General features: G+C 40.2%; 1 protein-coding gene across 2 annotated transcripts; it reads left to right on the top strand.

The window, feature by feature from the left end:
* The first annotated feature begins 5,399 nt into the window (after positions 1–5,399).
* Positions 5,400–53,068, top strand: NSRP1 (nuclear speckle splicing regulatory protein 1). Of its 2 annotated transcripts, XM_055131397.1 has the most exons (7): positions 5,400–5,461; positions 6,690–6,783; positions 41,965–42,021; positions 45,306–45,434; positions 49,883–50,090; positions 50,410–50,518; positions 51,097–53,068. In XM_055131397.1, exons 1-7 carry the CDS (start codon positions 5,442–5,444, stop codon positions 52,145–52,147), a joined length of 1,668 nt encoding a protein of 555 aa, XP_054987372.1. In that variant the 5' UTR covers positions 5,400–5,441; the 3' UTR covers positions 52,148–53,068. The 2 variants fall into 2 exon arrangements, with proteins under 2 accessions (XP_054987372.1, XP_054987373.1); XM_055131398.1 differs by lacking the exon at positions 6,690–6,783 and having other exon boundaries at positions 5,419–5,461.
* The last annotated feature ends 7,880 nt before the right edge of the window (positions 53,069–60,948 follow it).

The following is a 60,948-nucleotide window of genomic DNA, read 5'->3' as shown; positions in this document are numbered from 1 at the left end:
TGTATGTGTCTGTGGTGTACACCAGGCAGTGCTTGGAGGTCATGCCATGCGGGGATTGAACCTGGGGCTCCCATAAGCAAAGTATGTGCTCCAGTCCTTTGAGCCATTTCCAAGGCCCCCCTAACTTGTAGTTTTGACATGTGCCTGCAGATTTCTTTATTTCACTCTTCTTTTCCTTCCTTTTTTTTTTGGTGAACTAAGGAAGTTTTTACTGAAGTTTATTTAGAGAGGTGAGAGGAGAGAAATGAAGAAGCACATGTTCAAAAGAGAACACAGGCTTTTCCAGAGTGAAAATAAGCAAATAAACATAGACAGGCAAGTGAGATGTGTGTTCAAGGGAGAACACAGGCTTGAAAGCAAGATGTGCCTCCATATTTCTAACAAACAAGCCATGATAACTTTGTTTTTCTGACTTAGTTAATATCAATTAACCTCCCAGCGTGCAATATAAAGATTTAGCTCCCACCTTGGCATGTAGATCCTCAGCACACATACTTTCCATCCCTCTACTCTTTCCTTTATAATAATGTGATCGAGGTAAGAACAGCTTGATGTTCAATGTTAGCATTATCATTATTAAGTATTTGGCATTAAGCCATTTAGAAAAGTACAATTGTTTTCTTTCCCTGAACATCTTTTTTTCTCTTTCCCTGGATTAAGCATCAAAAGAAAACTTTAGTGTTTAATATTATCACATAAAGTAGATTTCAGAGCAAAGAATATTACCATGATAAAAGGTCATTTCAAAATGAAAAAGGGGTCAATTAATTAAGATATCACAAGCTTTAAACATACAGCTAATAACATTTTCAAATCTGTGTATCAAAAACTGAGAAAAAAAGGCAAGTCCATAGGATAGAAGTAGAATAGGTTTCTAAGAATTGATTGGTTTGGGAGAGAAAGGAGTGATTAATAGATATACAGTTTCTTTTTTGGATAATGTTGTGTCGATGGTAGCTCAGCTCTGAATACAATAAAAAATTGAATTGTACACTTTAAGAGGATGAATGAATTCTATCTTAACAGATGTTTCCAAAAATAATTATAATACGTAAAAATTCAGATCTACACAAGATCTGTAGAGACCAGAAATAGTAAATATGTGGGTAAATAATAATTTATTTTAAAATATTTTGAAAGAATTGCTTAAAGCAAAAATAACTTTATTATTTTTTTAAGTGGGAAGTCCTTCTCAAGCAATACTTAGAGGCTGAGGGCCACCCTTGTCATACCTGGCTGACTGGTCCTAGGGGTCTCCCGGACTGGAATCTACGTGTAGATGATATCTGAAGCATCTCACACAATCAAGGAATGTGCTATAGTGCTTATACTCTTTCTTCAACCCATACTGTGTTTTAAAAAAAATTGTTGTGAGGCCCGAGAGATATTCTAGGGGTTAAGGCCCTTGCTTTACATACAGCTGACCCTGGTTCAATCCCCTGTACCTCACATGACTCTCAAATTCTGCTAAGAGTGATCTCTGAGCACAGAACCAGGAGTCATCCCTGAGCATTGAAGCCCCAAATTTAAATTATTCAAAAGTAACAACACTTTGATTCATTATAAATAAAATTTTAAGGGGCCAGAGTAATACTACAGTAGGTTGGGGGTGCTTGCCTTGCAAGCAATCAACCCAGGTTCAATCACTGGCACCCATATTATTTCCAAGCCCTACCAGAAGTGATTCCTGAGCACAGAGCCAGGAGTAAGTCCTGAGCACTGCCAGATGTGCCCCAAAAACAAAACAAAAAATTGAAAAATTATTGTGGTCCCCACACTAGGGGGCCATCAGAGCCCCAACCTGTGAATGGGGTGGCAGGACCTGGGTAACTCATGCTGGGTATCATTAGCAACGGCTTACACTGGAAAGGCACATGCTCTACCATTTGAACCCTATCCCCCTCCTTTCATGGGCTTTGAGCAGAGAACATGTGTGACAACAATAGCATAAATTCTAAGAGAGGAAAAACAGAAATGTACTTCTGGCACTTTCTTGTTGTTATGGTGACCAATGATTGCATACTTTCAGTTGCATTGCTGCTAAGGCTTGCACCCTATAGTTGTGGTATACGCACTCTTGGATATCACAAATGGCAGTCCACCAAAACAGAACTCTTGCACACTTTCTCTCTATGATTAGACTCCCTTCCTTGGCCTTGCAGGTAGGCATTCATTTTTCCTACAGTGCTACTTTCCCCGCCCACCCCAGCAAGGTTTTTACACAGTATATAATGTGAGAACAGATAACGATAAGCTAAAAATGGATATTAGAAATCCGAATGCGGGGCTGGAGTGATAGCACAGCGGGTAGGGCGTTTGCCTTGTACGCGGCTGACCCGGGTTCAAATCCCAGCATCCCATATGGTCCCCTGAGCACCGCCAGGAGTAATTCCTGAGTGCAGAGCCAGCAGTAACCCCTGTGCATCGCCAGGTGTGACCCAAAAACAAAAACAAAAACAAAATCCGAATGCAACATCTTAAAAAAAAATGCCACAACCTCAAAAGCTCACGATGGCTGAAAACCAGCCATGGCTTTTGCCATAGCCCTCTGGCTATAGCTGAGGCTGTGGGTGAGATTCTGCTCCTAGATGCCTAGATCTACCAGAGCTTCCAGCCCATCATGCTCTCTTTGCTGTGGGGAGAAGAAATCATAGAGACACACTAAATCTCTGGCCCAGAGTCCTGAGACCATGCTAGGGAGCAGGGGTGGTAGAAAGGGGCTCAGCTAACCGCCTGGCAATAAAGTTAAATCAAAAACAAAACAGGGGCTGGGAGATAGTACAGTGGTTAAGGCACAGGGCTGGCATGTTCCCCAAGCATTCCTGGCACCACATGGCCCTCTAACATCATAAGGTGCCCTGATGACCCCCAGAACTAAAGAATCACTGGTGAGACTCCTGGCCTCATTGAACACCACTTGGGATCTCCCCCCAACCCCTGCCAAAAAAAAAAAAACAAAACCAAAACCCACTCCCAAACATCCAATAATATAATTGATAAACTAATGAACAAATCAAGTTTTAAAATTCCATAATGTAGGGGCTGGAGCAATATCACAGCGGGTAGGACGTTTGCCTTGCATGCGACTGACCCGGGTTCGATTCCCAGCATCCCATATGGTCCCCTGAGCACCGCCAGGAGTAATTCCTGAGTGTAGAACCAGGAGTAACCCCTGTGCATTGCTGGGTGTGACCCCCCCAAAAAAGAAAAAAGAGTTAGAATTTCATAATGTAGGGTTTGAGAGAAATATTTCAAAGAACAGGAGCAGGTGATTTGTATGCAGGAGGTTGGGGTTCTGGTGCCCAACTTCCTGTCACTGCTGGGAACTACCTGGAGCACTAAGCCAGGAGAAGGTCCTGAGCACTTCTGTGGCCCTGAAAGAAAAATTATGCATTCATAAATTAAATAATTAAATAATATCATTTAATCTAAGAGAACAAAAAGGGAAAAGGAAAGAGATATATACAAACGGGTAAAATAGAAAACAAATTGCAAACATACTAATAATTAGTCTAAATATTGAAATTAAGCAAAAGAGATTGCCATAGTGGATTAAAACAAATAACTAAGACTCAAATATTTACTCAATAAGAGATTCACTTTGCGGGCCAGAGATGACTGAGCGAGTAGGACTCCTGCCTTGCACACAGCTGACCTGGGTTCCGTACCCCGCACCACATGTACCCTGACCTCCACTAGGATTGATTCCCTGAGCACAGAGCCAGGAGTAAGCTCTGAATATGGCCATTTGTGCCCCTGAAAAACTAAGGAAAATATTAAAATAAAAAGAGAGAATCACTTTGACATAAAGACAGATTCATAGGGGCTGGAGCAATAGCACAGCAGGTAGGGCATTTGCCTTGCACGATGCCAACCCGAGTTTGATTCCCAGCATCCCATTTGGTCCCCGGAGCACCGCAAGGAGTAATTCCTGAGTGCATGAGCCAGGAGTAACCCCTGTGCATTGCTGGGTGTGCCCCAAAAAGCAAAAAGAAAAAGAAAAAATTCATAAATGGTAAGAATAAAATGATGGAAAAAGATAAGCTATCAACACTGGCTATAATAACATCAGATGCAGTATGCAGTAGACAAAGAAAATCAATAGAGGGTCACATCTTAACAGTATACAGGTCACTGAAAGAAAACATAACAAAGTTGGGTTTGTTATGCAATAATAATTTCAATAGGTGACAAGTGAAAACTGTGAAATTGGAAGGAGCAAGCTGGCGAGATAGCTCAAAGGGCTGAGCATTCAATCCCAGCACCACATGGTTCCCTGAACACTGCAGAGAGCATTAAAGAAATAGTCTTCCCAGGCAGGTGTGACCCACCTCACACCCCACAAAGTGAAATGAATAGACAAATCCACAAACGTGGTCAGATGTTTTAACTTCTTCTGTCAGTAGATTAAGAGGTCTAGCTGGCTGCTTATAAGATCAGTTTGAAATTGGTCAAGAGTGAAGTGTGTGGATAAATGGACCGTGAGTAGAATTCAAAATGAAGTATCGCCTGAGTTTGCTTCCAAACGACCATATTGCTTCTATTAATCATTTAGGGATCAGAGTGACGGTACAGGGAGTAGAGCGTTTGCCTGGCATGAGGCTGAGCCGGGATTGATCCCCGGCTCTCCATATGGACCCCTGAGCCCGCCAGGAGTGATCCCTGAACACAGAGCCAGGAGTAAGCCCTAAGCACTACTGGGTATGGTCCAAAAACAAAAGCAAAGAAACAAACAAACAAAAAACAAATTATCATATTTTCATTGTTGCCAAATTACCGAGATGGGTTTACTCATCAAACACCTCAGAGAGGACAAAAGTTTGATAGCTCAGTCTTGTGGTGCATATTATTTATTTATTTGCTTTTTGTGACACCCCCCCCAAAAAAAACAGCCAGGGATGCACAGGGGTCACTCCTGGCTTTGCACTCAGGAATTAACTCCTCTCGGTGCTCAGAGAGCATATGGGATGCTGGGAATCGAACCCAGGTGGCCCGCATGCAAGGTAAATACCCTAGCCGCTGTGCTATTGCTGCAGCCCCTGTTGCGGTGTTTAAACCTGACTGGGTACCAAAATTCCGCACAGAGCTCGTTAAAGTTCAGATTGCTGGGCCCCCTGTAGAGTTCATCTGAGCAGCTCTGAATTAGGACCTGATGATTTGCATTTCATTTATTTATTTGTTTTAGGTTTCGGGGCCACACACAGTGATGCTCAGAGATCGCTCCCAGTGGGTCGGGGGGACAACAGACGGGATGCCGGGGATCGGACCCGGGTCCGCTGTGTGCATGGCCGACGTCCCAGTGGGTGAAAGCCAAAGGAAAAAAAGGCAACACTGGCCGCAGGGCGGGCTCGCACCGCCCAAAGTCGCGCGAGAACTTACGTGATTTCGCCTGCGTCAGCGTCACGCCAGCGTCGGCCACGTTCAGCGGAGACGGGAGCAAGATGGCGATTCCGGGCAGGCAGTGAGTGATCTGGGAGTTAGGGTCAGGCTGGGGAAAGGAAAACCACGGCGACTGTGTCTTGGGCCAACGAGTAAACATGCGCTGGAAGTGACGGGGCTGTGGTGTCGTCAGGGATAAGGACGGGGGAGAACGAGGAATCCTGAGCAACATATTTCCCTTCCCCCCACCCCCCATTTTCCAGGATGGAAGCCCGAAGTTTGAGGGAGAAACTTGTGAGGAAATAAAGGAAGTTAGGCTGAGGGGCAGAGAGCGAGACTTTTCTATTTTCCAAAAGCTCGGTCTGAGGCCCCTCAGTCTTGCTGCCTACCCCGCGCTTGAGTTTCTCCCCGGTTGGATGCTCTCGGGGCAGTGAGAAGAGAGAGAGACCACCCCCGGCCTCCTTGGAGGGCCTTGTTCTCCTGGGCGGCTCCAGCCCCGGCTCCCGCCCTCGCTCCTCGGGCTAGGAGTGTTGTGCTGAGGAGCCTCAGGAAAGGGCAGGCGTGTAGGCAGCGGGCCGGGGGGGGGGTGGGATCCGTGTTCGCAGGAGAGAGACGTGGTCCCTTGCGGGGTCTGCCTCTGCCGTCCGGCCCCGGGGATGCGGGGATGCGGCTTTCCGTTATCTCTGCATCTTAAGCGATGGAAATGGGAGCCGCGAAACGCGGTGGGGTCTGATGGGATGGTTCTCTCAGAGGCTCCGAGACAAAGCACTGAGCTTAAATCGAGTGGAATGGGGTTTTGCCCCGTGGCCACTTCTGATTTCTCGGTTAATGGTATCTTTAAAAAAGTTTTTTGTGCGTGACATTATTCTGTAACTTGTTTAAACTGTGTAAGTACCCAGTGTATGGGGGGAGGGGAGGGGACGCGGAGGGGGTGGGTCTAGCCGTTTTCCTGACTTCTGTTAGACCACAAAGAGAATTGGATGCGTTTTTTTTTTTGTATTTAGTGGGCTTGAAGTGAATTTTCTAACCCGGTTTGTTTATTTGTTTAAACAACTAAAACATTTCCGAACTCTTCAGTGACTTGACTCCCTTGGTTAAAAAAAAAAATGTTTTGAAGTTTGCCCATGTTCATAAGTAATCACTTACGGTAACTAGAATTTTGAGCTAATTTTTTAAAAAAATCAGAAATAGTGTTATGTGTGTATAGATTAATTGACATGTTTTGACCTGGCATCTTCATCTGGAAGAGGCAGTGGGTGTATTATTTTTAACATATAATGGTGTAATTTCTATTTCAAAAACAAATGCAGGTATGGGCTTATTTTGCCAAAGAAAGCACAGCAGTTACATCCTGTTTTGCAAAAGCCATCAGTGTTTGGGGATGATTCTGATGATGATAATGAGGTAAGGGAACCCGTTTTCCTAATGCATTGTTTGGAGTTAGAATTGTTTTTAAAAGTCGAATTTTAATTGATTAAGTTATAAGTATAGTGTTTCAGGTATAACTACAAAATTATCAAAAATAGTGATGTTAAAAGCACCAGTTTTATTTTTCTGGGATTAATGGATAATCTACATCCTCCCCCCAAAAAAATTATGTACTTAATTACTGTTAAGTAGTTACGCAAAGTCTGATGTAAAAAATTGTTAGAATCCTTGTAAATGCAGTGATGAAATGTCACTGATTACTTAGAAATTTTTAACTATGCAAAGTAGTTTGTATGAGGACTATTTTGGTTATTGTCTACAAAATGTAATTGTTCTGTTATAATTTTGGTAGTGCATAAGCCTACCATTAATAGGACTATAGTAGTAGCATCTAATATGACTGCTTCAGCAGCTAAAAGTGTTCTTTGAAACTCAGTTTATAGCAGAAACAATTCCAAATGTGTTATGACCTAAATTTCAGTTGCTTTCTCTATTTCTAAAAGGCCTTTGGATCAGTTAATCTGACACTTTCTATGCTCTGCCAGAAAAATTGCTTTTCTTTCTATTTTACCTAATTATATAATAACAAGGTAGGTAGTGGAACATTTGATACTTCTTGCTTCTTTCCTTCTATTGAGGAACTTGACTTCAGCTGCTTCACACTGTAAAATAATTTGGTTTTAGGGGCCGAAGAGATAGTACAGTAGGTAAGGCCTTGCATGAGCCCAACCCCATTCCATCCCTGGCATCCCATATGGTCCCCCATCCCCGCCCCCTCCAAGCGCTGCCAGGGGTAATTCCTGAGTGCAAAGCCAGGAGTACCCCCTGAGAAATGCTAGGTGTGACCCAAAAACTTTTTAAAAATTTTAAAATTTGGGGCTGGAGCAATAGCACAGCAGGTAGAGCGTTTGCCTTGCACGCGACTGACCCAGGTTCGATTCCCAGCATCCCATATGGTCCCCTGAGCACCGCCAGGAGTAACTCCTGAGTGCAAAGCCAGGAGGTAACCCCTATACATTGCCGGGTGTGACCCAAAAAGAAAAAAAAATTTTTTTTTTTTTTTAAATTTATCACAGAGCGATAGCACAGCAGGTAGGGCATTTGCCTTGCACTCGGCCGACCCAGGTTGGATTCCTCTGTCCCTCTCGGAGAGCCTGGCAAGTTACCCAGAGTATCCCGCCCGCACGGCAGAGCCTGGCAAGCTACTCGTGGCCTATTTGATAGCAAAAAACAGTAACAAGTTTCACAATGGTGACGTTACTGGTGCCCGCTCAAGCAAATCGATGAGCAATGGGATGACAGTGACAGTGAATTTTCATATAATACATTTAGCAGATTTTAAGTGTACAGTTGATCACCGTTGATAACTGCATATGTTCTGGTAAATGTAGAAAATTTCCTTCACCCCTGAAAAATTCTTTCAGACCCTTATATAGTCAGTCTATGTCCCCACATTCTACCCCATAACACACACAGTCTCGTGATGGGGCTGTTTGAGCTACACAGAGTTGTGTTAGGGCTCTGTTCCTGGCTCTGCTCAGGAATGAGCTCTCAGAGCTAGGATACCATACGTGTAGTTGGGGGGTGGAAGTGGGGAGTGGAACCAAAGTTGATTGGAAGCAAACCACAGGTACCTGAAGCCGACTGCACTATCGCTCCAGCCTCTCTTATTGTGATTTTTGTTTGTATTTTCCAGAATCAATGAAGTGATGTATTTATCATATTATTTACCTATTTTTCACATGGTCTTATTTGTTATAAATTGTAAGATTCTGTTATATGTTTAGATATACATTCCTTATTAAACATAATTTCTGAGTACTTTCTCATATATGCTTTATTTTTACTTTTTTTTTTTCCTTTTTGGGTCACACCTGGCGATGCACAGGGGTTACTCCTGGCTCTGCACTAAGGAATTACTCCTGGCGGTGCTCAGGGGACCATTTGGGATGCTGGGAATCGAACCCGTGTTGGCCGCTTGCAAGGCAAACACCCTACCCGCTGTGCTATTGCTCCAGCCCCATTTACTTTCTTGATAATGTCCTTTGAGGCACAGAAGTTCGACCTTGAGAAAACTAACTTCTTAATTTTCCTTTGGTTAGTACTTTGGTGTATCATAACCTAAGAAACTATTCCCCTATTCACTGTCCTGAAGATCTGTACCTCTGATTTCTTCATGTAGTTTTTTTGTTTTGTTTTGTTTTGTTTTGTTTTTTGCTTTTTGGGTCACACCCAGCGATGCACAGGGGTTACTCCTGGTTCTACACTCAGGAATTACTCCTGATGGTGCTCAGGGGACCATATGGGATGCTGGGATTCGAACCTGGGTCAGCCGAGTGCGAGGCAAACGCCCTACCCGCTGTACTATCGCTCCAGCCCCTCTTCATGTAGTTTTACGTCTTAAATGTAGGTTATCCATTCTGAATTAATTTTTATATATTGCGAGTGGTCTAACTTCATTGAGGATATTTAGTTTTCTCTAAACCATTTTTTGAAAACTATTCCCCACTAAATTGACAGCATCTTTGTGGTTTGTTTTAATATGTATATAACTTTTTACTTACTGTGGACAGATCAGAAAAATAGGACATGCTTCTGTAGTTTCAACTTGGAATGTCATGTAATGCAACATCCAGTTTGAGATGGTTGACCTTATACAAGTGATTTAGAAAGTTCTTTTTTTTCTTTAATACTGGGGATTAAGCCCAGGGTCTTACACATTTCAAAATTTGTTTGGCTGGAAAAAAAGCCTAGCCAAAAGTTTATTCATGTTACTGCTATTCCTTTTCCACTGTGAATGGCAGCTGTGGTATCCAGTGAAGCTTCTTTGAGTAAAGATAGGCCTGGACCATTTTGTTTTTTCTCCCCCCTCTATATTTCTTATCTTTTTATTTATAGGAACTTTAATTTGGATAATGGCATACATATATGATAGGAGATTTTTTGTTGGGGGTCCTCAGCAGTACTCAGGAGGGCCAGGGATCACTGTAAGTGATAGTGTGGCAACTGAGTCGGATCATTCATGGGAAGGCCTGGAGTACTGATGAGGTGCTGCTTGGGCCTGGTGGTGCTAAGGGCCACCAGGGCTATGATCAACAAGGGTTTAGTGAGCTTGGGAGGTTGCTTAGGAAAAGGGTTTTTGGTGCTGAAAATAGAACTCAGGACTTTGCACATATAAGGCTTACACCCCTAGCCCCTGAGGTATTTTCCTTGTCGAAGTGATGGAAGATTTGAGAAAATAAAAAGAGCATGGTAAAGCAACCCTGAGATTAAAAATAGGCAAATAGTGGTAAATGGGGGAATACAGCTTAGAGTTAGGTAGTTGAGACCAGGAGTTAATGATTTTTTTTTTCTTTCAAAAAAGCTGAAGTCACTGGGGAAATTCTGTGTTAGATTAGACTTAAAGGTATCTCTCTTCTGCCTTCCAGTATATCATTTTTATCTTTCACTGGTAGAATTCTGCCATAAGTCGACAAACAAGGGAGCTATAACTCCCTTCATAGTTCTAGCATAATTGAAAAAAAAGACAGTTTTTAGGATAATTCAAACAGGTTTGATTATGAAAACTTTATTTCAAAATTAAAGATTTAAAATAAGATAATGACTTTTGAAAAATATAGAGAAAGAAACTGTGTTTTTCTTCATTTGGAGGACATTTGATTTACTTTCTGGAAAGAAGCAACAACTATGAAACAAAGCCACCTTTACTTCCAGCAGTCCAGCAGAGGGGGCCCTAGTAAATGAATTCCATCTTAATAGGTACTTGTTTCCAGTTAGTTTAAAATGGGAAAGTAGTAGTGCAGCACATTTTATGATTATTTAAATAGTTCCTCTTTTTCATAATGATTAAAACAATGGGCTGGGAAGGTAGCTAGTATATTGCAAAAATGCACTATACTTGGCATTCTGAGGCCTTATTTCAGTCTTAGCACTCCATGCTCCCATTCCCCTATTCTAGCCAGGAACAACTGCTGAGCATTACAGAATGTGGCCCAGAAGCCAAAATAAAAAAAATAAAAAAAATTAAACTGCTAATTCTGACATAGCCTTTTTTTTTTTTCCTTTGACCTGGACATGTGTTTGTTTTGTGTGTTTTTTTTTTTTTACATTTTTTTACAAGCTGTGACCCAGTGTGTGAAGTATAGTCACTTTTGTAGACATGTTACAAATCTCTTTTTTCTTCAACACCGTAACTACCTCATCTTATGTGTCCAAGTTAGAATCACTTTTTAGAACTTAGTGCAAAAGCTAATTCCTTTCACTGGAAATAATGTCTTCCCGAAGCACTTGTTTTTGTTTTGTTTTGTGTTTGTTTTGGGGCCACACCCTGGCTTTGCATTCAGGAATCAGTCCTGGCATTGAACCCAGGTTGACCACATGCAAAGCAAGTGCCTTACTCTTCTTTTTCGTGGAGGGGAGGGAGGGGCTTTTGGGCCACACCAAGCAATGCTCAGGAGTTACTTCTGGCTCCGCACTCAGGAATTACTTCTGGCGGTGCTCCAAGGACCATATGGGATGCCAGGAATCAAACCCAGGTTGTCCACATGCAAGGCAAACGCCCTACCTGCTGTGCTATTGCTCCAACCCCCAAGTGCCTTACTCTTGATATTCTCTGTCCACCTTCTAGAAGACTTTCTTAAAGCACTGTAGGATAACATGGGGTTTGTCCTTTTAGCCTTGCCGCAGGGAACTTAGTTTACCTTAGAGCAATGGCCTTTCTGTATGGACACAAGAAAATAATATTATGCTTTTGTAACTTGGGACTTAATTGGCTTCGAATATTATTCATTCCCAGGCATCTTCTTTCTCCACTTAAGCCTCAGTTGCCCTCAGTTCCTAGCACCCCAAAGCAGGGTCCCGACGAGGGACAGGACGGATCCAGGGCAAGTGGTGAGTTACATGCTACCCTGGCATCGAGATGGACCTGGCCAAAGTGCCTAATTCTTAACTATAAGTTAAGAGCTTGATCATAGACAATGCTGTCATGATCCAAGAGACTAGGACCCTGCTGGGGTTAGGAAGATTAACCTGGCCTGAGGACTGTATAGTGAGATGTCCTCAGGAAGAACCAAACTTTATATCTCTTACTATGCCCATATAGAATGACATTGCTAGAAATATTAGAAGTAGATTTATTGTAACTATTTAAGCAGATTACTAGCTCACACCCTGACACACCCTTGTTTGGAATCACACCCTTGAGAGGATCTCCTTAGATGAGATTTCCTTAGATGAGATTTTGTTAATCTCCTCAAGAAATGGTCTTGCCCTTCTTTGTTGATTTGTTGATGTTAAACCCACCTTTGTGCTACTGCCCTATGTAATTTGCTATATAAACTAAGACTGGGGCATAGAGAGAGACAGAAGAAGAAGACAGGAGAGATAAAAGAAGATCCAGAGAGGTCCCCAGACTCAGAAGAAGCAGAGAGAGAGAACGAAATAAACTGATCGAGCAACCAGTTTGGCCTTCTTCCTTCCGCCGCCTGCCCTTGACCTGACAGCACACACAGTGGTTCCGGAGCACCAAACTCGGGCGGTGAGACAGAGCCGCCCGGAGAGCCCGAGAGGGGACGCCCCCCTCGGCGAGCTTTAGTTTTCTACAGCTGGCGTTCTGGGTGGGCTTAAAGCTGCAGTGTTCCCATAAAGTCAAACGTATCAGGGCAGGAAATATCCAAAGCTGTGCTTCCTGCCTTCACTGGCTGTAGTGAGTCTACTGATTGAAGTTCTGAAACTCCACATTAGGGAGAGGGGCTGCAACTGGGAACATCCCTTGATTTTTCGGGCCCTGGGGCTGGTCTCCTTGCAGGTTTCCCGTAGAGCATACAGCCAGGAGTAACCCCTGTACACAGTCAGGTGTCACTCAAAAGTAAAAGACCTATAACAACAAAAAAAACTCCATGGGGTCTTTTTTAAAAGACTATTAAGTTACTCTATACTGAAAATAAACTTCATGTGATAGGCACAATGTAAGTGTGAGGGATTGGAGAGATGAGTCAGTGAACTAGAGTACATGTTTTGCATTCAGAACTCCTTGATTCTTGACATTGCATAGTCCTGCAAGCTCTGGGCCAGGAGTCACCCCTGAACACCACTGGGTGGACCTGAAGCCTCCTTATAAATGAATGTATGTATTAGAATTGTTTAAAAATACAAGCAGGGGGCTGGGGCAATAGCACAGCGGGTAGGGTGTTTGCCTTGCACCCGGCCGACCCGGGTTCGAATCCCAGCATCCCATATGGTCCCCTGAGCACCGCCAGGGGTAATTCCTGAGTGCAAAGCCAGGAGTAACCCCTGTGCATCGCCAGGTGTGACCCAAAAAAAGCAAAAAAAAAAAAAAAAAATACAAGCAGAATACAAAGTATAGTCTATCAACGATTGTAAAAACCATATGTAAAGGTAAAGATAATAGATAAAACTATTTTGAGGTGGAACTATAAGATTTTTCACAGATGGATTTTATTTTTACAGTTTTGAACAATATAAAGACATAAATTCTTTAAAAGCAACCACAATGCTCTAAATTTACTGGAATACATGATATTTTTCTATTCCTTTCACTTCTTTCACTGTTTTCTCCACTTTAATCTGTTAAAAACATTTTTCTGAGTGTTGAAAGTAGGTAAAGGGATATATCTGGTAACGTTTCATTATCTGTATTGCAAACCATAAGGCCCAACAGAAGAGTTGGGGGGGAGGGGGGAAGTGAGGAGAGAGGAGAAAGAGAATGAGAGAAGAATAATGCCGGCATAGAGTTGGGTGGGAAGGAAACAGGGAACTCTGGTGAATGGAAATGTACACTAGTGAAGGAACAAGTGTTGGAATACTATATGACTGAAACCCAATCATGAAAAACTTTGCAACTGTTTATATCACTGTGATTCAACTAAAAAAATAAATAAAAAACCAAAGCATTTTCTTGAAAAAGTAATTTCCAAAGGTCAGTTTTTTCTAATAAATAACTAATGCTGTTTTAGCTGGAAGCCTGTTTGGCCTACTAACTGTAAGAAAAAGTTAAAATTTTAATCAATCAATATTAGAGGATATCTGAATCAATAAAATATGCTTTTCACCAATTATAATTGTACAATTTTCTACTTCTCTGCAAATAGTCTGGTATAGTTCAGATAAAACAACAGTTTCTTTTTTGTGCCATAACTGGCTATGCTCAGGGCTTACTTCTAGCTCTGCACTCAGAGATCACTGGTGCTGCTCAGGGAGTGATGCCAGGGTTGATCATGTGCAAGGCAAGGGCCTTAACCTCTGTTTTACCTCTCTGGCCCTGAAAATTACAGTTTTGTGGAAATGACAGGAAATTTAGATTATTTTAAAAGTCTAGTCATTAGCCAGTAGGAAGTAAAATCACAATATTGATATTTCTCAGTCACAGTATTGGCAGTGAAGTATTTAAAGTAAATGCAGCTTTTGTGCTTAAAATTTATGCCTTTGCCTTTTTTCTATGAGAAAAGTAAGTGAAAATGCAAAAGAAAAGGTTAGTGAGAAATAGCAAGAAAGTTCTGGGTATGTTTGTATTTTTCTTTTTTTGATCTTTCATTAGGAGAAGAAATTTATAGAAGTAACTGAGACTGACTGTTCAGATTATGAAGATGAGGTGATTGGAATTTTTTTTCTAGGAAGTTAATGGTTTTAATCACAAGCCTTCTTGGATAAGTAAGATTATCCAAGATACACAATAAGTAAGATTTTTTGTGTGTGTGTTTTTAAATTAGTGTTTTGTTTTATTTTGCTTTGTTTTTTTTTTTTTTTTCTTTTTGGGTCACACTCAGCGATGCTCAGGGGTTACTCCTGGCTCTGCACTCAGGAATTAATCCTGGCAGTGTAAATTAGTGTTTTTGGCAAACTTTACTTAGCTTGCACATGGGCAAATAATTACTATGGTGGTTTTGTGGTCTATGTATCTAGTGCAAGGGATTGTGCATTTAGTGTGTACAGGCCAAGTGCTTTAAACCTATACTTGGTCTACAGCTCCTCGTGCAAATTATTTTTTAAAGATTTCTTTTTCAGTCCGAAATAAAATGGACAAGTAATAACGATATTTTTATACTTGAGGATATTTTAAAAAATGTTTTCTCTTTAGCTGTGAGTTCAGTCCCCCACTGCCAAAGAATAAAAATCTGTTAGTAGTCTCTACTTGGTGAGATTCTGTTTTTCATCACTGTCACTGTCATCCCGTTGCTCAAGTGGGCACCAGTAACGTCTCCATTGTGAGACTTGTTACTGTTTTTGGCATATCGAATACTCCACAGGTAGCTTGCCAGGCTCTGCCATGGGGCGAGATACTCTCGGTAACTTGCCGGGCTCTCCGAGAGGGGCGGAGGAATCAAACCCAGGTCAGCCTGCATGTGAGGCAAATGCCCTACCCGCTGTGCTATTGCTCCAGCCCCTCTTTTCATACTGTTTTCTGTATGTTCTTTGAACACGTTTGTTCTATATATAAGCCATACTTTCTCTTTCCTGTACGTGTTTTGTAATTTATGGTTAAAAACTGAAACATTTAATATGAAGTGGCAACTGAAGAGCCTTCCCTCTTCTAGGGTTTATTATTGTTTTTGTTGTTGTTTGGGGGGGGGTTGTTTTTTATTGATTCTTGAATTCTTAAAGTTTATCTGTTATGTGTGCCCCATTGGGTTGGTTAACTTAATAGCTAAAGATTTTACAGATTTTCTTAAACACCCAGCTGATTCTCTAGTCTGCAAGGGACTCTGCATTATTTAGTATACCTTCAGTATCAAACCAGGAATTTTTCAACCTTGACTGGTCCTTGCATCCAGAGGCTCAAAATCATTCAGTTAGAACTTAGGACTTTTTCAGATCTTTTTTGGTCACACATAGGATCTTTATAACTCAGGAATGGGTTGGCTTTTCCAGAATCCCCAATTGTCAGTCCTGTTCTTTAGGTTTTCTTCTTAATAAATTTTGTAGTTAGCCTATTGTCTCCAGCTACTAAAACTTTCGTCCACTTGACTCGACTCAAGCAGCCGTGATGTTCAAGAGTTGTCTTTAGTGGTTTTGATTGGTTCCCCAAAGGAAAAGAGTCTAATCAAATAAAGAATGTCATGTGAGAGGTACTTAGTAGGAACATTGGATTGGTCTAATAACAATGAGGTTTTGGGAGTGGGGTTAGGGAGCTCGAAGTTCCATTTTGCCCTTCCCTGTGGCTGCCAAACTGCTAGTTTCTACCATGATTGTGGGCTGCTTTTAGACTACGGAGACTTGAGAGGGTATGATGGAAATAGGTCAAGTTAAAATACCACAGAGCTCTTGCTGAGATTTAACTGTTATTAAATAAAAGCCCCAAGATTATTATAAATATTTGGTTAATATCAAAAATTCTACAAAAGGTGATTCTGACTTTTTTTTCCTTTTTTGGCAACAAAAAAGTGTTTCTATCTTTTTGAAGAGAATTTTCATAGCTTCACACTTAGAATTTCCAAAATTTCCAATGACTTCCCAGGCTGTCTTTTTTTTTTTTTTTTTTTTAATGTAGGCTTCTTAAGAAGAGGTTGATAAAATCTCAGGGATGAACTAGACTGCCAAAATGAAGACTGAAAAATGTAGGAATACTGCTATTTATTCCCAGACTGTCTTTTAAGATTCTCCAGTACAATTTTTTTTTTCTATTTGGGTCACACCCGGGCGATGCACAGGGGTTACTCCTGGCTTTGCACTCAGGAATCACTCCTGGCGGTGCTCAAGGGACTATATGGGATGCTGGGAATCGAACCCAGGTCGGTTACGTGCAAGGCAAACTCCCTACCCACTGCACGATAGTTCCAGCCCTCTCTAGTACAATTATTTTTGACACATCAGACTAAGTTAGCTTACTGGCTTTAAAATTTCTGCTTACTTCCAGTTGCTCTGTGGATAAAGACAGTCAACGTTGTCTTGATTTTTTTCTTTTAGCCTCTTTTTTTTTTATTTTTTAATTTTTTTTTTTTTAATTTTTTATTGAGTCACCATGTGGAAAGTTACAAAGTTTTCAGGTTTAAATCTCAGTTATACAATGCTCGAATACCCATCCCTTCACCAGTGCTCATATTCCACCACCAAGAATCCCAGTATAGCTCTACCCTGCCCCCCCACGCCCCTAGCCCCCCCGCCCTTAGCACCCCCCGCCTGTGTAACTAATAAATTTCACTTTACTTTCACTTTAATTGCATACAGTATTTCAACAAAACTCACTATTATTGTTTGGAGAGTCTCTCCCCTAAAGTCAGACCTGCTGAAAAGGAAGCATTAGATAATTTGTTTTCCATTGCTGAGGATGAAGAGGCATGAGGTCGAGTGACCACACTTAGCGGCCTCTCAGTTTTGGGTTTCTGTAATTTAGTATTTTTTTTTACTAGAGTATCCTCATAAACTACAAAATTATTTTTGTGAATTTTGTTGAATTTATAGAGTAATTTAGAAATAATGTTCTTATTTTTTAATTTAATGAATCACCATGAGATATAGTTACAGACTTAAAAATTTTCATGATTATGTTTCAGTCAAACAATGTTCAAATACCCATCCCTCCACCAGTGCCCATTCTCCATCATCAATGTTCCCAGTGTCCTTCCTGCCACCCCCACCTCTTCCCTTCCCCTGCCTCTATGGCACATTCCCTCTTTCTCCTTTTGGGTGTTACGGTTTGCAGCATAGGCACTAAGCAGCCATCATGTTTGGTCCTTAGCCTACTTTCAGCATGTATCTACCATTCTGAGTGATCCCTCCAACCATCATTTGCTTAGTGGTCTCTTCTCCATCCCACCTGCCTTTTCCCCAGCACATGAGATCGGCTTTCACACCATGGGGCCGCCCTCCTGGCCCTTATCTCTACTATCTTTCAGTGTTTTCTCCTATTATGTTACTTTATATTCCACAAATGGGTGCAGTCATTCTATATCTGTCCCGCTCTTTCTGACTCATTTCACTTAGCATGATACTCTCCATGTTGATCCACTTATATGCAAATTTCATGGTTTCATCTTTTCTAACAGCTGCATAGTATTCCATTATGTAGATATACCAAAGTTTCTTTACTCAGTCATCTGTTCTCAGGCACTCAGGTTTTTCCCAGAATAATCAATGTTTTTATTTTTCGGTCTTTTACTTTATACATGACACGTATAATTTTTTATATATATCACTGTCACTGTCATCACTGTCTTCCTGTTGCTCATCGATTTGCTTGAGCAGGCACTAGTAACATCTCCATTGTGAGACTTGTTACTATTTTTGGCATATTGAATACTCCATGGGTAGCTTGCCAGGCTCTCTGAGAGGGATGGAGGAATCAAACTTGGGTTGTCCCATGTGCAAGGCAAATGCCCTACCCGCTGTGCTATCGCTCCAACCCCAAAAATCTCTCCAGTTCCTGCAAAAAAGTTTTTAAGCTAGATTTTACAGATATATAAATTTTAAATTTAAAAAATTTGGGGGCAGGGGAGATGGAGCACACTTGTTTGTGCTCAGGGCTTACTGTTGGCTCTGCTTTCAGGGATAACTCCTTTCAGGGACTCAGGGACCATTTGGGATGCTAGGAAATGAATCTTGCTTGGCTGTGTGCAAGGCAGGCTCCCTAGTCACTATACTATCTTTATCCCCTCCTTTAATGTTTCTTGCAAATGGGTTTCAAGGCTATGAACTGCCTAACCTGTTGCCTGTCCATGAAGCTTTGTATCATTCCTGTATGATAAATCTGATTGATAATATAGGTGAATCGAATACTTTCGGTGGTTATTTTCATTTCATTGAATTTTGTGTTTTGGTGGACTTTTTCCGCCCTTTCCTCCCCCAAATTATATCTTGCCTTTCTCTTCTGGTCTCTAGTATTCCATTTGATAGGTATGCTATGATTTGGGGGTGGGGTGGTGGTGCTACAGGTTTGAGCCACACAGGCTGTGCTCAGAGCTTACTTCTGACTACCCTCGGAGAGCCATACTTGCAAACCAGATGCAGTGCTGCGGATGAAATTCAGATCGGCTACATGCAAGGCAAGAACCTTATTCCTATACTCTTTCCAGCTTCCCTGTTATGATTTTCATAGGAGGTATTTAAGTTTTTTCTTTGATTTTGCTGCTTTCACATTCTGTTTGTCTTAGGCTTTTGTCATGATTACAGTGTGTCTTGGAGATTTTCTATTCAGGGTCTATTTTTGCTAGGAACTGTTGGACCTCTGGATTTGGGTGTCCATCCTCTTCTACTTTGGGAAATTCAGATCTATTATTTCTTTGACTAGTTTTCTTGATCTGATTGGTTTTTTGTTTCTCAGGGACTCTGATGATTTTCTCTTGAACTCATCCATAGTTCTTCGGAGTGCTGTTCATTTCTTTTCAAACTTTTTCCATCTTTTGTTATTTTCTAGAGATCTCATTTTGAAGCTCACTGATTTTTTTCTTCAGCTGCTGTTACTCTGTTGCTGAGGCCTTCTGTTGAGTTTTTTTAAATCTCAGCTACCATACTCTTCAGTTCTGCCATTTTCTAAAATAGTTTTCTCATTTCCACACTCAAACGCCCTAATGCTTTACTGACTGCCTGTTTCTTTGATCTCTGATCTCATTAAACATCTTCAACATGGTGTTTATATAGGCATTATTCTGATTGATTACAGAGCTGGTTGATTACCAGCAGAGCCATCTGTATTGTTCATTCATTAAGCTTGGTGGGCTTCCATGGGATTTCTTCATTGTGTCTGCTGTGCTTCTGAGAGTGAATCTTTGTAATTCACTTTGTAATTCTCTCTCAGTGAAAGGAGATATAAGTGTGTGCACTATGATGAATGAAGAGTAGAATATGGCTTCAGGGTACATGCTTTAATGAGTGTTGTTTTGAGTGTAAGGTGTGGATGTGGTCCTGTGAAATGCATGAGTACACAGAAAGGTCTGGGTTGGGATGTGAGCCTACAGATATGGCAGAGGATGGGTGTGAAGACTGCTCCATGGAACCCAACTGAAGGGAATCCACTTTCATTACCATGGGGTATTGGCCTGTAGATATCCTCACCTGGGAAATGAATGTGCCAACATAAGGTCTGTGGGTGGATGATAGAGGTCTCTGCATGTTTATTTTAAAGATGACAAAGAAACAATATAGCAGGGTAGAAAATGAGAGAGGCAGGTATTTAGGGAAGTTACTTAATCTTTTTCTTTGCTTTAACTGTGATTATATTAAAAACTGTCAGTATTTCCGTTGTCTTTTCTGTGTTCTCAGAATTTTTTATTAACTCATGGTGTTTTAGTCTTTATATGTTTTCTTAGCTCTAACATCTTGTTTGTAATCCCTTTTTATTCTATGTTTATTAACTCATTTAGTTTATGATCTTATTTTGAAGGAATCTGATGGGACAGTGAAGGAGATAGTTGATGACTTAAAGGAGAAATGGTAAGGTTTATGGAATTTCCCCTTTCCTTAGGAGAGAAATGATTTGTGCTTGTTTAAGGAAAAGGAGGAAGTTTGACAAAAAAAGAAGCTGAGAAAATAAAGATGGTAGTAAGTAAATTGACACATCACACACAGAATACTTAGACAGTATGGCTGGATTGTGGGCCCAGAAGGTCTGCCTGGCTTCAACTTCCTGCTTATAAACATTACAATGTACTCCTGAGAGACAGTTTGTTTATAATGGATTTTATAAATTTTCAGAGGGTTGGTTTTAGAAGCAATAGTAAAAATAGTTGAAGGACTGATAGATCAAATAGGACTTCAAAGAATTGGGCTGGATAGATGTTACAGGAGGTAGTAAGGTCTTGCATGTGGCTCTACAAGCTGTAAATCTAGTTAAATCCCAGGCACCCTGTATGGGCCCATGAGCACTACCAGGTACGGCTCAAAAAAACAAAAGAGTCTTTTCCAATTGTGTGAGCCTAGGGTCCAAGTTCTTTGCACACATAAACACAAAATAGGTTTTGCAATATCTCATTACTTTTTTTTTTTTTTTTTTTTTTGGTTTGGGGCCTACACCCAGTTGTGCTCAGGGCTTATTCACTCGATGCCCTGCTCTCAGGGATCACTCCTGGCAGTGCTTGGGAGCCATATGGGGTGTTGGGGTGCTGTGTTCAAGACAGGTGCTCTACCAGCTGTACTATCTCTAGTCCCTATTACTTTGAGATGGTTTCATCAGGGTGGGGGGGGCACACCTGGTTTGCTCAGAGTATACTCCTGGCTCTGTATTCAGAAATCACTTCTGCCAGTACCCTCAATCGTGTACAGTGCTGGGGATTGAACCTGTGTTGGCCTTGGGCAAGGCAAGCACCTTACCCCCTGTACCCTCTCTGACCAACAGGTTGCATGTTTTATTTAAAAGTACTTTTTCTTTTGATGGGGCTTCCCCATCAGTGTCTAGGGGCCCAGAAACAATACTTGCCCAGAATGCATACCTGTTTAGGTTCTCTGACTAATGACGTAGTCTATCTCTTACCTGGTGGTGCTATAGGCCACCAGAGCCAGAGCAGGTGGTTATTATGGGGTGGGTTGGGTGGAATAAGGCAGTGGGCAGAGCTAGGAATCAAGCTTGGGTCTCTTAATATGCAAGGCTGCCTCTTTGAGTTGTCTGTCCCCTTGCTCCCATATTTAAATGTAATTTTAGGGACTTGGGAAATAGTGCAAAGGACTGGGTGTGTGCTTGAAGCCATGAATAATTGATAGTTCAGTCACCAATATTGACTGACCCCTGAAACACAGATGGGGAGTGCTGGTGACCCCAACCCTGTCAGGAGTGGCCTCCCCAACTCCCTAATCCACTTAGCACTATTTGGAGGCCCAGGAAACAAAAATAATTTTAGTAGTTTTAAAAATAAATAAAAGACGTTATATTTGGCAGGATAAAATGTATGATGAAATTGGAGTAGTGGTACAGAGAGTTTGCCTTGCAAGCAGCTGACATACGTTCTATTCTCTGCATCTCTTACTGTTCCCCAGCACCACCAGTAGTGATCCCTGAGTGCAGAACCAGAAGTAACCCTTGAGCACTGCTGGTTGTGGCCCAAAATAAAAAAAAAAAAAAAAAAAGAATTCAGGTCAGCAACATCAGCATCCCTTTTTTTAATTCAGTCACTGATTCTGTACTCTGTGTCTTACTATAAACATTTATTCATGTAGCTTTAATGTTGATCATGATGATTTACAGAGTATTTCAGCTTACTATTTTCTAATATAGATATGTATTTATACATTTTAAAAGATGTATTTTATTTTATGTAAGTTACCTTTCCTTCATTCTTTACAGCTCTAAGGATGTCTATATGTGTTTTCAAAACAACTAGAAAGAAATATATATTTTTTTAATTGTTCATAGAAAGTTTTGTTATTTGTGCATTTCATTTCCATATAGATAAGGAGTATGAACACATCTATAAAAGAGGGGTATCGTATATGATGGGATTTAAAAGTGCTCTTCTGACTGGAGCTACAGTATAGCAGCTAGGATGCTTATCTTGCATGTGGCCAACCTGGGTTCTATTCCTGGAACCCCAGATGGTCCCCTGAGCACCACCAGGAGTGCAGAGTCAGGAATAAGCTCTCTGCACAGCTGGATGTGCCCCCTTCCCCCAAAAAAAGTGCTATTCTGTGTCTTCCTGTGTCTCCTCTGCTGATAAAAAAAAAAAAAATTAATATTAAATTCCTATAAATAAGCGGGGATTTTTTGTTTGTTTTTTGTTTGTTTTGGCGTGGAGTGGTTTGGGTGACATCATGTGATACTCAGGGATTACTACTGACTTTGTCCTTAGAAGTCGCTCTAGTAGTGCTCTGGAGACCATATGCAGTGCTTGGGATTGAAGAGGGGGGCATCAGACTGGGGTCAGCTATATGCAAGGCAAGTACCTTAACCCCTATACCATCTCTTTTAGGTTGGTCAAATAGGTTGATCTTTTTCTCCTGATTATTATTCTCTGTCATGGTTTTATTCTCCAGTCCAATTCTGATGCCCTTTTATTCTAAGTATCTTTATAATCTGTTGTATATAGTAAGACAGAGTTAGAAAAACTATTACTTGCTCTGTATTAGTCACTGTAAGCTTTTATATGAATTATTTCATGCAGATTAACATTTTTTGTCAAATCTACAATACTTTGATGTTGATGTTTCCTTAATGTTACCAGAAAGTGTCACATAAAATCTTCATGCAGTCACAGTATGCCTGGGTAACAGAAGTTTGGGGGCCACACCTGAAATTGCTCGAGGGCTCCTGCCAATTCGGTGCTAAGGGGTTTACTTCTACGTGTGCCAGACTGCAGTGCTGGGCATAGAACTCATAGATCTCACACATAAAACAGGTACTCTAGTCCTTTGAGACATACTCAGTCCCTATATATTTTGAAGCTATTTTGTTAGTTACATGAACATGAATACTGTAACACAATAATGCATAGTATTTCCTGTTACTGTGTATCTCTAAGTCACACAGTGGTTACTGGTGCCCATTTCAGCAAATCCATGAGCAAGGGATAACAGTGACAGTGACAGTATATCTCTAAAAGATACATAATATCTTCTTTCTGTTGACTTTAGTATTATGTCTCCTTCTAGCTATTCATGCGTTGTCTCATTATCTCTATTTTTAACTTCCTGAACCTATTTTTCTCTTTCATGGATATAATATCTTTTGTGGGTATTTTGTTTTTTGGGCAAGGCCTGGTTTCCAGGGCTTTCTCCTGGCTCTGCTCAGGGATCACTCCTGGCAGGGCTGTGGGATTATATGGAGTGCCGAGGATCAAACCTAGGTAGGCCATGTGCACAACAAGCACCCTACCCACCATACTATCTCTCTGGCCTCTGGATATATTTTATGTATTTATTATGGTGGGGGGAGGGGAAAGAAGAGGGAGCATTGGGTTACAACCTGCATGCCCAGGGAACCTGTCTAGTACCTGGGATTTACTGGGCAAGCAACTGAACCCCTGTTCTATCTCTCTGGTACTGGATTAAGTTTTGGTTGTAGTTTTGCTGGTTGTCCTGTTTTTAGTACCCTTAATTTTTGTTTATATTTTGACCGCGCCCAACTGTGTTCCAGGCACAGGGTACCATATGGGATATTGGCAGTCGAACCAGACTGGGTCAGCCATGTATAAAGCAAGTGCCCTTCCCTTAAATTTTCAGCATAATAATTGAAGTTATTTTGATAACATCTAGAATATCCAGATACATAGCTCATTATTTTAATTTTTTGCTACTTTCTCTTTTCTCTGAGATTGAGATATATACATACTTATTTATCCCCGCGCCCTACCCCTGTTCATGGTGTTACACATACACTTGGATGTGGTAGACTTTGAGGATTGCTTTAGTTGTGGAACTTACACACTTGCTTGCCTGAGATCATACTCTTAAAGTTATATTCTTGCACATTCTGGCTGTGATGATTGTATGTATATGTGTGTGTGTGTTGGGGGAGGAGGGGCAGGGTTTGTTACATTTTAGTCAGGGTTTAGTTGTGTTATTCATCTGGTTGCAGTGAACTGGAGATAACTCTTGCACAATCTGGTGCTTTAGATAGCAGATCTGCTGGGACCTCCGGGATACATATAGATAATACCAGCTATTGAATTTGAATTGCCTCACACTTGGATTACAAGTGCTTTTTGCTTCAGAGCCATCTCCCAGGTTCTCTGGTCAAAGCTTAATGTTGGTTGCTTCTGAGAATTCATTTGCAAGTTTTTTTTTTTAAATTCAAGTGATGCTTATTTGAATTTGTTGATGAGGTTTGTGTTTTGCTAATTTTACTTCCCAATCGGGCTGGAGCAATAGCACAGCGGGGTAGGGTGTTTGCCTTGCACGCGGCCAACCCGGGTTCGATTCCCAGCATCCCATATGATCCCCTGAGCAGCGCCAGGGGTAATTCCTGAGTGCAGAGCCAGGAGTAACCCTTGTGCATTGCCGGGTGTGACCTAAAAACAAAACAACAACAAAAAAAATTTACTTCCCAGATTTCTTTGTCTTAATCTGTTGGTCACTGTCACTGTCACTGTCATCCCGTTGCTCATCGATTTGTTCGAGCAGGCACCAATAACGTCTCTCATTGTGAGACTTATTGTTACTGGTTTTGGCATATTGAATACGCCATGGTAGTCTAGATAATTATGGATTTTCTTTTTCCTCCTTTTAGTCAAAGGGTTTGGAATAAGGGAAGTCTGTATTAATATGCCAGTTAAACCTGAAGTTTTGCATTACTCTCCTAGTTTTTTAAAATTGGGTTCCACAGTGGGACACGCGGGTGATCTCGGGACGGGGGTGATACCAGGGCACTGTCTACCGAGATGCGACCCGAGTGGTTGCACATATGTGCGGCCACTCTGCTGCTGATTGACCACGATCCAGAGGCCAGCTAGACTACTTTGGGTACCAGCAGCTGCTTGCAGAAATATCTCTAGACTGTGAACTAAGCCATAGCTCCATGCTGCCCAGGAAGGGAAATGATGCAATTTCTTTTTTTTTTTTTTTTTTTGCTTTTTGGGTCACACCTGGCGATGCACAGGGGTTACTCCTGGCTCTGCACTCAGGAATTACCCCTGGCCGTGATCAGGGGACCATATGGGATGCTGGGATTTGAACCCGGGTCGGCCGCGTGCAAGGCAAACGCCCTACCCACTGTGCTATCTCTCCAGCCCCATGATGCAATTTCTAACATAAATCTCCCTGGACTTAATTACTAAAATACTAAAATACAGAAATCCCAAACTGCAATAGCGGCCACGTGACTTCATATGTCTTCATTCTCAGCAATGGAAAACTAACTATCAAATGCTTCCTTTTCAGCAGGACTCTTTTTTGGGGGGAAACTCCAACAACAATAGTGAGTTTTGTGTTGAAATATGGAATGTAATCAAGGTAAAGAGAAAGTGAATTGAAATTTATCAGCTATGCAGGCGGGGGTGGGGGGTGGGAGGTATACTGGGGTTTTTGGTGGTGGAATATGTGCACTGGTGAAGGGACGGTGTTCGAGTATTGTGTAACTGAGATATAAGCCTGAAAGCTTTGTAACTTTCCACATGGTGATTCAATAAAATAAATTTTTTAAAAATAATAAAAATAAATAAAATTGAGTTCCATGTTTAATCTCCTAGTCTCAATTCCGTGGGTTTGATTCCAGTAATGCTCAGGGTTTATCACTGGTTCTGTGCTAAGGGATCACTCCTGGCAGGCTTGGGACCTTAAGGCATGACAGGGAATAAATCTTGGTCAGCTGTATGCAAAACAAATGCCTATCTACTATACTATCTCTCCAGCCCCTCAGTTCTAATTTTTTGAAGTATTTTAATACCTGATAAAGTTCATTTTAGGAATTAAAGACAGTATGTTTTAATTACCAGTGCAAAGTATGGCACATAGAAGTGCAATAAATGGTAGCTATATTGCTATAATAAAACAATAAAAATAAGATTTCATGTTTCCATTAACTTAATCAGCAGTAATATTATTCATCTGGGTTTCTTAGGCTGTCTCCAACTCACTTTGTATTTGGCAGTGATAATTGGTAGCCTGGCTTTGGGGGAAACCTTTAAGTAGTCTTTTTGTTATGTTTTGGACCATATCTGCAGTGGTTAGGGCTTACGTTTGGCTCTGTGCTCAGTGTTCACTTTGGGGACCAGAAGTAGTTCTAGAAATTGAACCAGTGTTGACTACATGCAAGACAAGCGTCTTAACCTGCACTGTCTCTCGGGTTTGTCTTTTGATAGTCTTGATATCCTATTTGCATTATAGCTAAGAATGATTTCATTAGGAAAATTCCATAAATAAGGTAGTCACCTGTAGTTATGTTTTTATTATTTCTCTTTGTATGTAATATCTCTTTGTATCAATTTTACTCCTTTTTTAACTGACAATTTCTAATTAGTAAAAGCTTTACTTCAAAATTTGCTATTTAATAACAAAATTAGCTTTGTTTTCAGAACCATGAGTATTTTTCTTATGTACCTTTAGACTTGATGCTGTATATTTGAGTTTTACTATAAAAATACTTTTTTAACAAGTTTTTTTTTTATTTTTCACATTGTGTTTCAGTATATAAAATGAGTCAAAAAAGCAATAATCCTCCAGCCATTCTTGAATTTATCAAAAGCTGAAAATAAAGTAGATCAGATCACTTTCTGAAACAAAATTACTTATTGGTTTAGTAATAATTTGAAGTTACTTTAAAGATAAGCAGCAGCATTGGGGAGGAGATTCATTTCCTGCTTTTGGACTTTATCTGCTAGAACTACATCTTCAATGTCAAGAGATTGTGTGTTTATAACTGAACTCTAATAAAATATACTGGGGATCCTGCACACCTGACTTGATACTGTGATTATATATTAGGTGCCAAACTGTTGTTTGTCCTTTTGGGGAGAAAAAAAAATTACCAAGTGTGTTTCATTAAAACTTGACCTTTGTGGGGAGGATTATAAGTACTTTGATTATAATTGTATTAGCTGTTACTAACGTGGTTAATGACCATGTACTTTTGTACTATAACTTTTTTTTTCTAAGTGGAATAAAATATTTAATTGGTGAATTAAGCAGTACTTGGAAAAGGTATCACTGATATTTTCACTAAAGTTTATTAAATACTAGTTTTCAACTTGTTTGTAGGGAGGCCTTGCCCCGGCAGTCTTCAATACTTTCTCTGCTCAGAGATCACTCCTAGCAGAGATTGGGGGGCCATATTATATTGGTCAGGGATTGAACCTGGTTGATTGCATGGAAATCTGGAAATCAATCTACCTATCTGCTCTCCAGCCATTTTTCCATTAGTTTTTTTTTTTTTTTGCTTTTTGGGTCACACCCGGCGATGCACAGGGGTGTCTCCTGGTTCTACACTCAGGAATTACTCCAGGCGGTGCTCAGGGGACCATATGGGATGCTGGGATTCGAACCCGGGCCGGCCGCGTGCAAGGCAAACGCCCTACCCGCTGTGCTATCGCTCCAGCCCCATTTCCATCAGTTTTTTGACGGATGCCACTTAGAATATTGAGAACTGTATTCTGTTTTTCACTTTTGTATCTTATTTCAGTGTAGATGATCTGAAATTATCTTCCTTTTTATAACTTTTATACTTCTACTCTTTGTCTTTTCATTACAAGGAAATTATCACACAAAATATTTGAGAACTGCATATTTTGTGACTTTTTCCTCTTCTGCATTTATATACTTGTGATTTTTATGTACATGTCTGTCTGATTGTGACATCTCTTTGAAAGAATGGCTACACTTAAACAGTTAGACTTTTTACTTATTTACTAAAAACTAAATTTGCTGTTTATAATATCTTTCAATTAAAGGCCTGTAATTTATGTCAAGTTCAGTTTTGTATACATTGTTCCAACATTATTTGCTTAGAATGAATCCATTTTCTCAGTATTGCTTGTAAATAGTTCATGCTTTTTCTACTTTTCATGTGTCATGATGTCAGGTTCCCATATTTTCTACTTTTTAATTTTATTTGTGTGATTGGTTGGACTAGAGCAATAGCACAGCGGGTAGCGTGTTTGCCTTGCATGTGGCTGACCCAGGTTCGATTCCTCTGTCCCTCTCGGAGAGACCGGCAAGCTACCGAGAGTATCTCGCCTGCATGGCAGAGCCTGGCAAGCTACCCGTGGCGTATTCAATATGCCAAAAACAGTAACAAGTCTCACAATGGAGATGTTACTGGTGCCCACTCGAGCAAATCAATGAACAACGGGACTACAGTGCTACCCATATATATAAAGTGTTCTCCCTTCATTTAGATTTGTTGTTGTTTTGGAGCCACATACAGCTGTGCTCAGGGCTTACACCTGGCTCTGCACTCAATGCACTCACCACCAGCATCCCTCCTGGTGGTGCTAGGGGGAACCACATGAGGTGTCAGAGATTGAACTTGAGTTAGCCACATGCAAGCAACTGCCTTACTCTCTGTATTCACTCATTTTAGACTTTTAAATAAATCAGGTGGTTTTTTTTTTTTTTTTTAACCCCAATTAGAGTTGTTTTTCATTTGGGGATTCTTAAGATAGTATAGTTTTTATTGCTGTTGTGAATGGTGTTTTAAGAATATTTTTCAGTTGACTGTTCTCGTATAGAGCAATTGATTTTGTAACTTCATTTTGCATTTGGCAGTCTTTGTAAACTCATTTACTGAGTTCAGAGATCTCTACCATGTGTTTCATTTCCCAATCCTTTGCCTTTCTTTCTTTCTCTTGGTTTTATTATATTAGCCAGTAGTATTTTGAAGAACACCTCAGTGAATATATTGTGCATCTTAAATAGAATGTGTCTGAAGTTTTTCTTTTTTTTTTTTTTTTTTTGCTTTTTGGGTCACACCTGGCGATGCACAGGGGTTACTCCTGGCTCTGCACTCAGGAATTACCCCTGGCCATGCTCAGGGGACCATATGGGATGCTGGGATTTGAACCCGGGTCGGCCGCGTGCAAGGCAAACGCCCTACCCGCTGTGCTATCTCTCCAGCCCCTGAAGTTTTTCTATTTTTGTTTGATGTTATTTATTGACTTCCTAAGTATATAGGAAGTTTCCTCTTTCCCTTCTGTTTGTAATTTAAGGGGAAGTAAAATTATTGGGAGGTATTAAAACTTTAGCACTCTAGCACTGTACACCATTGTTGATTGATTTGCTAGAGCAGGCACCGGTAACGTCTCCATTGTGAGACTTCTTGTTACTGTTTTTGGCACATCAAATACGCCATGGGGAGCTTGCCAGGCTCTGCCATGTGGGCGGGATACTCTCGGTAGCTTGCCAGGCTCTCCGAGAGGGATGAAGGAGTTGAACCTGGGTTGGCCGCGTGCAGAGCAAACACCTTACCCACTGTGCTATCGCTCCAGTTTATGGTGATAATGCATAATTTTGATCAGAGCCTCCAACTCCTTTTTCTCCTGACATACTCTTGTTGAGTATATTCCAGAATGTTCACATCCAGTGAAGGTAGAAACAGGAGAGCACAACAAACTGGAGCACATGCTCCCAGCTGGAAGCCCTGGGCCTTCCCTGATACCCACTGTACACTGGTAGCCTTAGCATAGAGCAGAAACCTCAAGCACTGTCAGGTATGTCCCCAAATCCCACCCCACCTGCTCCCCGAGTAGTGAGGTAGACCCAGGGAGAGGAACTCAGTGCTGAGTACCTCCTTTACTGTTGGGGACATGGCATGGCTCCCTTGCATCCAGAGACACATGGACAGAGGCAGAGTCCCTTGAGATTAAAACTTTAGCAGATAATTTCCCAAATCTGCTGAGATAGCAAGGAAATTGTTTAATTTCTAATTTCAAACGTCAAGTAGCCCTGGAATTTTTTTGTTTGACCACTTACTTTCAGTTAGATGTATTATTTTTAACATACTAATGGGTCAGTTCGCTAATGCTTTGACTTTTCAAACATTTATGTTCACAAATGAAATGGTCTTTATTGTCTCAAAATGAACCTTGAAGTTTTAATGTTGTTTAATAGGCTTGAATGACACAGAGAGGTCAATGCTATTGAAAAGAAATTAATTACTAAAAGTTTAATGTGAAGAGAGCATACCATTTCTCATGGGGTCATAGGGAGTGCATCAGGTTTTAGTCACGAGTCAAAATAAGGTGCAAGGAGTAAAGCACAGCGGGAAAAACCATTTAAAATGGGCTAATCTGAATAATGATGGTCAGTTCTGAACTTTAGGAGGGTTCTCCAGTTGCTTGGTACTTACTTGGCCTTCAGTGATTAGAGCAGTTTATAAAAGTATAAAAGCCTGATAAGCAAGGTCAGTTCAAAGTACAGGTTTTGTTAGTTTACATAAACTGCATGCTCTGGGTTAGCTCTTGTATCTCTCTAAAGAATTGACTAGTCCTTTAAGGATTAGTTTTCACACATATCAGAGTACCAGTGCTACAAAAAATAAAATGTGGTTACTATAATTGGCCCTATAATTGGTGATACCAAAATAGAATCTAGAAAATACAAAACAATTACGTAGTTGTCCAAGTTTAAAATCAAAATGATACTAACATGATGGCCCAGGTGTCAACACATTAGCCTCATATCCCAAGCTAAGTGTTTTCCCGCCTTGTTTTCTACTCTCTGTAACAACTTAAAGAAAATGGGAGTTTTATTTGTCCTTGAAATTTAGTAGAGTTCGGTTTTTAAGCAGGAGGTTATAGTTTATGTAAATTCTTGTATTTTGAAAAGCAAATGTATTTTCTATTTTTAGCAAGTATTTTCTGTAGTATGAAGGTTTCTCTATTAGCTTGTGTTTTTATTCATATTACATCATTTTTATTCTTAATCTGTTAGATTCAAAATAGAGTTCAAATCTCCATGTAAAGTATTGATGTCCCTTGTCATAGGAATGAAGGAATGCAGTGCCAGGACCTTTTGTACTTTGTTTTTGTTTTTGGTTTTTTGTTGTTGTTGTTGTTGTTGTTGTTTTTCTTCAGTTTTTTGACTTTTGAGGACAAGACTGTAGATGGTAGTAGAGAGATTGATTGGAGATTTTGTATATATCCAAAGCATGAATGTGGGTCCTTTCAATGGGAGAGTTTTGTGCTAGATGTGGGGGCAAGAGTTTCTTAAGGAAAAAGTTAATTAAGGGAGTAATATACATAAGCAGGGTTTATTAGGGGCACAGACTTTTTTTAAGTTTCTTTTTCTTTTAATTAATTTTTTAAATTGAATCACTGTGAGATAGACCCTACAAAGCTGTTTATGATTAGGTTTCAGTCATACAGTGTTTCAACACCTATCCCTTTACCTGTGTACATTTCCCAGAAGCAGTGTGCCCGGTTTCCCTCCCATCACAACCCTTTACCTGTGTACATTTCCCAGAAGCAGTGTGTCCAGTTTCCCTCCCATCACAACGCCCTAACCCCAGCCTGCATCTATGGCAAGTACTTTTTCCTTCTCTCTCTTCCTCTCTCTAATTCCCTCTCCCTCTCTCCCGCTCCCTCTACATAGAACATATTTTCCTTCATTCTTTCCCCAATTCTTCATTCCCAATGAACACTAAAAGTCTAGTGGTTTTCTAGCAGTTTATATTTTAAAGTGTTTCTCTTGTCATCTTTCCTTCAATTCTGGTATCTAGTTGGGTTTTCATGGTCAGTCAGATTGCCTACTGTCAAGGTTAGTGAGGCTCCAAATTTTGCAGCTGAAAGTCACTGTCACTGTCATCCTGTTGCTCATCGATTTGTTCGAGTGGGCACCAGTAACGTCTCTCATTGTGAGACTTATTGTTACTGTTTTTGGCATATCCAATACGGCATGGGTAGCTTGCAAGGCTCTGCCGTGCGGGCGCGATACTCGTAGCTTGCTGGGCTCTTCAAGAGGGGCAGAGGAATCGAACACGGGTCAGCCGCGTGAAAGGCGAACGTCCTACCGCTGAAAGACAAGCTATTACAGTTTACAGGGAAGGGAGAACTTTAAGTTTTCTGAGGTTAATGTAAGGTCAGTGTATATAATAGTGTATTGAGTAGGGTGTCTTGCATGAAGCCGACCAAGGTTCGAACTCTGCATATGGTCTCTCATGTGCTCCCAGGAGTAATGCTGAGCATAGAGCCAGGTATAAGCCCTGAACACAGACAGGTATTGTCTCAAAATCAAATAAATGTCAAATGTTTCTTTGATTGCTGCCTTTATCATTTTATTTAACTTTAATTCCATTTTAGAATAACCAATTTCACCTTGAGATAGAATTTGTATAATAATAACATCTTCAACTTATCAGAACAAATTCAGTTACTTCTATATGGCAACTTGAGTTAATTTCTGACCAGCAAATGTAGGTTACACAAATATTTTTGTGGGAGGAGACATACAAATATACATATGGATATAGATATCTCTTAGACATAGAAATGGAAATTCTCTTCCCCAAAATGGTTGACACTGAGAAAAAAGGTTGTTAATCTATGAATTTTTTAGGCTGACAGTTCTGACTAGAGAAAATTTCAGAATAAAGAACATAATTTGAACCCCGAAGAAAATAAAAGCAGTCTGGCATTGAGTATGTTACAGGATTGGTAGAGGGGAAAGTATGTTGGCAGTTAAGTGCCTCCCACCCTCTCAGAACTGGACATTAAAGGAAACATGTCCCTTAAAAGGCATAAACAGGATATAGGGGATATCCTGCAATAGAAAATATAATATGCTGGTTCGAATAATGGAACTGAGCAAGTGTTCTTGTAGCAAGTGGCCATTTCATATCATTGCCAACTCTGCTTTATGATCCTTGGCATTCCTCATTCCCAATGAACACTAAAAGTCTAGTGGTTTTCTAGCAGTTTATATTTTATTTTCCCCAGAAAAGGAGCATTTGATGATTTATTTATTTGTTTTCTGTGAGGGAATACATTGGATTTTGTTCCAATTTACAAAATGTGAAACAAATTGTTTTCATATCTCCTCGGATATGAGCTTAATTCAGGGTCGCAATAACAGGTGGTAGGAATATATAAAGTCAGGAAAAAAGAGTTCGGAGTCCAACCCTCCACATCTTTAACAAATTCTACAGTGTTTATCTTAGTAACTCTCAAACAGTGAGTAAGTGTAAAGGGAGGGAAAAGGTTACTCTGTACAGAAACGAGAAGTTACTCCTTAGAGCCCCACCTTGATTTGTGAACGTAAAATACTCAGAAAAGTGTTTCTGGCAGTGCTTACTCATATTTCAGTTTTGCGGAGAAAAGAGGTAAAGACATCATGAGTGGAAAAAGTTTTAAGAGTCCATATTGTAAACCAATGATAAATCACTTAAAAAATGGTTGTGGCTGTGCACTCAGGAATTATTCCTGGGGAACCATATGAGATACCAGGGATCAAACCTGGATTGGCCACATGCAAGGCAAACTTCTCTACCTGCTATACTACTTCTCTGGCCCCTAAAAAATTTTGTTTTAATTGTTACTAAGTTCTCTGTGTGTCCTCTTTCCCTCACCATGTGATGATTCAGGTGATTAAACTTGGACACTGTAAAGCATGTTTTCCAACCTGTTGATCTGTCTTTCAAGCCCTTGTATGTGTGCTTTACATGTAGCTTATAGCACCATTCTTCATTATAAATAGTTTTGAAACAGAATATTTTCCAAAGCTTTCATATAGAAAATCTGAAACTTTTCCTAAGGTATCTTTAATGATATTTTTATCTGATAAGCCTTTTGATTCATAATTCATTCCATCTACTCTTTAAAATTATACTATCCAGTAATTCTAAGAAGAACTTTAATTCTGTGTTGCTGATGTCAGCTGTTCTTCTAATCTTTATAGGGGGTTTACACTTTTAGAATTTTCTTCCTGTCTTTGATTTCATAATATAATTTGCCTGGTTGTACTATGTGTATTTTTATTTATCCTCTCTTTTCTTTGATATAAAAAATCTGCTGGCCTTTTTATTTCTAAAAAATTCTCTCTGTCATTTAGTTACTTATTTGACTATCTTCTGTTATGTCTTCTTTCTGCTTACTGCTGACCTGTTTTCAGCTACATACTCTAGCTTCAACTATTTTTGGCTTTTGGGTTTCTATTCTTTAGCCTCTTGCTCTAGTGCATTTATACATGCCAGGAATTACACTGTATGTATACTTGCATCCTGCTCCTTAATCTTGTCACAGTCTTGTTTATATGTTGTATCATAATTTGTTTTTTCTACAACTAAATTTGTTCTGTGCCTATACTTATACATTTTTTGACTCCTGATGTCTTTCTAACTAACCCTATTTCTGTTCTTTTAAAAAAAAATTAATGAGACTTTCTTGCAACTATTTTTTTGTTTGTTTTTGGACCACACCTGGTGGTGCTCAGGAGTTACTCCTGGCTCTCCACTCAGGAATTACTCCTGGCAGGTTTGGGTGACCATATGGGATGTGGGGAATAGACCCAGGTCAGGTCAACTGCATACAAGGCTAATGACCTACCCCCTATACTTTATCTCCAGCTCTGCTTGCAATTAAATTTTTAAAATACTGTTGCACTATATACATACATACATACATGCATACACACACACACACACACACACACATACACACTTTTAGTAAGTCATCTAACATCTAATGCTACTTTAAAAATTTTAATTTGGGGACTGGAGATTTAGCACAGTGGGTAGAGCGTTTGCCTTGCACACAGCCAACCCAGGTTTGATTCCCAGCATCCCATATGGTCCCCTGAGCACCGCTGGGAGTAATTCCTGGGTGCAAAGCCAGGAGTAACCTCTGTGCATCTCCGGGTATGACCCAAAAAGCAAAAAGAAAAATTAATTAATTAATTGGGAGGGCTTTCGAAACAGTACAGTTCGTAGGGTGTTTTCCTTACATGCAGCTTATTTAGGTTCAATCCCTGAGTCCATAGCCTGAAGTAAGACCTGAATACAGTTGGATGTGATCCCCCATCAAAAAAAAAAATCTTCATTGGCCCAGAGAGATAGCTCAATAAGCTGAGTGCATGATCCACATGCTGGAAGCTCAGGATCAATCCCTAGCACTACATGTCCTTAAGCAAGACCAGAAACAGGCATGTAAGTATGTATGATCAAACCCACCACCACTCACGTCATGCAAGGCAAGGGCTCTTCCTTTGTTATATGATTCTTCCCCCTCTTTTTGGCAGGGAGTGGGCATGCACAGCTGGTGGTACCACGGGCATACTCTTGGTTCAGCGCTCAGGGATTATTACTAGTGGGCTCAAGTGACCATATGGGGTGCCAGGGATGGAACCCAGGTAAGCTTGTGTGCAAGGCAAACACTCTACCTGCTGTACCATTGCTCCAGTACCCACACCTCATTTTTCAGGGTCAGCACTCACTATGTTCTGACACTTTCAAACCTAACATTTCAGTGCTTAGCCCAGCCCAGCAATGGTGGGGGAGGAGTGACATGGAGAGCTAGGAGTTGAACTCAGGGCCTCACATGTGCTTAGCTTGTGCTCTGCACTTGAGTTATCTCCTGGCTCTCCATTTGTTTAATTTTTTAAATTCAGATCATGCAGAGTTCAGTTCAGATCAAATTAAAGAGTATTATGTTGGAGATTGAGGTCAACAGACTGAGCAAATGCTTTGCATATGAGAGGCCTGGGTTTAATATCCAGCATTATGTGGACTGCTGAGCACTGCTGGGTATTACCTAAAATGAAAACATCATTTAGGGCTTATGTGGGAAATAAACTATTTCTCCAAATTATCAAAGACTGACATAAGATTTGCAGAAAAGGGGGCCGGAGCTATAGTACAGCTGATAGGGCATTTATTTGCCTTGTATGTAGCCAACCTGAGTTTGATCCCCAGCTCTCCATATGGCCCTCCAAACCTGCAAAGATTAATCTCTGAACACAGAGCCAAGAAGTGACCCCTGAGCATTGCCGGTATGACCCAAATAGAGCAGAAGAAATATAAAACTTACTAATAAATGAGAAAAATGGAAGACTTAAAGTAGTGAATAACCTAAGTGCTTATGTACCAAAGAAAAGCAGTTGTGGGAGAGTAAAATAGATAATTGGAGTAGACTGAAGGAATAGGCCCCATATAGTTGTATATGTGTTTTTATTTTTTAACTTCTATTCCAGGCTGGAGCGATAGCGCAGCGGTAGGGCATTCGCCTTTCACGCGGTCGACCCGTGTTCGATTCTTCCTCCCCTCTCGGAGAGCCCGGCAAGCTACCCGTGGCATATTGGGTATGCCAAAGACAGTAACAATAAGTCTCACAATGAGAGACGTTACTGTGCCTGCTCGAACAAATCGATGAGCAACGGGATGACAGTGACTTCTATTCCACATCTCTGGGGGAAAGTTTTGCCTGTGTTTGTATAGACTTTTTTAACCTTTTCTCCCTCATGTCCGGTAATAAGAATGTTTCCTTCTCTAGGCACTAAGAGGGTACTTCCTACATACTTTTTTATATCTTTTTTTTTTTTCTTTTTGGGCCACATACAGCTATGCTCAAGGGTTACTCCTGGCTCTGCAGTCAGTTAATACTTTTGGCAGTGCTCAGGGATTGGAACCCAGGTTGGGCATATGCAAGGCAAAAGCCTTCCCCACTAGACTTAATCACTCTGGCCCCCACACAGGAATTCTATTGGCCACTTTGTTTTGTTTTCGGGCCATACCCAGCTGTTATACTCTATTCCTGGCTCTGCACTTAGGTTACTACTGGTAATAGGAAACCTTATCTGGTGCCAGGGATTGAACTTAGGGTTAGTTGGTTTACATGCAAAGAAGCGCAATTACCTACTGCATTATCTCTTCAGCACCTTTTATCTTTCACTTTGAAGGAATAAAACCAGGGACTAGAGAGGTAGCACAGAAGTAGCCTGTTTTTGTCCTCAGTATATTTTATAGAAATAGGATTGGTATAAAGGTCTTGAATTCATTTTTTTTTTGGTTGAGGGAGGTAGATTTGGGCTGCATCCCCACAATGCTCAGGTTATTGCTGGCAGTGCTGGGGGACCTAGCTTGGCCTTGTGCAAGGAATGCACCCTACCTAGTATGCTGTCACTCCAGTCCAGTTTTGAATTTATTTTGAATTAGTGTTTTTATATGGTGTGACATAGGGGTCTAATTTCTTTATTTCTTTCTCTGGCTTTCTTTTTCTCTCCTTCCCTGACCACCAATGTTAGAGGCTCAATCTGTTTCATGCACCTAGAGGTTTTTTCATTAAGTACCTGCCCTTATATTTGTAGCCCCTGTCCCTTTGTCATAAATACACACCCATACATTTAAGGGATTATTTCTGGGCTCTCAGTTCTGTGATCTGAAAGTTTTCTTTGTTTCAACAGCATACAGTTTAAATTGCAGAACTTTGTAGGAAAGAAGGCAAGGAAGTACATTGCCTCCAAAGTCCTTTTTTTCCCTTTATAGTTGCTTTAGTAAATTATGGAGTTATATGGTTAATTGTGGGAACTTTATGGGTCACTATGAATTTTAGAAACATTTTACATCTTTGAAAAAAATGTCATGCAAATTTTGATGTGAATTGTGTTGCATCTGTAAATTGCTTTGGGAAAGGTGCTCATTTTTTTGTTTCACCATGTTATTTCTTTCAATCCATAAACAATATGTTTCTATTTTTTGTTTCATTTTTTCAGAAATGATTTATAGTTTTCAATAAATAGATCTTTCACCTCCTTTGATAAATTGATTCCTAGTTATTTAGGTTATTATGACATAGTCATGTCATAGTAGAGTCATGTCAGTGGTACAGGTTTTGTTTAAAAAATTCTGTTCTATATCATTATTATGTTGTGTAATTCCATCAATGGCCAATATCCAGAGACTGTAAACCAAGCTCCAGACATCTTGATAGCCTAGTTCTCCCTCTTGGAGAACCTGGCAAGCTACTGAGAGTTTATTGCCCACACTCGAGAGCATGGCAAGCTCCCCATGGCATATTCATATTTCAAATACAGCAACAGATATATACATACCTTTTGGAGAGCCCAGCAATCTAGCGAGAGTACCCCACCTGCACGGGCAGAGCCTGACAAGCTACCCATGGCGTATTCGATATGCCAAAAACAGTAATGGTAGGTCTCATTCACCTGACCCTGAAAGAGCCTCCAGTCTTTGGGAAAGACAGTAAAGAGAGGCTGCTAAAATCTCAGGCTGAGAAGAATGGAGATGTTATCGGTGCCCGCTTGAGTAAATCAATGAACAACCAGATGACAGTGATACAGTGATACATCATTATTAACATAGAATTGCATTTTCTGTGCATTGATTTTTCATGCTTGCTACATTACTGTTTCAGGGTATTATTGAGTGGAGCCTTTAGATTTTTTTTTTTTTAATGTATAGTATGCCATCTCCATAGTTTGAAAGCTTCTTCACCAATCTGAATCCTAACCATTCTGAATTCTCTTTCTTACCTAATTCCCTAGAGCAAGGATTTGTGCTATATTGAATAAAGTGAAAATAGACTTCCATGTCTTACAGGTGTTTTCTCCATTATTGATGATGTTAGGGGGCTGGAGCAATAGTACAGCAGGTAGGGCATTTGCCTTGCACGTGGCTGACCCAGGTTCAATTCCCAGTATCCCATATGGTCCCCTGAGTACCGCCAGAGTAATTCCTAAGTGCAAAGCCAGAGCTAACTAGCCCTGTGCATCACCAGGTCTGACCCAAAAAGAAAAAGAAAAAGAAAAAAGATGGTGTTAGAGGCCAGAGTACTAGTATAGTTGGTAGGGCATCTGCCTTGCACACAGCCAACCTAGGTTTGATCCCCATCCCATATGGTCCTCTGAGCACTGCAAAGATGGATTCCTGAGCAAAGAGCCAGGAGTAACTTAGACCCTGAGCATCATAGGGTGTGGCCCAAAAAACCAAAACCAAAATAAAATCCCCAAAAATGATGATATTAGCAAGGCAGTAGTAATTAAAATAAAACAGCATTGTATTGGAATAAAGATAGTCCCTCAGATCAGTGGAATAGAATGGAAAATTCAGAAATAGACCCTCAGAAGATATAGTCACTCTTTGTTAAAAGAGTAAAAAAATATGAAATGGAGCAAGGAAAGCCTCTAGCAAGTGGTGGTGGGAAAACTGGTTGGCTGCATGCAAAAAACAAAAACAACCAGACCTCTTTCTAACATAGTGTGCAAAAGTCAAATCAAAATGAATTAAAGTCTTCAGTATCAGATCCAAATCTGTAAGGTATATAGAGAACAACATAGACTGAACTTGCCATGACATTGAAGCTAAAGGCATCTCTAAGGATGAAATGCCACTGAACAAGCAAGTAGAATCAAGAATAAACAAATGGGACTACATCAAATTAAGAAACTTATAACAAAGGCAGTCCACAGAGTGGGGGAAATTATTTGCCCACCACACATTTAATCTAAGATCTATAAAGCACTGGTAGAACTGTATAAGAAAAAAAGTCCAACCCTATCAGAAAATGGGGAGAAGAGATGAGCAGAAATTTCCTCAAAGAAGACATACAAGTGACCAAAAAGCATATGAAAAAAAAAATGCTCTGTATCACTAATCACCAGGGAAATGCAGAGCAAAAACATCAATGAAATATCACCTCACATTGGAGAGACTCACACATCAAAAAGATCAAAACCAGCTAGTGTTGGCAAGGATCTGGGGGGAAAGGAGCCTATTCACTGCTGGTGTGAATGTCAGTTGAGCCGGCCATTTTGGAAGAAAATACGGTCATTCCTCAAAAGTCTGAAAATTGAGCTTGCATATAACCCAGCAGTTACACTCCTTGAAACATACCTCAGGTGTCCAAAGCACAGTCCAGAAAAGACACTGCAGCAATATTCACAATGACCAGAATCTGGAATAAACACAAGAGCCCGAGAACAGATGATTGGGTAAGAAACTACAGTACATATATACAATGAAATAGTATTCGACCACAAGAAAAGATGATGCTACATGGATGTATCTGGAGAGTACTGTATTGAGTGAAGTTAGTCAAGGAAGAGACAGACACACAATGATGTCTGGTGTGGGATATGTGAAACTTTCTTCAATAAAGAAATTTTAAGGGAATAACAAAGCCCCAGAGTCAGTAGAAATGAAGGGCAGAAGTGTTCTTCACTAGGAAGCTTGCCTCTGGAATGACAGCTTATATCTTGATTCTTTTTCACTTACTGGTTCCAGTGCTAAGGCAAATGCCATACCTACTGTACTATCCTTCCATCCGAATAAATACTTATTGAAAGGCTATAATCAATCTGGAGACATAGTGTAGAAGTTAAGGTACTTGCTTTGTATGCAGCTGGCCTGTTTGACTCCCAGCACTGCTGAATGTGGCCCCAACAGCCCCTCCACTCCCCCTCCCCAACAAAAAAAAATTATGTCTACTAATCGTCCTGGTTGGCTGCCTCTAATGTTTATATATATATATGTATATATATACATATATATATACATATATATATGGAGTTTAGTAAATGGTGATTATTAAAATTTTTTGGTTGCTGTGACTTGTACTATTTTAGCATTAAAATGAATCTGAAGTATTATCCATTAGGGACCTGAAATAAGTCTAGTTCAGTCCTCTGCTATTCAACACATGCATGCTTACACACTCACATCCATCTGTGCACTTGTATCACTTGACACTTGTCTTCCCGTTGATCTTTGATTTGCTCGAGTGGGTGCCAGTAACATCTCTATTTGTCCCTGTCGCATGTTAGTGCAGCCCAATATCTGCTCACTCCAGGAACAGGAAGAGCCTCAAACTGTTCATTCAGGGTTTTGCAAAGAAGTCTGACCATCTTGTTGGTGGGCAGCCACGAGGTCTTTTGATGTCCCATGGAATCCAGTCGGTAACGGCTCTAGTCCAGCGGTCATCTCTGAATCACATTACATGTCCGGCCCATCTGATTTTTCATGTCTTGGCAAACGAAACAGCATCCCTGATTTGATCGTCGACAGAGGTCGGAACTCTGGATTCCTCTCACTTGAGTGAGACGTGATACTCCTAGTATAACTGTTTTGATTCCTCTTTGGGATACCCAAATAGCGTTCTCATCCTGTTTGCTTAGGTCCCAGATCTCTGAGGCATGCTAGTGCAGAAAGAACGGTGGAACTGAAAAGATGTGCCCGGAGTCAAGAGGTCCTTCGTCCTTAACCACTTTTTCGATGCTCTTTTTTTTTTTTCTTTCTTTCTTTTTGGGTCACACCCAGCGATGCACAGGGGTTACTCCTGGCGGTGCTCAGGGGACCATATGGGATGCTGGGATTTGAACCTGGGTCCTGGCTCTGCACTCAGGAATTACTCCTGGCAGTGCTCAGGGGACCATATGGGATGCTGGGGTTTGAACCTGGGTCAGCTGTGTGCAAGGCAAACGCCCTACCCACTGTGCTATCTCTCCAGCCCCTTCTTCTACGCTCTTGAAGGTGTTCCATGCTGCTCTCTTCCTCCTGATCAGTTCTGGCACCAAGTCGTTCCTCATGTTGATTTCTCGACATATATGCACATGAAAACAAATTGAAATCTATAAGGGTTGAATAACTCAGTGGTCAAGTTGACTTTAAAAACATTTACTACCTCATTTTTTTCTTGGACTGTTCTGTTTTCTTTAACACTTTATTTCCTACTCTGATATTAGCAGTGGAAATGTATTTCATAAAGTTTAGGGAAGACTTTGAAAATAACTTAATGTGTTCATACTGTTCTCTTTCTGTTCTTTTAACTATAAAGAGCTAGTTGCCAGCCAGAATAGAGGAAAGAAATAATGTAATCGATCTAAACAATAACCTTTTTCTGTTTGTAGACCTCCGTGAGTGAAAGCCTCCAGAGAGAAGCTGCAAAGAAGCAAGCAATGAAACAGGTAAGGAAGAGAATGTGTTTAGTTCACTTAGTGAAATAACTATTTTAGCTTACTTCTTTCTAGGTATAAGTTTTGGTAGGTGTGTTTAAGAAAATAATTTTCGTTTTTTTTTGGGGGGGGGGTTGGGCACACCCAGTGGTGACCAGGGCCTATTTCTATCTCTGTGCCAGGACCATATGTGGGATCCAGCCATATTTAAAGCAAGCACTGTACCTGTTGTACTCTCTGACCCCGAGGAAATAATTTTATCTTGATCCTTCTTTCTGAAAATGTGTAAGATGTTTCATTTTTTAGTCACCCTGTGTTCCCCCTTCCTTTTATTGTTGCTTCTGTTGCGCTACTAAATGTGGTGCTCTCCAGGAGGTTGTACATTATTATGCAGTGGTCACACATGCTGCCACAGTGCTCATCAAGTTTTGTGCTTCTTGTAGCCATGGCGCATTTCTGGTCATGGTGCTTGCACATCTTTGTAGGTGTGCTTACTGGAAATCATCATTTTGTGGTGCTTACATCTGACTGTAGTGCAGCTGGAAGTTGCTGAGGCACTGGGGATTACAGTCAGCAGAGTTGTCTGGGTTGTATTTGTATATGTGGAATATTGAGCGCTTGAACTCATGACCATATGCTTGCAGGACAGGCACTCATTTTTTATTTTGGGGCCTCACCTGGCTGCACTCAGGGCTTATTCATGGCTCTACACTCAGGGATCACTCCTGTCAGGACTCAGGACCATATGAGGTGCTAGGGATTGAACTTGGGATAGCTGCATGCAAGATGTAGGCCTTATGCTGTATCATCTTTCCAGCTCCAAGAGCAGCACTTTAGCCTTTATGCGATTTCTCTGGGCTGTTCTTGGTTTATATAAATTTCTTCCCTTGCAAAGAAAAGGTCAAACTAAGCTGATTTTGTGATTTTACTGTTATTTGAAATTCATCTATCAAGAAAGCAGAATATCACATAATTTTTCTGTAGACTTTCACCAAGGCAAGTACCAAGTATATGGTACTGTATAGTATTTCCAAGATGTTTTTTGTTTGGGGGCTATACCTGACTGTGCTCAGGAATCCTACCTGAGGGGGGGGGATCATGTGGGTTGAGTCAAGGATGGAATCTAGGTGTGGAAGGCAAGTGCCTTGCCTCCTATATTTTTCACATATCTTCATTATCTTAGTAATTCTCATAAGCCTTTCTTTAATGCCAATTAAGAAATCTGGTATTTAAGGGCTGGAGAGATAGCTCAGACGGCCAGAATGCATTTTTTTGCATGCAGGAGGCTCAGGTTGTATCCCCAAGCACCTCTTGAAAACTTTAAAAGACATAAAATTACTCCTCATGATCAAGCTGCTAATTATAGAACTGGTATCACAAGACTTAACAATGACATGTACATTTCTTTTTTAAAAATTTTAATTGTTTTCCCCTCTAAGATTTATTGGGGGTGGGGGAGGGAGGGAGCACAAACCTGTTGGGGATTGTAGGAGCAGGGATCAAGCTCAAAGGCTCACATGTCTGTACTCCACACCTTTGAGCTGTCTCCTGACTCTCCCTCCACATTTTCCTTAGACATTTTGGTACAGATTTCTTCCTAATCAATTACAATCTTACACAATGATAAATATACTAGGTACTGTAAAGTGCTAGACATATGAGAACTATTTAGAAAAATTATCTTTATATAATAATTCTATGAGCTAGATGCTCTTAGTTCATTTTTGTTGCAGTTTGAAGTTGTATTTGTAGCAGTGAAGGCAATAGTTTTATCATGAGATATAGTGTATAACTCAGCCGGAAAATGATTAAAAAAGCAAAAGACTGATTCTTAATTGTAAATGCTGAGTGCTTTGAAACAGAAAAGTTTAGGAAATTCATGAAGTTTAGCTCACATGGATGGGAAAATTAGCTCCAGAAATTCCATTCTGGTGACCTTTTCAAGGTCAGCAGGTGCTTTGTGTTTTAGTGTTCTTTTTACCTGTGTGTATACACGGTACCATTTTGGGGGGGGTTTGTTTTTGGGTTTTGGGACATAACCTGATGATACTTAGAGGTTATTCTTGGCAGTGCTCAGGGGACCATATGGGACGCCAGGGATTGAACTGTGTTGGCCATATACAAGGCAACTACTCTACCCACTGTACAATCACTTCAGCCCATCTTTTTTTTTATTAAAACCTTAACTCCAATCTAAATTTACATAATTTGCAAATTTTGATGCCAGGTGCTGAACCAATATTGGCACATGCAAGGCAAGCGCCTGTACTCTTAGCCCTATAAAAACAGCATTTACTTGGTGATTCAGTTTACTAAAAATAATAAGAAAATATAGTTTGTGATATAGGCATCTTAAAATTAGTGTTATATGCTGGGACATAGAACTCAGTAGTGAAACAAATGTCTCATGTACGAGGTCCTGGGTTTGATTCCAAGGACCTATAAATTTCGGTGGTTTTTTTTTTTTTTTTTTTTTTTTAGTTTTGGACTGAGAGTTCACTGGGTCGAGCTTAGAAAGTAAAAGTTTGATCTCTGGCACCTCATGGTCCCCCAAGCATCATTACTAGGTGACTAATAAGCACAGATCCAGAAAGAGCCCCAGAGCACCACTGAGTGTGACCCAATAAACAAAACCCAAAAAAGGTTAGCTGTTACTGAGTCATTCTTGGACTTTTTTGATGTGAATAATTCTGTTATATACAAAGGAGTATACATTACTGTATTTATTAAACATACCGTAAAATACATTGATACAGTTTATTTAACAGTTACTCTTGGTAAATGTTCTAAGTGGTTTGGTTCATTAAGTTACTTAATTATCACAACAAACTAGAAGGCATAAACAACTATCTTAATGTTTTTTTCAGACGAGGAAAACTGAGGTACAAAAAGAGTAAACCTGTCCAAAATAACTCATACAAATGAAACATAACTGCATATGATTCAAACTTAATCCATTAGGCTTCAGAATTGATGTTAGGGGCCGGAGCGATAGCACAGAGGGTAGGGCGTTTGCCTTGCACGCGGCCGACCTGGGTTCGATCCCCGGCATCCCATATGATCCCCCAAGCACTGCCAGGGGTAATTCCTGAGTGCAAAGCCAGGAGTAACCCCTGAGCATTGCTGGGTGTGACCCAAAAGGCAAAAAAAAAAAAAGAATTGATGTTAATATTTTTTGTCTCAAATGTGATTGATGTAGTTAATGATACGTTTTTTTGATTTCTGATCCACTCAAAAGCCAAGACTTTCTGTGGTAGCTACTACTGGCTCATACTATTAAAACTTTTATTTTTAAGACCAAACTGGAAATCCAGAAGGCCCTTGCTGAAGATGCTACAGTCTATGAGTATGACAGTATTTATGATGAATTACAGAAGAAAAAAGAAGAAAATAATCCCAAATTGCTTTTGGGAAAAGACCGGAAGGTTTGTAGCTGAAAATAGAAATTTTCTTTGACCTGCATTTTTTGTCTTGATCTATTTAGTATGGGAATGATCTGAGAAAAAACTTTTAGGTATTTGAAGTGTAAAAATCTCAGAGTTTCAGATATTGTAGATTTGATTTAGAACCCAAATCACATTTTTTATCCTAACAGGAGAAAGTGAATTATCTTAACAGTTAATGTGTATATTTTGGGTTTTTTTTTTTCTTTTTGGATCACACCCGGCGATGCACAGGGGTTACTCCTGGCTCTGCACTCAGGAATTACCCCTGGCAGTGCTCAGGGGACCATATGGGATGCTGGGAATTGAACCTGGGTCAGCCTCTTGCATGGCAAATGCCCTACCCACTGTGCTATCACTCCAGCCTCTATTTCGGGTATTTTAAAAAAAAAAGTTTTCCCTAGGGAAAAATTCACATTCACTAGTGTTTTGCCATTCTCTTGTTTTTCATTGCTTCCTAGCTGATAACTAGCATAAATCATCTGTACATATCACGATCGTGTTTTAGTTTGGAAAACATTGGGCAGGAATTGTTCTTTCACAAATGCTGATTTTTAAGGAGTTTGGCATTTTATACTATTTAGCAGATAGTGGTATAAAATTATATGAAAACCATTTAAAATATAATTTTTCTAATGTGAAAAACTAGTAGCAACCTTTCTAATAGATACATTGAAGAAATGTTAAGTAATATCAGCTTTTTTTTTATTGAATCACCGTGAGGTACAGTTACAAAGCTTTCATGTCTTATGAGTTTCAGTCATAAAATGATTGAACACCCATCCCTCCACCAATGTACATTTTCCACCACTGATGTCCCCAGTATCCCTACCCACCCCCCCCACACACACACACACATACCACCCCTCCCCCTGCCTCAGTGGCAGACGTTTTTCCTTTCTCTCTACTTATGGGCATTATGGTTTACAATACAGATAATGAGAGTCCATGATGTTTGGTCCTTTATCTACTTTCAGCACACATCTCCCATCCCGAGCAATCCCTCCAACCATCATTGACTTAGTGATTCTACCCTATCCCAGTTGCCTTCTCCCCCAGCTCAAATGGCAGGCTTCCAACCATGGAGCAATCTTCCTGGCCCTGTCTCTACTGTCCTTGGGTGTTAGTCTCATATTATGATATTGTATATTCCACAAATGAGTGAAGTCATTCTATATCTGTCCCTCTCTTTCTGACTCGTTTCACTTAACATGGTACTCTCCATGACCTTCCACTTAAATAAGCAAATTTCATGACTTCGTCTTTCCTAACATCTGCATAGTATTCCATTGTGTAGATGCACCAAAATTTCTTTAACTAGTTGTCCGTTCTCGGGCACTCAGGTTTTTTGTCAGATTCTGGCTATAGTGAATAGTGCTGCGGTGAACATAAAAGTACAGATATCATTTCTACTGTGATTTTCTGCACCCTTGGGGATATATTCCCAGAAATGGTATTGCTAGGTCATATGGAAGCTCAATTTCTAGCCTTTTAAGGAATGCCCATATTACTTTCCAAAAGGCTGGACTAGTCAGCATTCCACCAGCAATGAAAGAGTCCCTTTCTCCCCACATCCACGCCAGCACTGGTTGTTCTTGTTCTTTTTGATGTGTGCCAGTCTCTGTGGTGTGAGATAACTCATTGTTTTGATTTGTATCTCCCTGATGATTTTTATGTGTCTTTGGCCATTTGTATTCTTTTTTGAGCTAGCTTCTGTTCATATCTTCTCCCCATTTTTGGATGGGATTACAGGTTATTTTCTTGTACAATTCTACTAGTGTCTTGTATATCCTGGATATTAATCCCTTGTCAGATGGATATTGGATAAGTATTTGTATTCTTTCCCATTCCTTGGGCTCTCTCTGTATTTCGGTCACTGTTTCTTTTGAGGTACAAAGCTTTTTAGTTTAATGTAGTCCCATTTGTTTATGTTTGTTTCCACTTGCTTGGTCAGTGGTGTTTGATCCTTAAAGATGGTTTTAGCTTCAATGTCATGGAGGGTTCTGCTTACATTTTCCTCTGTGTCCCTTATGGGTTCATGTCTGATACTGAGGTCTTTAATCCAGTTTGATCTGACTTTTGTGCCTGGTGTTAGACAAAGGTCAGAGTTCATTTTTTTACAGGTAGCTGTCCAGTTTTCCCTGCACCACTTGTTGAGGAGGCTTTCCTTGTTCCACTTCACATTTCTTGCTCCTTTATCAAAGATTAAATGATGATATATTTGAGAGTCTGTGACAGAATATTCAACTCTGTTCCTTTGGTCTGTGGGTCTGTTTCTAGCCCAATACCATGCTGTTTTAATTGCTACTGCTTTGTAGTACAGTTTGAAGTTGGGGAAGGTGATACCACCCATCTTGTTTTTTCCAAGGATTGCTTTACCTATTTTGTGAGGATTTACTGTAGCGATAGCACAGAGGGTAGGGCATTTGCCTTGCACGTGGCCGATCCGGGTTTGATTCCTCTGTCCCTCTCGGAGAGTCCGGCAAGCTACCAAGAGTATCCCACCCACAGGGCAGAGTCTGGCAAGCTACCCGTGGCGTATTCGATATGCCAAAACCAGTAACAAGTTTCACAGTGGAGACATTACTGGTGCCCGCTCTAGCAAATTGATGGCAAATGGGACGACAGTACTACAACAGTGCTTATTGGTCCCGTATGAATTTCAGGAGTGTTTTGACTATTTCTTTGAAGAATGTCCTGGGTTTCCTTATAGGGACCACATTAAATCTGTATAGTGCTTTGGGGAGTATTCCCATTTTGATCATGTTAATCCTCCCTATCCATGAGCAGGGGATATATCTCTATTTCCTAGTGTCCCTCTCTTATTTCTTGAGGCACTATTGTGAGTGGGATTGTTTTATAAATATCTCTTTTCTTCTCTCTTTCATTATTTGTATATAGGAAAACCATGGACTTTTGGATGTTGATTTTGTAGCCTGCCACTTTATTATACAAACCAAATCTATTGTTTCTAGGAGTTTTTTTTGTCTTTAGGATTTTCTTAGTATCAGATCATCCACAAATTATGATAGCCTGATCTCTTCTTTTCCTATCTGTATGCTCTTGATATATTTTTCTTGTCTAACTGCTATGGTAAGAACTTCCGGTACTAAATTGAATAGGAGTGGCAAGAGTGAGGCAGTATCACAACTTTTAGAGTAAGAAAAGTATACACACACAAAAAGTAAGAAAAAACACTGGAGAAATTAATCCTTAGTTTGAGATTAGGAAAAGTAAGATAGCATTGTAATTAATGTCTAGCTTTATGCATAAAAATTTTATTGAAAAATCTTAGTTTTAATGATCTGGCCAGTTTTGAGAAAATAATCGAACTAGTTCTTACCAAATTCATAATTTTTAACAGGCTGGAGAGATAGTACAGGGGTTAGACACTTGGCCTTATATGCAGCTGAACGTGGTTCACTGCAGGGGCATATGACCGCACACACCCCTTCCCTCAAAAAAAGAAAAAGACTTAATATTTTTTGTCTTTTTTTTTTTTTTTTAATCTTATTGACTCACAGTGAGATAGTTACAAAGCTTTCACGTTTGGGATTCAGCCATACAATGATTGAACACTTGTCCTCCACCAGTGCACATTTTCCACCACAGTGTCCCCAGTACCCCACCTCCCCTTCCATTCCAGTCCTTACCCTGCCTCTATGGCAGATAATTTCCCCAATCAATACTCTCTATTTTGGGGGCATTATGTTTTGCCCGAATTTTCCCACCACCATTCAAGCCTGTCTGCCAGGGGCAGATGCTAGATAATTTATTTCCCTGTGCTTATTTTGAATGTCATGCTTTGTGGCCGCACACTTCTGAAGTCCTACATTGTAAATGGTTGAGTTCCAAAGACATCTCTGTAGGTCACTAATCCATTTGAGGGTTCAGTTGGGAGTCTCTGGACCAGGGCAGTTGGTGGGCCAAGATGGCGGGGAGATTGCACCTGCTCCATCTGGGGTACCCCAGTGAAATTGGCTCAGTATGGGGCCCAGAGGGATCTCCGGTGTTGTGGTATCTTCCAGGACTCACTGCTGTGTCTCTGGACCAGGGCTGTTGGTGCGCCAAGATGGTGCCCAGAGGAAGCTTGTGGGCAGGACAGCCAGGCTGCAGAGTGGGCGGAGATTGCCTCTTGTTCTAAATCATTGTTTCCCCATAGTAGGTAATATCTTCCTTCAGGCAATACTGGAATAGTATAGAGGATTAGAAGTAACCTTGGATATGATTGGAGGACACTTTCTATTTGTTTGGATCAGGTGGGAGGGCAGGAAGGAGTATTAAATTTTTTCTTGTTTTATGTTTTGAGTTTGTTTGTCGTTTCCCCCCCCCCCCCAAAAGGAAGTGATTGGTCACACAAGTTTGGGATCCTCTTTCTAAATGATTTTATATTTTTCCCCTTTGTAAATGATCTTATTTCTGATCCCTAGCCCAAGTATATTCACAACTTGCTAAAAGCAGTTGAGATCAGAAAAAAAGAACAAGAAAAAAGAATGGAAAAGAAAATACAGAGAGAGAGAGAAATGGAAAAGGGAGAATTTGATGATAAAGAGGCATTTGTGACATCTGCTTATAAGAAAAAGCTGCAGGAGAGAGCTGAAGAGGAAGAAAGAGAAAAGAGGGCTGCTGCACTTGAAGGTGAATATGGGGCAGGGAGAAGAGGGTAAAATTAAAAACAGAATTCTGCCCTATATTTAGCCATTTGCTTTGTTGCTGAAATTTTGGATTATAATAGTATAATTATATAAATTTAACAATATTAGAATTTTTATTGGTACTGCTATATAATCCAGGCTTACTTCCACATAGTAAGTGGCAGCAACTTTTGTAGTCTGCAGAAATTTCTAAAGACTAGTATCAATCTACAAACCAACAACAGAAAAATCAGTTAGATATTCTGTACTTAACTAACCTTCATTGAGCCTTGTTGAACATATTCTCCTATTTTGTCTTTCAGCTCGTTTGGATGTAACCAAGCAGAAAGATCTCAGCGGATTTTATAGGCATCTATTAAATCAAGCAGTTGGTGAAGAGGAAGTACCTTCCTGCAGCTTTCGTGAAGCCAGGTGAGACATGGCACATGGATAGTTAAAAGATATTGTTAATAATTTATTATTGAATCTTTTTTAACCTCTGAAAGAATTGCAATATTGCATTGTATATTTTCAGCCAAATCTGACCTAATTGGATAAAGGATATAGATTTATATTTTCATACTTAAAAAATTATATAATTCTAAGACTGTATATTAAAGACACAAAATAAGTTCCAGTGAAGAGCTCCAATTTAAGCTGCCTGTTGTAAAAATAGTATTTAACTCTAGAAAACCTTTGACTTTTCCCAATTATTCTTTGATTGTGGTTAGCAAAAATGAAAACCTTACACAAAAAGACTCTTTCTGAAGGTTCTTACATTCTGAATATAGAAGGGCTCATTTTTCTGTTTTACTGCCAACATTGAAAATGTCCTGAATGACAAGAAATTAATAATTTGTAGCTATCTACAAGCTAAGTAATTATCAGTACCTTTAACATTTGGAGAATCAGAAAGTATGTGTAAATCTAGCTTATTTAAATATTGAGAAGATATATGTATTTCATTTGCTTGCTACAATTGATAATTTCGCATTTAATTTTTTTTTAAGGCCTGAGATAAAAGAAGAGAAACCAAGGGGTTATTCTGATGAAGTAGTATCAGAGAACAGAACTCCACATGAGAAAAGCAGCCTTCAGACTGTTGTGAAAGTAGAGAATAACCCAGATGCAGACAGTGACTTTGATGATAAGAGCAGTGAGGATAATGAAGTGGGAGAAAATAGTGAAGTGAACTACAGGAAGGAGGGAGGTGCTGAAACCTCCAAGAAAGATTCCAAGCATCACAGAAATCAAGCTCGTTCACAGTCATCTAGTGAAGAGAGAGAACATACTACCAAACACCACTCCAAAAGTTCCAAGTCAAGAGGACATGAAAAAAGGGAGAGTCAGTACCAATCCAGGGACCAGGAGAACTATTACACTGACCGAGAGTACCGAAAAGAAAAGGATTCCCATAGGCACAGAGAATCCAGTCATAGGGACTCCCACTGGAAACGGCATGAACAAGAAGATAAACTGAGGGGAAGAAGTCATAGAGAACGAAGTGACAGAGAATGGAGAAAAGAGAAAGACAGAGAGAAATACACTGCAAGAGAACAAGAAAGAGATAGACAACGAAGTGATCATGACCGACATAGTGTGCAAGGAGAAAAGGAAGAAAAAATCAGAGAAAAGGAAGAACATATGAAAGAAAGGAAAGAGACATATGACAACAGTGATAAATACAGAAATAGAGAAAAACGAGGAGGGAGTGTTCAATTTTCAGAAAAAAATCAAGAGAGAAAGGAAAGCAACCCAAATCATAGGACAAAAGATAAATTTCCTGACGAGGAAAGACACAGTAAAATGAAACACATGGAAAAGGACAAAGAAAGACATGAAGAGAAACCATCTAGTTCTGAGACACCAACAGGAGCAAAACACAGAATCACAGAGGAAAACCAAGAGACTGACAAAGAACATACAACACCACATGAAGCAGTGAGCAAGTTTGCAAAGCGGAACAATGAAGAAACTGTAATGTCAGCTAGAGACAGATACTTGGCCAGGCAAATGGCACGGGTTAATTCAAAAACATATATTGAGAAGGAAGAAGACTGATGACTGCCCCTGTAGGAAGAGCTGTGGAAGTCTAGATTAATAACTGTCGGACTGTTTGTGTGAATGCATAAAAGAGTGTTTTGATGGTAGTTGGGAGAGAATTTAAAAATATTTTTTCAAAATTCAGTTTTTGTTTAGGTTCATCCAAAAAGTCAGTTCTTTGATGTGATTGTCTAAATTGATGCTATAGTATTTATTTACCAATACCACATTGTTGATTGTATTCAGGCAACCTTAATAGTGTGCCAAGTCCAGGGACGTAATGAGGAAAATTAGCTTCACTATAAATGTAAAACAATTCTGATGCTGGTTTGTGTGAGGGTTTGTTCATTTTGTAAGTATTGTATTTCAGATAAAAATATATGGATTTGAATAATGGCGAATACTACTGTACTTGTATTTCTGAAAGCTGTATAAAGATGTAAATGTGGAACAGACATTTTGTCAAAGTAACTGTCTAGCATGTAGCATATTCAGCAAATGAAAATCGTGGTCTAGAGAGGTAGTCAGAGGTTAAGGTACTTGCCTTGCACACAGCTGGCCCCAGTTTCATTCCCTAGGACCACATACAGTACCCTGAACACCACCAGGATCCAACCCAAAGCATAGCCAGATATGGCCCCCCCAAAAAAACAAAAAATTGTACTTTATTTATTCATACTCAATTTTTAGGGCACATATTCATTCTCATATTTAAAAAATCACTTATTTACGCTTACAGGTTATTTTTAAAGATTAATTTTGAAACCCTAGTAAGTTGGTTAGGTACATAATTTATTTTAGCTAGAAAAAAAGATGGAATTCTTAATTATAAATCCAGGTAATCTTGTTTATGGTCATGTCTTTTGCACTCTAAAAGAGATAGTGTACTTGTTGCAGGTTTCATTATATGTGAAAATAAAACAAGAATTTTTCTGCTAAGCTTTTGAAATTTTACTAGTTGAAGTTGTGTACTATAAATAATTTATGTGAAATAGGACATGGTATAGGGAATATACCATCTCTAATAGGTTTCTCAGTAAGAAAATCTGTACATTTTTGTCATGAATAGTTAACCATTTTTTATTTTTATAAGGATAAATTTAGTTTAATAAGAACATTGGCTTTTAGGATAAGCATTGTTTACTAAAGATAAGTTTAACTTTTAAAAGTCATTTTGTTATACTTTTTAAAGCAAAAAAAGTAGGGACTGGAGAGTTGGCTTGTTGGACTGAATGCTGCTGTGACTTGCATGAGACCTAGGTTCAATTTCCAGCTTTTCGTGATCTTTTGAGCACTGATGGGAATGACCACCTAGCACAAGCCAGGAGCAATTCCTAAGTCCCCAAAACAAAATAAAACCAGGGGAAAAAAGAAAAAGGAAAAATAATGCCCACCTTTCTTGACCGAGACATTAAAATATATTCCAGTCTTTGGGTCAGTGCTCAGGGCCATACTGACTCACGGTGCTCAGGGGATAATCTTACTGGGGTGAGGGTGGGCAACTGAGGAGTGCTGGCATTAGAATTAATGTTGTGGAGATTAGAGAAATAGTACAGCCAGCAGTAAGGCTCTTACCTTGCACGTGCCTGGCCTGGGTGTTCAACCCCAAAACCTCATGTAGTCCTCAGAGCACTGTGAGGAGTGACCCCTGAGCACACAGCTTTGAGTAATCCATGAGCACAGCTGGGCTTGACCCGAGAATCAAAAAATAAAAAAGAATCTTTGTGGGGCTGGAGAGATACTACATCGGGTAAGGCAATTCTCAGTACCTCATAGTTCCCCGAGCCCACCAGAAGTGATCCGTCTTTGAGCACCTCTTGTGTAGCAAAGCAATAAAAAAAACTGCCATATGATTATTTTCTAATTATTTGTCATGACAGTTGAGGAAGCCCCTTGTGAGCAGAAGATTGGGTTTGATTTTCACATCCCATCCAGCCACTCTTCTTTTTGATCAGTGAGTTTTAGGCCATTCACGTTAAGTAATATATTGAAATAAAGGAATTTATTTACAGCTTTGTAATGTGGATTCTGGGTGTTTGTGAACTTAGTTCTTCAGTACTTTTGTATTTTCTTCCCCTATACTTGGCTATCTGCCTTTTATTTTTCTTTTTAATATGGTCAGGTTTTGTCTCTTGTTTGTGTCTTCTTGGAAATTACCACTGAGGGTAATTTGTGTATGTTTTCTTGGAAATTACCACTGAGGGTCTGAGTTTATATCCCCTCCTGATTTCAGAGTGAGCCTCATGTTTGTCAGACAGTGTATTATTACTGTCCTTCCCTGAATTTTGTGTTTTAAGAATAAGTACTTCTAAGTAGAGTTTCTTCTTACATGATTCCATTTAGTGTTCTTGCAGAACAAAACTTGACTTGGGGAAGCATGAACTTTAACTGCTGTTTGTAAAGCTTTGTGTCACTCCTTGCTAAATTATTATTTGACTTCCTGTTTTATTCAGTGTGTTGGATGTATCATATCAATCCCTCTGCAGTCTGCTCTAAGTCTTCTGTGGGGGAGTCTTTTTTATTTATTTATTTTGCTTTTGATGCTGCTAAGATTGTGTTTTGCCATTTGAATTACAGTTTATTTCAATATTCCTTCTGTTTGAGCTTACTGTATTTGAAACTCAGCTTCTTAAGTAGGAGTATATGACATCCTCAATGGCAAGTTTTTAGTTGTAATAAAGTCAATCAATAATTCTTCCCCATTCTCTTTCCTCCCCTTTAGGAACTTCTAATAATATAATGTTACTCTTTTTGAGGCTGTCCCTAAATTCTTCTTTGTCATTTTTCTTGATTTTTTTCCCCTTCTGTTTTTTTGGCAGATTAATATATTTTATCTTTTAGTACCTGGTTCATTCTTCAGCTACTGTCATTCTGCTAAGATCCTCTATTGTGATTTTTAGGTCACCTACTGTATTCTCAGTTTAGTGAGTTCCAATTTATGTTTTCTCGTACTTTTCCTTATTGCACTCTCCTATTGCCATCCTCAACTCAATGAACATCCTTAATTTCTCTTTGAAGTCTTCAGTTTTGAGGGTTCTTAGTTCTCTGACTTTTTACTGGGCCTTTGTCTATTAATGCAGGTGAATCAACTTCTTCATTGTGTCTTGGGAGGACTAGGGTGAGGGTCTGGTTCTGTACAAACCTACTTATAATAGTGACAGATTTCTGCTTATAAATCCTACCCAGAGACTGGTCCTGCATGTTTTCCCACATTTTATTGCTCTGCCCACTGCTGGGAATTTGCATTTGCTTGTGGTATCAACTATAACCTGGAGGACAGACAGACCAATGCTGCTACTCAGCCTTTGAAACTGCACGTGCCTGGTCCTGGCTGAGGTGTTGTCCTACAAGTGTGAGCAAATAAGGGCTATTTGCAACCATTAGCCCTGTAACTACACGCAGGCCTGAATCTACTAGGATATTTGCATTTGCCTGCACCTTCCTGGCCAACTGGTAGACTTACCTAGGAAGCCACCTGTGCTCAGCTCTAACCCAGTGTTCCGTTGTTCAGCAGAGGGCTGAGCGTGAACATGGCAATCATAAGGTTCAGAGGGTGGCTTTGTTTCTTTGGAGCAGCTGCTGTCACTCAGCCCACACTTGCTCTGCCCTCGGCTTAGAATGTAGATCTAGTCTGTGGGGCCTTATTTAATTCTTCTGGATTGTTTAGTAGTGTGTATGCATTCTACTGTTCATGGGCATTGTTAAATTATTTTCTGTTTGGATTATTAGGGAAATGTTTCTGGGGCAGCTGTGTGGCCATTGTCAAATTATTTTCTGTTTGGAATTACTAGGAAAATGTTTCTAGGGCAGCTGGAGCAATAGTACCATTTGTAGGGCATTTGCCTTAAATGCAGTAACCTGGATTTGGTCCTTGGCTTTCCATAGGGTTCATGGGGCACCACCAGGAGTAATTCCTGAGTGCAGAACCAGTAGTAAACCCTGAGTATTGCTGGGTATGACCCAAAAACTGATACTATTGCATTGTCATCTCGTTGTTCATCGATTTGCTCGAGTGGGCACCAGTAACGTCTCCATTGTGAGACTTGTTACTATTTTTGGCATGTCCAATACGCCATGGATAGCTTGCCAGACTCTGCCATGTGGGCGGGATACTCGGTAACTTGCCGGGCTCTCTGAGAGGGAAAGAGAAATCGAACCCAGATCGGCGGCGTGCAAGGCAAGTGCCCTACCCACTGTGCTATTGCTCCAGACCCAAAAACAAAAAGCAAAATTTTTTTTTCTAGAAATTTTCTTGTCTTAATACATACGTGTCTAACAAAATCTACTTCCACTGCCTAGAGGGCCAGTCAGTCAAGAAACATGACATGCATAAAGAGCTTTATTGAGAACAATAGGAAGGTTGGAAGATGGTGGACTCAGTCCTCCAAGAAACCATTTTCTGCACGGTCATAAAAGCAGACTTTAAGAGAACAAGAACACATTTTTAGGGAGGGAAAGCAGAGTTATAAATCTGTGTGCAAGAATGATCAGTAAATTCCCATGTGGACTGATCCCTTGAGGTCCACACCTTCTTACCCACAAATATAAAGCAAAGGTCTCTGCGTTTACCATGTCATGCTTTTAGGGGGAAGCATAAGATAAGGACAAGAATCTGCCCAGAAGAATTTGCTGGTGGTTTCCCCCTTGATTTTGAATTATCTTTGTTTTAGACTAGTTTCATAAATGATCATTTCTAGGATTGAAATTCCAAATCTGTCAGATATGCTTTTATTCAGCTTCAGTAGCTGAATAAAATATAGCTGAACTTCCAATATAGTATCAAAATAACTTGAATTGTTCACATACTTGGTAATCATTTTTATATCTTATTGTTTTTAATCATTCAGGTGCACTTGATATTTCATGGTTTTAGTTTACAATTCCCTGTGGTTCTATCTCCTTTTTGAATATTTTCTTTTGCCTGTTTTTGTCTTTTTCTTCACAACCTATTCTGGCTCTTTGCAGCATTCTAGACAGGAGTCATTTGTCTTTGCAAATAATTTCTCCCCCCTCTGTGGCTTGCTTTCTGATGCTTATTGGTGCTTTTGAATGAAGAGATTTTTAACTTTGATAAAATTCAACTTAATTAAGAGTTAAATAATGCTACACCTGTGTGTGGTGCAGGGGTCAGGCTGTGGTACCAGAGCCCAGACTTGCACAGGACGTGCTGGCAGCCCTCTGTGATGGCCCTTTTAATTGCAGAGCAGCTCTGCAGCTGGCAGGGAGATGAAAAGGAGGAGGATAGAGAAAAGAAATGTTAAATTAGTTTTTCAAGTGGCACTAGACACATTTAAGGTGCTCAGTGGCTACTTGTACAAAAAGTACAATTTTATAGACCATTTCTATCATTGCAGAAAGTTCTGGATGATGCTCTTAAAATCATGATTGTTTCTCACATTTAGATCTGTCAAAAATACCTGGAATGAATTTTTGACTAATACATGGTATGACGAGAATTAAGATTTCTCTTTTTTGTTGTTTCTTTGGAGGGGGGGGAGGGAAAACACCTGGCAGTGCTAAGGGAGTACTCCTGGTTCTGCAATCAGGAATTACTCCTGACCGGCTCGGTGAACCATACAGGATGCTGAGGATTGAACCCGGATCAGCAGTGTGCAAAGCAAGTCCCCTACCCACTGTACTATGACTTTAGCCCTGGAATTAAGATTTTTCTTTTCCTGGGGCTGGAGTGATAGTATAGCAGGTAGTGCATTTGCCTTGCGTGTGACGGACCTGGGTTTGATCTCCAACATTCCATATGGTCCCCCAAGCACTGCCAGGATGACTCCTTACTGTAAAGCCAGGCATATCTCCTGAGCGTCATTGGGTGTGACCCAAAAACCAAGAAAGATTTTATTCCATACGATTATCAAAGTCAGCAGTGAAAGAAAATGTATCCCAATTTAAGTCAATTAATATAATGTCCACCAGTAATGTCAAAAATGTTAAAAACTTTAAAAGGAGGCTGGAGCGATTGATTGTACAGCGAGTAGGGCATTTGCCTTGCACGTGGCCAGCCCGGGTTTGATTCCCAGCATCCCATATGGTCCCCAAGCACCACCAGGAGTAATTCCTGAGTGCAAAGCAAGGAATAATCCCTGTGTATCACTGGGTGTGACCCAAAGAGCAAAAAAAAAAAAAAACTTTTACAGGTGTAAGTTGAGGATAAGGAACAGTGTGAAGTCATATATACACCCAGTGGGTGGCAGGTGGCCCCAGACATACTTTTTGGAAAGCAATTTGACTTTACCTGGAAATGCTAATGCTGCACATTTTCTGTAACTCGATGTTCTTCAACTGATAATTCCATGAGTACTTGTGATAGTGCTTTTCTTCAATTGGAAACAACCTAAAAATGAGCTCATACTTGGCTGCATGAGGCCTGGGTTTGACTCCTGGTCCTATGTAGTCACCAGAGTCCAGAGTATCCCCCCCACCCCACCACACACACACACACACACACACACAAATTCGTTTTCTATATATCCCATATGTATTTCTTGATATATGAATAATATTAGTCTTTTCTACAAAAAAAGATCTATAGACATGAATGGTTTGTACATAGGGCAGAAGTTCTTTGACACTTGGGCCAATATGATTAAAGAAGTCAGCTTGCTGCTGGATATGTTTTTCAAATATGGGATCCAGTTCTCACCTAAATTCTGTGAGGCTGGGGAGAGGGGGGTGTTGTTTGGGGTTGTTTTTTTGTTCTGTTTTGTTTTTGGAGGGGGTGAAGCAAGATAGTTTTGCTTTTTGTTTTTGCTTTGAGGCCACACTGGCGATGCTCAAGGCTTTTTCCTGGCTCTGCACTCAGGGGTCACTCCTGGCAGGGCTCAGGGGACCACATGGAATGTGGGGATCAAACCCATGCAAGGCAAATGGCCTGGCCGCTGTGCTATTGCTCTGGCTCCTCACTCCTACTAAATTGTGTATTTGAAAAACTTCTTTCTTATATGTAGGTTATAAAGAAAATAGTAAGGGAAAAGCAAATGGTCAAAGTCATTGGAACTGGAGATTTTGCCTTTAGAATTGTGCTTTCATGAGAGATGGATTGGCTGGGAGGGCCCTTGGGACACTGGTGGAGCGAAGTGATGGGTATGGTATTGAAGTATGCATGAAAAGTATATACATGCGTTTAGGTGTTTGTCATACAGGCAGTCAACTCTGGTTTTGTCCCCAGCAATGCATATGATTCCCTAAGCACTGCCAGGAATGACACCTGAGCGCAGATCCAGGAGTAAGCCCTGAGCATAGCTGATATGATCCAAATTCCGCCTCCCCACCTCTAAAGTCATGGAGATAGTATAGTGGTTACGGTACTTGCTTCACATGCAGCTGACCCTGGTTTTGTCCCTGGCACCAGACAGTGCTCCCAAGCATAGTAGCCAGGGTCTACTCCCAGCTCTGCCCTGGAGTCACTCATGGCTGCACTCAGGAGGCCTTACGGTGCCTGGGATCAAGCTGGGCCTCTTGCATATAAAGCACAGACATAATCCCTGGAGTTCTCTCTCCCATCCTACGAACTTTATAATGTTGGATTGGGATTTAAGCTACTTGTATGAACTTAGTTCACAGAAAAAAGAAATAGATACAAATGTGCGTGTACATTCAGACTTCTGTCCAGTGAGAGGACTTGCCCCAAATCAGAAACATGCCCCAAAGCATGAACATGTTCTTTACTGAAAGAAGCCAGGGCTGTGGCAGAGAAAGTAGAAAATGCTCCGGAAACATCTTATTCCAGAGATTGAGGATGTGTCACAAAGATGATGGGGGCATATCACAAGGACACAAGCCAGCTGGAGAGGACTTGTAGTGGCTAAATATGGGATACTCTTGAGTATCAAAAGAAGGAATGAATTTTAATTCATTCCTTACCCCAAAAAAGAATTTATTAAAATGTATTTATTTTAACTAATTTTATTTATGAGTTTATTTATTTATGAATTTTATTTATTTTAATGAATTTATTTTAAATTTTGGGGTAATCCTTACCCCAAAAATGAATTTATTAAAATTTATATGAGGGGCCAGAGAAATAGTTCACTTGGCTCTGCACTTGGCCAACGTGGGTTCAATCCCCAGCACCACATGTAGGTCCCCAACCTCATCCTCAGCACCTTTGGGTGTGGCCAAAAAAATTTTTTTTAAAAATTCAGATGAGAACAGTATAATTAGTCTCAGAGGAAAGCCTAGGATATACTACCATCATAAGTAGTTGACATTTCCACCACTAGTATGGGAACAAATCAAGCTGTACTTCACCTGAGAGTGTGCAGTGAGGCAAACAATTCTTCCCATTCTGTTTCTGTCAAAAATACATAGGCTAAATCTAACCACAAGAAACCAACCATTAAACCAAATTGACCATATTCTATATAGTAATTTGACTGTGACCTTCAAAAAATGTCAAGAATACAGCCGTTGGTGCTCTGGCGGCAGTGTGGTGCCAGGCATAGAACCCAGGACCTCACATATGCTTGGCATGTGCTTCATACCTGACCCTGTGGTTAAAATGTTTGGTTTAACCTTCAATTTGAAAGTTTACTCTTGTTTGTTTTATGAGAAGAAAACTATTGTGACGTTAACCATTATTACAATAATGAGATTTATAACAAGCATTTACATATATCTCATAATCTAACTTTTAACATTTGTGTTTAAACTACTGCATAAATACAGGGATACCGTGCATTAAAGAAAGAGGGTACAGGAGCTGGAAAGATAGAACCGCAGCTAAAGCACTTACTTGTCTTGCACACAACTGACCCAAGTTTGGTCCCTTGCACCATGTATGGTTCCCTGTGCACCTCAGGAATAAT

This window comes from Sorex araneus, chromosome 3, assembly GCF_027595985.1.
Source record: "Sorex araneus isolate mSorAra2 chromosome 3, mSorAra2.pri, whole genome shotgun sequence".
Classification (NCBI taxonomy): Eukaryota; Metazoa; Chordata; class Mammalia; order Eulipotyphla; family Soricidae; genus Sorex; species Sorex araneus.
Note: the sequence above shows the minus strand (reverse complement) of the source record. Positions and strands in the feature narration are given on the sequence as shown.

Coding starts and splice junctions, on each gene's coding strand:
- NSRP1 (XM_055131397.1), top strand. CDS start 5,442: ATGGCGATTCCGGGCAGGCA. Junction 5,462..6,689: donor ATGGCGATTCCGGGCAGGCA/GTGAGTGATCTG, acceptor AAACAAATGCAG/GTATGGGCTTATTTTGCCAA. Junction 42,022..45,305: donor AGAAGCAAGCAATGAAACAG/GTAAGGAAGAGA, acceptor TTTATTTTTAAG/ACCAAACTGGAAATCCAGAA.